Here is a 63339-nt window from a genome sequence, read left to right on the forward strand (position 1 = left end):
TCAGCCTTCATGACCATTGTACAGTTAATAGGCTCAAATGTGTGTATGGCAAGTGGCACTATGGAAAAATTGAATCTGTTAACTTAAAACACCAAGCTACGAGAATGAAGTGGAGCTCTTACAGTACAAAAAGAGATTGTAGGGAGACAACAGCTGCCTGACAGGTATAGATTAATAAGACTTTAGTATTCAAAACCATGCAACTGTCCATCTTTTGAGCTCAGGTTCTGCATGCTTCTGAAAAACAGTCAAAGAAACAAAAACCTCAGCTGCATATTTAAGCTGACCAAATGGAAAAACTGTGGCCTATAGAAAGCATAAACCTGGCTGGATTCCTCCTGCACAAGAGGAAACTGAATGTATATGAAGGGGCCAAGAGAACACCTGCTGTTTGTGTGGCCCTGCTCTCTATCTGCACAGTACAGGGTGTTTTGAAGTGCTGTAAATATAAGAAATATTGGACAAAAAAAAATCCTCTGTGTAAAATAATGCGAATCCTGGATGCTGTCTAATTCAAAAGGGATATGTAAATTCTCAGGCATTTGCCAGAGACCTATGACTGTATTTGTCTAGTGTTCTCCACTGGGAAATTCTGAGGATATTGGCAATACATTTTTAATTAAAAAGTACTTTTTTGCAAACTTTAATCTTGCACATCACACCACAGCTGACTGTGGTGTGTGCATCGTTTCATGCAAAAATAAATGTATTTCCAGAATCCAACAGATTAACATCCTGAATTCAAGTTATATCAACGGTGAGCCTTGTTCTGCTTATTTGCCCTCGGGAGACATCGAAGCTAATGAACTTAGCCTGGAGATCACAGACTCTCCTGTGTCATGCTCATAGCCGTAGTATTAACCAATTTGACTAATATCTGTGGTGTGTTCTTTCATCTGTTTTGTCTCTTCTTTCCAAAGTAAATTTTCACAATTTTCAAAGAACAAACCCCAAATTATAATCCTTTTAGTGGGTTTTATTTTAAATAACTGTTTTGTAAAATGAAAGTGCAATAACAGCAGAACAGAACAGCAGTGACCAAAGCATTGCGTCTCTTCTCTATCTTTACCCATTAAATATTTACTTCCCATTCCAGTTCGTGCATAAATCAGCAAAACTTTCTTAAGATTTTCTTCCTTTTCTATCCACAGCTGCCAGTGGAGCTGTGCTAGGCACCAGAGCGGGTGTCTGACTGTGTTCTGTCAGTCTGCCTCGGAGCACAGGCGTGACCACAGTTATTTCTAAATGTCCAGGGAGTGAAGGAGGAACAATAATTGATGCTGCTAGTAGCATCTCTCTTTTTAAACTATTCTCTTGTTTAGGATCACAAGAAAGATGTTTTTGTAACATCCTGTACAGAGAAAGTGCCTTCTGGCTACAGCTTGTCATCGCTGTCTGTTTGAAGCACTAAGTCGTTGTCCTTGTGCCATACAAGTTTTGCACATTCAGAGCTGCACAGTTTTCACTTAACCTGGCCGTGTGGCCATGAAAACTATTCACTGCCAGCACAGGCAGATTTATAGTTTAAGGACTGACTTTCTGCCTAAAAGACAAGGATTTAAAATCTTTCTGTTACCAGCTGTTTTATTAAATACCAGTGATGTGAGGGCTTTAGCGGAAGTTCTGTCTAAGTATCTGAAGGGAGTGTTTGCACCAGTGTCTGTTGCAGGTCAGGGCTAAATTCATTCATGGAATGACCGGACTGAATTCAAGTCATACTAGGAATAAACTGTCCTATTTATGCCTTTTGCTAGATGAATGAACAGATTAGAGACATGTGGATGTTAATGTACCATAAGATTGAGTGGGACTATGCCCTGCTGGATCCCCTCTGATCCCTCTAATTGTCTCTGAGCACTTCAGACTACAGCAGAGCATAGATCTGTGCGGGTGGCAGTTATCACCAGCTTGCAGCCGTATAATCTACAATTACCATCCATTTATCCTCGTTTAGCATTAGCAACAAAGATTCTGGCATCAGAACTAGTATGCATGGCTCCACACTCTGTCTAGGTCACAGCCCAGACATATCGAGTCCTCGGAGACCCAGAATGTTTCCCATATGCACGGTTTGACTGTAGCTAGCGGATCTGATGCTCATCGCTCTTTGGATTGCTGACTGGGAATCTCTGCAGTCTGATTCACTGTCTGCAGGCGATCTGTGGTTGAGTAACCGTATCTTGCTGCCACTGAAGTTGGTCTGGGAGTCCTTGCAACACAATTGCATGTCCTTTAGGGAAGATCTTCTTTAATATTAAAATAAACAGATGTCTTGGTGGTTTCTGATATCATAAGTATTCTTTCCTGTGAAGTAATATTACTATTATTAGTGGGTTCATATGCATTGAAAAAGTTCTTTTATTCCCCTCTCCTCCTTTCATCCCACATACATTCTGGTTTTACATGTGCGAAGAACATTGCTCTCCTTGTGGTTCTTGTCAATGTGTTAAGCTGCTCCTAATGGGATTTCAGTATCATCATACGAGTCTGGGATGTCTGCGTGGGGATTTGTTAGTCATACATTTGTAGTAAGAAGTCTGTTGACAGCTACATGTTGGATAGTCTGAGTGCATTTTTAGATACGAACATATGCTGTCAGTGTAAATACACACCCACACACATATATATATTTATATTTACTGTTTGACTAAGCCTGTTTCCCTAAGCCATGGGATAGCGACACAGGGGCTGGACATGTGGACAGAATCTTACCTGTTGTTCTGGGGTCCTGAATACCTTGCTATAGTACCAGGCTGTAGGTTCAGGCTATGTATGAGTGTAAACTCCTGGATTTTGGGCCTGTTCTTCCTTGCTAAATAAATCGTGGACAGCTTTCTCATCCAGATGCCAAAGGATGCAGGCTGGCTACATTCACGGAGCTGTGTTTTCTGCGCTGTTTGTGTGACTCTTAACACACAGTTATTAGTTTTCTCATTCTTGTTTTTTCTCAGTTCAAGATGCTGGAAATAGTGCAAGATCTGTATTGTAGCCCATCAAAATGGTGGTTTCATGTTATGAGTACAAAGATGCTGCATGCCTTGGGACGTACCATGAATGTGTACTGGGAATTTCTCAGGATGTAAAGTCTCCTGGACAGTGTAAGGTAAAGAAACCATGCTGGTGCACTCTTTCCTATGTTACCCATAAGCCCTGGAACTTGTTTATCCCAGAACCGGGTCTAGATGTTGCTCTGAAGACTGCTAGGGAGCATAGACCACAACTATGCATGGGAGACAGCAAAGACTGGCATGGTATTGACTGTAACCACCAGAGCTCGAACCCTTTGACTCATCCTGTTCCATTTGGTGCTATAACCACAGCCTGTGTGACTACAGAGGAATCTCCTGAGGCTGGAGTTGTACCTTTATCACAGAACTATCAGAAAATGGTTTGTGTTGGAAAGGACATTAAAGCTCATCCAGTAGCAACCCCCTGCTATGGTCAGGGACACCTCCCACTGGGTCAGGGGGCTCAAAGCCCCATCCAACCTGGCCTTGAACCCATCTAGGGATGGGGCAGCCACCACTGCTCTGGGCAACCTGGGCCAGTGTCTCCCCACCCTCACAGGAAAGCATTTCTTCCCAAGATCTAAGTTTATGAGCTAAAGACAAATGCTGGCTATCTAAACGGCACACTGCAGAGGTGTGCAAAGAGCTTAGTAAGAGGTTGCCACGCTAGTATGATTCTACTTGTGTTCCTTCACCAGGGCTGGCTGACACAGCTGTACTAAGCCAGCCAGAGAGCTTTCCTTGGGAAGGATGGATTGCACTGTGTAGGAAAACCCTGGTTACAAATGTCCTGTCTTTGTGGTCTGTCTGTTTTGGTTTAGGGATCAGCTTTAAAACACCTAGATGTTCATTTTGGAGTTTTTAAGAATGCAGAACGTTAATGAAGTATTTTTTTCCAGAGGGAAATACATGAGTGAATTAAAGCACGGGTGACATCCTAGACAAAATTTATCTGCGAGAATAGAAAAACACAGTGGGAATACTCACTGATTAAGAATGCTGCTGCTGTCATCTCGCATAATTTGTTAATGTTCGGTGTCCTCAAAAAAGCATAAAGGAATTAGGGCCCTAATTCCATGAGGATTCACTGGGTCTTGGTTACGCTACTTCCATGGCCTGTTTGGTAAACAAACCCTATTACAGTCACCTTTGCTCTTCAGCACATACGCACAGCCCCTACTTGTCACTGCTGAGGAAACATGAGCTTGTGCAGATGTGCATACTTGACTTCTGCTCTGGCGCAGTGTGAAAGCTTGTTGTGTTGCATTTAGCGTACAAATTGCATAGTAACGTGTGATCAATATGCTAACCCCACAAAATTTTAAGGTGTTTCTCACACAAGCTGAGAAGGGCTTTGCTGTGGTGCTCCTTTCGCATCATTGAACCTCACTTGCTTCCTTCCACCACCCCACACGACAGTGATGCTGCAGCAAAACCAAGCAGGCTGCCTTGGACAGATTGACCCTGGGGAACTGTTGTTGATGAAGCAGACTGTAGCCTGCTTACTGAACAGAGTAACTCAGCAATGCCACAGCTGATGCTCAGAAGACTCTGTTCTGTTCTTGAACCAAGATATCCAAAAGCCTGGGCCTGGATTTCCTCAAAGGCTGTGTTCTACTCCACTGACTAGCTCTGACTCCAGCCCTTGAGCCCCAGGAGCAAAGTGTGATGGTGTCAGGCCACCACCACTGAGACTATTCCCTGTGGAGATCAGCTAGTGTCTAATTTTGGCCCCTTTCATTTCTCAATGCAAGATCCACCCACCTGTTTGAGAAGGTCTTACCAGAACAATGTCCCTCTATAAGCACTGTACACTCCCCTCGCAAAGAAAAAGAAGAAAAACAGAGAAATAAAAAGGAAGAAATATGAGTGTGAATTGGGAGGGTGTGAGAGGCCAGAGAGCACTAATAGCCTTAATGGCCCTGACCAGCCTCACCTGAGGCCTCCACCCTGTCTGTGGGATTTAAACTCAGTCTTGAGACCTTGCTCCTAGTTCAAGCTCTGCTGTAGCATTGGTGGTTTGTAGCTCAGCCATGGATCTCTTTGATGTGGATCCTGAACCATCCACTGAGTGCCTGGGTTGGCCTCAATTCTGCATTGTCACTATGGACCCATCTGCCGTCACTGGGCTGTGTCTGACCATGTTTGCCATCAGAAAAATTAATTCTAGGTTGTACTTGCTCCTGGCTTCTCCTTAAACCTGATTCATCACTAGGAGCTTACTGGTGACTAGGACTCTTGGTTGAACCTCTCCTATCCTGCTTACCTTACTCAGTGGCTGGTGAGGCTCCTGCTCTGCTGGCCCTAGAGGCATAGAAGGTAAATTCTGAATGACCTAGAATATCCTGAAGAGGTGTCCATTGAAATGAAGGGGCTAAAACTGCTGCACTTACCACTGAGAAGTACAGTTTTAAAATTGTGTGTTTGATAAATCCTTCTTGCCAGATTATGAGGTTTTGGGGAAGAACTTTTCTGGTTTGCTTAGAAAGCTACAACTCTGGAGAGCAGACTGCCATGAGCTGTTTTTACTGTCAGCATTATTCGGGTCCCTAAGCTGATTAAATGAGACCTTGGCTAATGTGTGTCATGTCTCAACACTGTGAGGATGAAGTGTTTCATGAGTTTTGGGAGCCAGAGCAGACTTTTAGTTACATCATAAGAACTCTGGTTACACTTGAAAGGCAGCTTACCTCTGCTTCTTGCAATCTTTCTCCCAGCTGTGTCCTCTAAAGTCCTTTCTGTCAGTAGGTATCATGACCCAAATTCCAGAAGGGTTGAGAATGCAGAATTAAGTGATGTTTGTACACTGCAGGGAAAGACTTTGGTTGTCCAGAATAGAGAAGAGGGCAGGGAAGCTCTGTGGAGGAAACTATCACCTCCAATAAGTCAGGAAATGCTGGGGACAGGCTGTGTTTTATATCTCACTCTCTTCAAAACCTTGGAAAAAGGGTCTTTTCTATATGAGCTGTTGCTCTTTTTTGTCATCTTCTCTAGTAGGCAGAGCCATCAAGATCTGATTTCCTTCTCTAGTCACAGGGCAACGGGTCATCCTCACCCGCTCATTTGTGTAACTGAAGAACTGTAAATGTTGTCTGCAAGGTGGAACAGATTCAAGCAGAATCAAAGTAAAAGTTCCTTGCTCCTCTTTTGTGGAATAGCCTCCTTTTTCAGGCAGTGTCACCAGAAGTGAAAGCTCTGATGTTCAGACTGCTTAAAAATGCAATTTGGGAACAGAAGTGAGATTTAAAGTTGCAAGGTTTTCTCCTTTCAGTACAGAAGAGATGAAGTCTCCATTATTTAGTGCACAGGAAGGAATGAGACAAAGAGTAAATTAGAAACTAAAAGCCATGGTGTATTGTCTTTCCCTCCAAAAGAATAATTATTTTAGATAAGGCGCTTGGCAGAAAGACCATGCATGGTCTAATCTAGGGAGCATGTCATTGTTTAGCTTCAGTTATCTCCCAAATACTGTTTAAAACTTCTAGCTTCCGAGTAAATTAGGATTAAAGACCAGTTAGCCTAGTGATGAAGGTCACTTTGTGATACATAGTTGGCCTATGTGAGAGTCACAGGTTTTTCTGTGAAAGAAATCCACTTCTGCTAAACAGATTTTTATACAGAATGGATTGTTTTTTGCCAAACTGAACTGGTTTTCAAAATTGTAACCAAAAGAAAAAGAAAAATCCTGGAACTGTGAGCCTACACCCCTTTCTGCATGAATATTTTGCATGTCATTAATGTGGACACGTATCAACTTAGAAAACAGAATGAAACTAAGAGCTCATTTCACATGGGCCACCAAAGAATTCTTGGCTCACTTCCACGTTCGGATGTTGTTTGCCTGCAACAAATTCACTAAGAACGCACCCCATTTTGTTAACACTTCCGGTTTAATGTGTGTAAGAGCTCTGTAGTTGGACAGGAAGATTCTTATAAGGCCACATCAAGACACTCTTCCCTTTTGTGAGGATGCTGGGGTCTGATTTTTCTGCATATTACTTACTTGCAGTGAAAAGAGGCTTTCAGACTCCTCTGATCCAACAGTACATTGCATGACCTTTGAATTTGCCTTGTGACTGGAAAAGCAAATTCAAAACTCACTATTACTTTTTGAGGCCTGATTCTCTGCTTAAACTGGCTTAAGTTAGTGATTTCACTATGATTATTCCCTATTTATATTGCTATTTTTGAGGGGAGAACCAAGTGGGTTGCTGGTTAGGTAGCTGAATAGTGACACATGGAGGGAAAAGAAAGAGGCATGAATGTACATAACAGAAATGTAGAAGCCTATGCTCCGTTCTCTGCTTGTGAACAGACCACGTAGCACTTACCTCACCTGTCAGTGCATTGCGACCCTGCCATGGTTGAGAGATGGGACAACAGCCTGATACAAGCAAAAGTGTCAGATTTATTGCGTTTAAAACACATTTTTATAGTGATTACAAGAAGCGTGTTTCAAACTAATTGGTTCTTACAATACACTAAGCAATCACGGATTGGTTAATACAAATGAGCCTTTTTTAAGCATCTACTTGCTTTTAGCAACAACAGCAGTTTCTCTTATCTGCTTGCTTTCAGCAATGGCAGCAGCAGCTCCTCTCATCAAGGCCACTGCCTCGCAACCACAGACGCCCGTGCTCATCCGCACGGAGCCAGCAGTCTCCATTCCTCTCTAAACAAAAACCCTATCTCACTCCTCCCAGGGTCTCCGACTGACAAGCTCCAGCACGTCCTGTCCTACATCTCCCCCTTCCTGTTGCACAACAAGAATCTTATCCACCTATTCTTTCGAGAATCGATCACCCAGGGACATCCTTTAACTACCACCCATAAGATTAAAAGCATCCATAATGTTAACGTCCTCCTCATTCTTGTCGACTGCTTTCGTGGCTGGGGCTCAACAGTTGTCACGCAGCAATGCGGGCTTGATCTGCCTCGCAGGTGCCCAAAATGGTCCTGTATCTGTTAAAACACAAGCAGAACCTCATCCCCATGTTAGTAGCTTATACGGACCTGTCCATTGCCCATAATATCTGTTTTTCAATAGCACTTTCACATTGTCTTATACTTGCTCTAATTTTGATGACATAGTTTGTACATGCTTCAACTTCGACACAATTTGATTATCTCCTGCTAATTGCAAAAAATTCATTGCATATTGCTCCATTGCTCCTTGGTGTTTCTCCTGATTCCCCCCTTTTTCTGTTTTGCTAACAATGTTTTTATTACTTGATGGGTACGTTCAATAATGACATGACTTGGTGAATGGATATACTTTCTGGATAATCTATTAGATCTACTTGTAAATTCAAAATATTTACCATGCACCACTTAGCACATTCTTTTGTCATTGGGATATAAATGATTGTTGACCTCTTTTTCTTCTCTCGGTGATTATCATTGTAATCATTTCAAATTTAGTGAGTATGGTTTTTTGGGGGGTTAGTGTGGTAAAATATCCACTCAATAATTCGTAATGAAGCTTTTGAATTTTCCTCTATTATTGCCTCAATTATCCCTAAAGGTTGTCTGCACTAGGACCCAGCAATTGCTGATGAGTAACATTGGAATGCAGAGTGTTCTCACAACATTTTCCTAGAAAGATAACACCATTAACTCCTTTAGAATGCTGCAAAGCTGAAAGGAAGAAAAAAAAAGACTTAGAAAGGAAGGAGAAAAAAGGAGGTGGGGGGAGTGCATTCACACACATACAGTTGCATGTTTTGCTAGGTATTTTAAAACTTTTCCTTCTGGAGCCTTTCATTCCAAAGATCCCCAGGTAAATTTACCTGTTTGCCGGCTTAGTGGACATTTGAGATTGAAAGGTCCCAGAAATGTATTTTCAAGATTGATTAAAACCAATTTTTCAGTCTTACAAACGTTTGAAGTACTTCAAACACACACACACACACAACCACTCATTTCTCAGCTAGCTGAATACATTCATACAATGTTGGTTATTACTATTGGATCCAAAATTCTTCCATGTTACGGATATTTAAATTACACACAGTACCGGGAACATACAACACTTAAAATATGTACATGCATTATCTAATAAGGCTTATATCAATTGTCTAACAAATATTTCACTTATGGTAGTCTTTTGTAGTTTCTGCATTGATAGAATCACGAACTGGTCAGTTGAACCACAGCCTCTGTCTCTTCTTGGGGTACAATTGCTAAAAAACAAATCAGATGAGTGATTCTAGTGCCCTTTGATTATAAAGTCAGAAGGCATAAGCATCCAAACTATTACTTGCATCACTCTCGTAAAGTTGGCATCAGTCAATTCTGGTAAAACAAGCAATCTTTGTAACAGATGATGATGCAATTAACAGTGCAGTAAGTCCATTATCCATTTTTATTTGAGAGGGTATACCCAAAGTGGCAAAGGCACGCATCAAATGTTTACGGACGTCACGTGCTTTTTCTCCTGTGTGACAAGAAGCAAATAAGGCGCCGGAAAAGGTGTCTATAGAAGAGTGAATATATTTCAGTTTGCCAAACTCCGGAAAGTGAGTTACATCTGTTTGCCATAACTGTAAACTTTGTAGTCCTCTGGGATTAACTCCTCCTGCTATTGATGGAAAAGAATGCCTTTGGCAGTCAGGGCATACAGCAATGATATTAGATGCTTGCTGAGAGGTGAGGCCAAACTGTCGTTTGAGACCTCCAGCATTCTGGTGAAAAAAAGAATGGCTAAGTCTAGCCTGTGCTATGCGATCAGGCAATACCTGTACTGGTAATGTCAATAAATCGGCCCGTCGATTCCCTTCTGCAATAAAGCCAGGTAGAGAAGTGTGTGACCTAACATGCATAACAAAATAGGGGTGAGGGCGAGAGTCCAAAAGAAAAATAAGCTCCTGTAACAAGGCAAATAAGTTAGGATGTGAGAGGTCACGCAATAAAGATGCTTCAGCTCTCTCTACGATCCCTGCAACATAAGCAGAATCAGTGACAAGATTAAGTGGTGTGGTCCACCTCCAGAAAACTCGAACTACTGCAGTCAGTTCTACTATTTGAGGGGATCCAAGAACGGTGTCTATGTCTGAGTTCCATCGTTCATGTTGGACATCCCACCATAAAATGACTGACTTATGCGTTTTTCCAGACCCATCTGTAAACACGGTAAGGGCCTGTAATGGCTGATCACTCCTTTTTGGCTTAGGCATTAAATGAAAATCTGCATTAAGTAACTTATGTGATGGTGGATGGGATGTAAGTTGGCCTGCATAGTCAGCTAGTGCCATAACAAAGGCATCTGATTGTTGATAGAGCCACTGTAAATACATATTTGTTACAGGTAAGCAAATACAAGTAAAGTCTACTCCTGATAATACTAGCAAACGTTGTCTGGCCTTGATTATCAAACAGGCAAACATTTCGTGCTGAGTCAAAATAGTTTTTGACGATTGATTCGGCAAAAAAATCCATTCAATAATTAACAGTGGGTCTGATTTTTTAAAATCCCATTGAAATATCAGGGCATGAGGCTGTTGAGTGGGATTTAAAATGATCTGGTAAAAAGGTAACTCAGGAGCCCACCGATATGCTTGTTTAAAGCTGATTGCCGTAGCAACCTTTTGTAAGGAGTTAATGGCTTCAGGGCCAAGACTGCGGTGGGAACACAAGTCAGTATCTCCCTTGAGCAGTTTGAACAAGGGGCCTAAATCCGTGTTAGAAATTCCCAACAGTGGCTGGACCCAATTGATTGTGCCTAATAGTTTCTGTACATCATGTAAATTTTTTACGTCTGTTCGTATCTGTAAAGGTTGCGGAATTATGGATTGAGCCCTTATACGCCAGCCCAAATATTTCCATGGTGGTGTTTTTTGAATTTTTTCCGGCGCAATACAAAGACCTGCCGAATCGACGGCAGTCATGACAAGGGCTACGGCTTTCTCCATGACCTCGTGGTGTTGTGCAGCCACTAGGATATCATCCATATAATGATACAGTAAAGCATTGGGCACAGCAGCCCTGACAGGGCTAAGCACTTTAGCCACATACCACTGACAGACTGTAGGACTATTTTTCATACCTTGTGGTAGCACAACCCACTGATACCTTTGCAACGGAGCTTGCATGTTAACGCATGGAACAGAAAAAGCAAATTTAGGAGCATCACTTGGATGCAGGGAGATATTGAAAAAACAATCTTTGAGATCGATAACAGTCAAATGCCAATCCTGAGGTATCATAGTAGGGGACGGAAGGCCGGGTTGTAGGGCCCCCATGTCTTCCATAGCGTCATTAATTTTTCTAAGATCATGGAGCAAGCGCCATTTGCCAGATTGTTTTTTGATGACAAAAATAGGTGAATTCCAAGGACTGGTAGAAGGCACAATATGTCCTTTCAGCAATTGTTCAGCAACTAATTCTTGAAGGGCACGAAGCTTTTCCAGTGGAAGGGGCCATTGATCCACCCAAATGGGGGTATCAGTTTTCCAGGTTATTTTCAGGGTGTTGCGCACTTCAATGGCCCCATCTAAAAATGGGTTCGAATAGACATTCCCCACTGGGACAACACATCGTGCCCCCACAAAATCATGGGGACAGGCAATACAAAAGGCTTAATGGTGGCTATGTGTCCCTCTGGACCTTGAATTTGGATTAATTCTAGACTCTGGTGACTGCTACCAGTCCCACCGATTCCAGCTAATGTTTGGGAAACATTGGTTAAAGGCCATTGTGGTGGCCATTTGGCCTGTGATATTACAGTAACATCAGCTCCAGTGTCGATAATCCCAGTGAGCACTATTTGTTGTTTCCCATGAATGAGAGTACATTGATATAGGGGTCGTTTTTGAGAGATAGATTGCACCCACAAAATTTGTGGATCCCCTGTAGATCCGAACCCTCCCTTCCTTTGATTGGGTTGGTAAGAGTCAGGGGGATCCGTTCCCATGGGAAACAACACCAATTGTGCTATACAGCTATCTTTTGGTACTGTACAGGGAGGAAATGGGGTCCATGCCATAATTTTAATTTCATTAACGCTGTCAGAGTCAATGACCCCTGGTAATACAAAAAGTCCTGACAAAGTAGTGGATGACCTTCCTAGCAACAGTGCCTGTGTCCTGGGGGCTAAAGGTCCTGAAACATTTGTCGATAATAAGTGAACTGAGGAATCTAATAATGTTATTGTGTGTGAGGTTGCCAAGTCCAATCCGGCACTACCTGCTGTTGCTGGGTGAAGACTTGAGGTGGTGCTGTCGCCCTCCGGGGGTTTCAAAAAGTTGGCCGCGGTATTTGTGTCCGCACGCGTCGCTGCCCCACGCTTCGTGGTCGGTTTCCCTGTATCGGTCGTCCCTGAAAATCATACTTGGAGCGACATTGATTAGCATAATGACGCCCTTTCCGACATAAGGGACAAATTTCAGGTGCTTGGAATCGAGTTCCAGCATTAGTACTTAAACAATCTCTTTTCAAGTGACCAGGTTTACCACAACCATAACAATTCCCTGGTTCTGTTTGATTTTTCGGGGTACGCATGGCTGCGAAAGCTGCAGCCATAGTTTCATATTTATGATCCATAGTGCCAATTCTATTACAAGCCTCTACCATTTCAACTAATGTAGGATTCGGGTTCGGGAGAGACTTTAACAGTTTCTTACAATCCGCATTAGCATTTTCAATGGCTAATTTCAACAATAAAATTTCCCGAGCCTGTACATTATCTACTTGTCGTTCAAGAGCCTGTTTTAATCTGTCTATAAATTGCATATAAGGCTCTTGGGGTTCCTGGGTAATAGTAGTAAATGCCTTTTGCGGTTTCTGAGAATCAGGGACTTTCAAGAAAGCCTTTTTAGCCTCTTCACGGGTTGCCTGAAGGGCCTCCCGTGGGATCCGAACCTGATCCGCAGGATTAGCATGTTGGCCTGTGCCTGTGAGATGTTCTATAGTTAGCGTGGCTATATCAGCATTATCATGACCCCCATAAGTCAAAAGAAGTGCCTGTAATCCCCTCCTCCAGTGAGCTTCCCACAAAGAATACTGTGTAGGCGTTAGTAACAATTGTGCCAGAGATTTTAAATCATGTGGAGTCATTACATAGGTATCAAAACCAGAAGATAATAAACTCGCAAAATACGGAGAAGAAAGTCCATGTTCGGTTACCGTACGGCGCAACTCCTTAACAACTGAGAAAGAAAGAGCCTCCCACTGAGCCCCCCGACCTTGATAGATAACAGGGGCCACTATGGTTTTTGCGATTTCTAATTCCCCTTCTTTTAAGGCTTGGCGCTTTATGTTAGTCCACACATCATGTGGATTGGGGGGGTAGAGGTCTGGTTCCTTTTCAGGATCCTCCGGTCCTGGATCAAAGAAATCCTCGTCAGGAGGATAGCCAGCAGCGCACACCCCCAGCGGCGTAGTAGGTTTCCCATTCTCTGACAAAAGTGAAGGCTTTGCAGGAGAGTCTTCCTCTCCTTCTGCCTTATCTTGGTGACTTTTTTCTTGCACTTTCAAAGTCTCAAAAATACTTCTCCACCACGGAAGCATGCGCTGTGCTTCGGCATTCCCTGTAGTTGCTGCATCCCACAGTTTCACCCCCACTTCATCCCAGAGTTCCCGCGTAAAGATAGTGGACGCAGTTACAGTGGGTATTTTCGCCTGTACCCATTTAAGTATTACTTTGAGATCATGCCCAGAAATATTTTTCCCATGCTTTTGAAGGAGGGCTTTCATAAGTTCATATACGTCTCTTTCAGGGGAACACACCTGATTCCCCATCTTATAGTTTCCCACAGCTCACCTCTATGCTTCAGAGGGATTTTCACCGGCCGGTTTCTGTTTCCTTTCAGCAGCTCATTCAACGTTGTGTGGGACTCGCAGCCTGCCACTGAGCCTCGTGGTTCTCCAACCCTTTGGTAATCTCATCCGTATCACGTCGGGGTCACCAATTTGCCGCGATTGAGAGACGGGACAACAGCCTGATACAAGCAAAAGTGTCAGATTTATTGCGTTTAAAACACATTTTTATAGTGATTACAAGAAGCGTGTTTCAAACTAATTGGTTCTTACAATACACTAAGTAATCACGGATTGGTTAATACAAATGAGCCTTTTTTAAGCATCTACTTGCTTTTAGCAACAACAGCAGTTTCTCTTATCTGCTTGCTTTCAGCAATGGCAGCAGCAGCTCCTCTCATCAAGGCCACTGCCTCGCAACCACAGACGCCCGTGCTCATCCGCACGGAGCCAGCAGTCTCCATTCCTCTCTAAACAAAAACCCTATCTCACTCCTCCCAGGGTCTCCGACTGACAAGCTCCAGCACGTCCTGTCCTACATGACCCCTCTCAGTCAGAACGAATAACCCTCAAATGGGATTATAATACTTCCCTATTTTTGTAGTCTTTTATCCAAGAAATGCAAAACTGAAAGAATTATTTGCTGGAAGACTCATATTCCCTAGAGTGGTTTGCATTGTGTGTATTTCCCCCAAATCATTTTCATATGACTACTGGAATGCTTCTCAAAATCTCTCTATTTGCCTTTGTGGATATTCCAAAACTCTTCCAGAAAGTCTAAAGTTTCACGGATTTTCTCGGATTATTTGATTTCAACTGGAACGTGACTCGCTTTGCTCCAGGCAGAAGAGAAACAAAGTCAGCGTGCATCTTCAGAAGCTGAGCCTGTGTGTATAAACACAGCCCTTCCACTGGTGACTCTTGGTTGTAGAGGACCATAAGCCTGTGTTTGTGCTCAAGAGGCCCTTTGGACGCTCAGGGTGCAGATCATTAGTGCTGGCTACAACCCTGTGGTGTTGGCTCAGCCAGGAGAGGAAGTGCAGGGCGGGTGGCTTCACCGTACAGCCAGGGAGTGAGTCCAGGGGGAATCATCGCCCTCTCGGAAGGAGCTGGGCTGGAGCGTCCACCCGGCAGAGAGCTGCATCCTCTGTGCTCACCACACTGAGTGCAGCCACCCAGGTCCCAGGCTGCAGGGAATGCCAGAGCCTGTCCCTGAGAAGTGACAGCAGCAGACAGAGCGGCTGGGAGAGAGATGGCAACAGGATGAGGTGCTGGTGGCAGAGCAGCCTGAGGAAGGAGATAGTTTTAGAACCAGGGAATCTGAGGGACGGGCCATGGAGCCCTGCTCTGCCCTCCCCAGGACATCAAGAGGAGCAGCCCCCAACACAAAGCCAGGATGAAGAGGATCCTACACCCTCCCCCTCACTGAGGAGTGAGTGGGGGCCAGTCCACAGTCAGGGTGGCAGGGCAAGCCCCTCCTTGCCCGCCTCGCTTTCCCAGCTTCCTCTGCACAGCAGCTGGGAGGCTCTGGAGATGGAAGGTCAGGCAATAGATGTGGATGGCAGCTCATCTACCCCAGAGATGTGGCCATGGTCAGACAGACCCTACCTCCATATTATAGCCACCTCTATGGGGAAGAAAAGACAGGTTATAGTTGCAGAGGACTCCATTCCGAGCAGAACAGAGGGTCTGATATGCCAGACAGACCCTCCCCTTCGGGAAGTCTGCTGCCGCCTTGGGTCCCAGGTTAGGGGCATCCCTAGGATGTTCCTAGCCTGGTACAGCCCTGTGCTATTGCCCATTCCTGCTCGTCCATGTGGGATCTCATGGAGCTGCAACACACAGCCCAAGGGCAATCAAAAAGAGACTTCAGGGCCTTGGTATGTGTGAGAGTTTGGCTACTTGTGTTTTTACAAAATGGAAGTTTTAGCATTAAGATGGAGGGCCTTGCTGAACTGAACTTGTAATATTCCTGCAAAATATGATTGCATGAGCTGTTTTTCACCAAGAAATGGCTGAGCAAGTATTTTGGAGAAGAGAAATGTTATCTCCTGGTACCTTTCTGGCACAGTACAAGATATGCTTAGGAATTTAAGAACTTATATACAACAGATTGGGTAGAGAAATCTAATATATTAAAAGCAGCCGAGTAACTGCCTTGTAATAGCTTTGTGATAGGCTGTACATTTGGGGAGAGGGTGGTGTTGCCCTGAAAAGATACGGTCTATAAACTTCTTCAGTTTTCCATAAAGGTTGAGGACTTTCCTGCTTGCCAGAGGGAGCTGCTCCTGCAATTGCAATCACGAATAAATGAAGAAATAATGGTGCTTCATAAGATGTGTGCCTCAGTTTACCTATTTGACTCATGAGCGGTTCTGACCTAAGGGAGGTGTGGGGAAGATGAACAGATGTCATCTTCTTGGAGAGAGTTATTTCGCAATTTGCAGTAGGTGGATGGGAACTCCCTGCCGGAGCTGTGTGGGCATTAGCAGCCTTTTGGGAGGCCTGGGCTCTTGGGACGTGTTTGCGATCTCCCTCCCCTCCCCTGAGCTGACAGACACTGCTCTGGATCAGGGGGGCTGTGGGCAGGCACCACCCCTCTGCGGGGACCTGGTGGGCGCTGAGCACCCCTCCGTGTCTGGCATCACATTCCACAGCCCTGCCTCCCTCTCTGTGACCTCACGATGCCGGGTGGGTCAGGGCAGGCTAGGAGTCCCCGTTGCCAGGGGACAAGGGCAGTAGCCCACTGACAGTGGAGCTGCTTTGTGTGTCCCAAACCGTGTCCCGTGCGGAGTGGGAACATCTCAGACTGCTTCAGGAGCGCACAGTTCGCTTGTCACAGGTTGTCCAGCCTTGCTGCTTGGCTGAAGCGGGGAAATAACTCAGGGTTTTCCTTCTATGAATCTCAACTCCGCAGCTTTAATGTGGTCTGCTCATGAAACAGGGTGGGGAGGCCCCCTGTTCACATAGGAAGGATGCCAAAGCCTGGAGACACAGGGGTATCCTATCTGCCACAAATGAGATTCTAGATTTTCAAAGTCCCGTTGTTGCTTTTTCCAGGTGACTGAGTCATGGCCGCTGGCAGGAGCCACCAGCCTGTGGGGCTTCCCAAGAGGGCTGATGGATTCCAGAGCGAAGTGGCAGCATCTCGTGATGGGAAGCGGGGCAGAGGGGCAGAGAAGCCTCTGACTGTCAGTACAGACCAGGTAAGAGCTGTGTTTGGGCTGCGAAGTTCCCCTGTGTCCCTCCTCTGCCCTCTTCTCCTGTTGTCCAGCAGCACTGGGAAGCTGGACGTGGGCTCCCATATCTGTGCCACTGTGCTTGTCGGAGGTGGCTCTCGTGGTGCAGTGAGGTTTGGGTTGTAAGCTGCTTCAGGGCAAGTCCAGAGTCTTGCCTGAATGTGCCACTGGAGCCGAGTTAAATGATTTTCCTGGGTGTTCAGCTGAACCAGCTGGAGCATGAGAGTGTACTTCTTTCCATCCTCTGTGGGTGGTCAGTGATATCTGCTGCCCTGCTGGCACACTGGCCAGTGCTGCTCCAGCTGTACCAGACCTCCAGGAGCTGGGCGTGTGGTGGGCTGCTCCAACTCTGGCTGAAGACTTGGAGACATGACTGGTCCCAGATAGAAGAGGTTCCAAACTTATCTATCGGTGGCATTTGAACAAGTAAAGCCTTTCTGGACCAATTTCTGTAGCTCTTGCTGAGCTGCTGTTTTGTGTTTCAGCCCACTCCTTCTGCCGTCATGAAGGAGAAGTCTCTCACCACCAAGCAGAGGCCGGCCCGTACTCAGGAGGCGAAGCTGCCCCGGATTACCCAGCTTCGAGACATGAGTGAAGCCTCTTATCACAAGGTAGCCTTTTCCTGCCCTTCTCTTTGCTTTTTGATGTGACGTTTGCAGAAGGTGCCTGCTTGTAACAGGCTTGCCTCCAGCTCCTCCAGACCCCTTGGTGACTGGGCTCTGTGGTCCTTTCAGGCTGCGGGGGGGGCAGTGGTTTCCTTCTGCTAGGGGAAGAAGAAAGCATATTTTGCCAGTGGGACATTGCAGTCCTGATCTGCAGTAGGCTGATATAAACAACCTTTGCTGAAGGTGGTGGATCTTGCTGGAGTCAGCTTCCATCCCAGTTACCACGGGTAACCACAGTGCTGGGGGAAGACCGGGGCAGAACACAAGGGCATGAGGACCCTGCCAGCTTCCATGCTCCTGCTGAACCTGTGAAATGCCTGGAGTCAGGACTCCCTCAGGGGGAGTAGCACTGGCCTCTTGAGGGGATTGCTGCAAGGACTACTGCCTGATGAGCAAAGACCTTTATTTAGGCTTAATGGCTCCTTTACATATGTTAACTGGTGAGAACAGGCGATGTATTCTTTACAGTGATTGGGTTTTGCTACTTGTTCCCCCACCTAGGTCAGGAATATTATTGGCTAAGATTAACTGTTAATGCGCTGTGGTATTTCTTCTTGTTACTTTGCTTCTCCTTCTCTCAGCCAAAGTCTTTTCAAGGACAGCCTCCATTTCCCTGTGTCCTTCGGCCTGCAAAAACCTCCACAGCCTCTGAAGGCTGTAGGCCCTGTGATAATTGCTTAAGATTTAACAAAACCAATTGCATGAGTGTTTTGGGTTGGAACAACGTGTGGGAGCCTTAGAAGGGTGTTATGTTTGCAGCCTGCGGGATGCTGCCAGCTCTATGGGGGAATCGCCCTGGGCAGAGCGGAGTGGATGTGCTTTATCCTGATCAGTGGTTTCTCAGATATATGTTTAAATCTGCTTTTCTCACATGACTGCTCAGTGTCCAAACGTGTCGATGACTGAGGTGGGCTCTTGAGCAGAAAATTGCCGGTGAAAGACCTGTTACAATTGGTTAAGGATTGCCCTGGACTGCACAGGAGCTCGGGAACACATCAGACAAGCACACAAGTAACTAGCAACATGCTGCAGCCACTGGCTTCAGCATGACCAGGTTCTCTGTGGAGGAGCAGGGCACCCACCTGTGCCTTTAGAGTGGCGACAACGCAGCTGCAAGTGGGGAGAAAAAGCAGGGAGGAATATTCTGATGAATGCCTCTGTCAACACTTGGTGTTAGTGTATGTCTTCAGACATGCTTCTGCAGTGGCATTAAAGAAAACAGCAGTCATAGAATAAAAATAAATCATCCATTTAAAGTTTATGGAAAAGGAGATGCCAAGCCCACTCTTACTCGTAGCTTAGGTGCAAAGAGCTGAACCTTACCACCATCCAGCATTCACCTCACCTCTCTTTTCCCTGCCCTGAGTGTTACCTCCTGGGGTGCTGGTTTCTAGGCTCTGTATCAAAAGAAATACTGAGGGCCATGTGGGGCTTGGTGCCTCGGTCTCACAGTAAAGATCATCCCAAAGTTGTCTGCCGTGGAGCAACTTTGACTTGCTCCATGAGTGCTTGTGGCTGTTTCAGTAAGTGCTCTGGAGCTGTGTGACCACATCAGTAGAGGGCTCAGCTGGAGGTAGGCTCTGCTTTGCCTTTTTGAGAAGGAAGCCTCTTGGAGAAATGCCTACTAAGGAGATTCTTAGTTTGAGCCTGCTTGAAGTGGTCCAGAAATTATTGATCAGCTCAGAACATGGATGAGGAAGCTCCTGTTTCCCCAGAGTGAGCCAGGCAAATGTGCTTCCCAAGGGGCACTATACTTCTGTGGAGACCAGTCTTGGATTCTCATTCATGAATCTTCTTCCCAGCAGCTGAACCACTCACCACTGTCTGTCTTGTGTCTCCAGTTCTCAGCAGCTGACCGGCAAAAGAGCTTCTTCCAGCCTTTCCCGGCGGAGTTGGTATTTCAGAACTTCGTCGCCCCTGAGGTCTATGAAAAGGCGGTGGTTCTGAGAAACAATGACAAGGTAAGTGCTGGGACATGAAGGTTTGATCACAGAATCCCAGAATGCTTTTGCTTGGAGAAGACCTTTAAGATCATTGAGTCCAATCATCGATCTAGCCCTGCTAAGTCTGACAGTAGACCGTGTCCCCAAGTACGACATCTACTCGTGTCTCTGTTTTCCTGTGTTCCTCCTTTTTCTCTTCTTAAGCTTGCTTTTATTCCCAGTAAGGCCATGGTGTCTGTGGTCTCCTTCTCTTGCTGCTCTGCCTGCGTGGCTGTGTGGCACCGCGGCTTGACTGCCTCACTCACGCCCGGTCTGTTACAAGGGACTTTTTTCCTTCCTCCAGGATAAGAGATACTGTTTGACCTTCAGAGAACGCATTCCCCCTTTGGAGGTGTGACTGCATGGATGTGTGTAGGCAGAAGCAAGCAGGGTCTTTGGGCTGGTTGATGGTGTGACTGTAACTCCGTACTGCTGGTGTCTTCCCTGCTTGGCGCTTCCTTCCCAGAGAGGTGTTGCCCGTCTGCCTCTGGCCTAGAGCTGTTTGCCCAGGCAGAAGGGATTTGAGCCCACCCTTGTGTGGTCTGCACACTTACCTCTGGAGTGAAAGGTGCTCTGGCAGGGAGGCTGAGGAAGGATTTTGCCAGGGTGTGTCCGGGTCTCTTCTTGTGTTTCCATGAGTGGCAAAATTATAGTTTCATGTCTTTCCTTCAGGTTCCTCGGCTGGTGAAGGTCACCACGGAGATCTCACCATATTTCAAGTTGGTCAATCACGATCTTGCCTGGCACAAGGTACCACCTGGCAGGACTGCAACTTTCCACATCCTTTTCATCCCTGAGGAGAACAAGGTGAGAGTGGAGGTCCCAGGAGGGTCGTGCCTTCAGTGGAAGATGAACCTCCAGGGCTGGCTTTGGAACAGGGCATCTGGTTTTGAGGAACTGCGCTGGTTTTAGTGGGGTGGTACTGGATGTAGGACTGGGGGAACCTCTGTCCGTGTCGTGAAGAGGATGCTCTCGCAGTCTGAAGGCTCTTCAATGTTTCAGATTGCTTTTATCCTTCAGTGCTGGGCCATGTCCTTAGCTCCAACGAGGTTGCTGTGCTGCTGATGGCTTTGAGATGCCTGCCAGGAAGAGCGTGTATAGGAATAAGTAGGCAGACACATCACCCCAGAGCCTGAGGGCAGCTGTCTTGCTGTGCCTGTGTCTTCATGCACGTAATTGGGGTTGCTCTGCCTACAGGCCCCTATTCCATGCCAAATGCGCATTGCTTTTGCTCAGAGGTTTGACTGTCAGTGCTGTGAACCTTGCGTGTCTGAATCTCAGTGCTGTGACGTGAGGGGTCAATGCTGTTCTCTTGGCCAGTTACCGGAGGAGGATTTAGTACAGGGCATGGAAGGGAGGAAGCATTGCAGGGGAACAAAACCAGGCAACATCCTGCTACCTCTTAGCATGGCTCTGTTGGATAACTTTGAGCCAGCAGATGTTTCTGCACCAGGCCACAGGGGCAAGATCTCTTTGGGCATACCTGTTTTCTCATCTTTCATTTGGTGTTTAGATTTAGTTTTGCAACTTGTGCTACCCTCAAACAGCATGGATATGGAAAACTAAAGAGAAAGTACCCTGTGATCTCTAGCTCCCCATGCTTCTGGCATTATCTGTTTCTTTGGAGAGACTGAGAAATGATTGAACATCATTAATATTTAGGGTAAAAATTATGCTGGCTTAAGGGAGTTCTGCAAGCAACCAAGTGACACGAGCTTCATCTCACTGAGACAAGCTTTGCCAAATACACTGGTGCCTTTAAAATATGATTTATTAGTAACAAATAGTGTTCATTTTTGGGGTGGAAGAGAGAAATCGGTGTCCAGGAAAGGCAAAGTGCCGCTCTTCAAGTTTAGAAAGGCAGCAGAGCAACATATGAACATCGCCACAAACAGAAGCAGGGCGAGGCAACCCCAGAGAGCACTGATGTCCAATACTTTGTCCCTTATCTTACCCTTGAGCGGGTGAGTGTGTGGAGTAGGGAGCTCTGCCAGTGAGAGCTCCTCTGCACAGCTTCCGCCACACTAGGCGGTTTCTGCTGAGGAGCACGAGGGAACTGACAGTGGAATAGAAATGTTGGATAAATTGAATACAGTTTTGTCTTGTTCTTGGTGGAGTGTGAGTCACTGCAGTACCAGGGTGCTGCAGCTCGGCTGGAAGTGCATCAGCAGCGCGGTCAGGAGGGGCACAGCGCCTGCAAAGCCTCCTGTGCTGTGCATGCAGTTGCCTGTGTGCAGAATACCTGCTTTTCTTTGTGGGAGGTGTCCGAGTGCTGCCTTTGAGCTTTCTCTGCCTCTCTGCTGTTGTATCATCCCCAGGGACTGTGGATATCCCCATGAACTGGGATGAAGGTACAAACTCCTCCATCATGGCTGGAGTCCTCCTGCTGTGGGGTTGATTTACAGAATTCTCTTGCTTTGAATTTGTTCTTCCCTCGGGTAAATCTGACTTCAGCTGCCGGCTGCAAGGACTTGAGAGAAGTATTTAGGACTGGTTATGCAGCAAAATGGATGGCAGTTTGCTGGTGTACTGGGCAGCTGTAAGGGTCCCAAGCCGAAGCCCGGAGGGTTTTGTTTGGAATCCCCCAGATGATATAAAAACGAGGTCAATTGCTGTAAATCAAAAGGGTTTTCTTTATTGCAAAAAAGGCGGAAGATGAAAGGCAAGGTAACATGAGCAGTGATAGGAAAGTGAGGAACAAAGATAGAAACTCAAGCAAGAGTTCAGAATAGGATTGCAAAAATAGTTACCACCATGGGTCTTCAAGGGTCCATGTCTCAGCAGCCTGGTGAAAAGTCAGGGCTCCCGCGAAGAGTTAGTGGTAGGCAGAGGTGAGCGTGCGAGTTTTTTGGATGCTTTTATAGCTTCGTCAGTCCAAGTTGTCGTGTCTCCACAGCTTCACCCATCTGGGCCTGGGCATTGTCACGCAGTGTCTCCAGCTCAAGTCTGCGTCAGCTTAGCAACAGCAGCAATCCTTGAGGCAATGATGTTTTAATCTGGCTTTCTCACAGCAGTTAAGGTTGTTGTCGCTGTGACAATTATTATTGTTAGCCTGTGTTTGCAAAGAGCCGGAAATGACATGTTTTTTCAGTGGGTGCTCATTCAAATGTCAGTGGTGTCACTTGGAAAGCCAGAGCTCATAAGTGACTGCTTATCAGATGTGAATAAGAGAAGAGGAGCCTTGTCCCTGTAATGCTGTGGGGAATACGCGTGTGCCTGACACTCAGCTGACATTAAAACAGTTACCGTGTGCAGCTTTTTCAGTATTACCAGGGCCTGAGTGTTGATTGTGCACGTGAGAAAGTCTTTTTGAAAATGAACCTGAGCATCCCCTGCCAAGCTTCAGTGATGCTGCTGCATTTCTGGGATAGGATCCAGTGCTGTGCACAGCTAGGTTCTTAATGGTGCCTCTGATAGTCTGCAGTGGGGATCGAAGCTGGTTTTGTTACTGCTGTAATCTCCCACATGAAATGACTCTGGTTTGGTGCCTCAGAATCGAAGTATCGGTTTTGTCTGGTTCTGTCAGCTTGCTTCCAGAGCAGGTGGATGGACGGGGTTGTTTCTTCCTTGTGAGCTCACAGCCCTGTGCAAGTCCTGCTGCTGGAATGAAACGTCATTAAGGTAAAAAGTACCATTGCGCTACGCGGATGGTACCAAATGCCAAGTGCTGAGACTGTTTCTTTCCCTGCAGGATTATTTGCACGAGCTCATCTGCATCACAGAAAGGGGAGAGTTTATTGTGCCAATTCGAGCTATTGGTGCTCGAGCTGTCCTGGACTTCCCTGCCCACCTGGACTTTTCCGTCTGTCCAGTCAACTACAGCACTCGGAAGACACTGCTGATTTGCAATGTTGGTAGTCGGGAGGCCCGCTACCGCATCAGCCCTCGGAGGTAACAGAGCTTGTTTCTTCTGTGCAAACTACTGTTGTGTGATAAACAGTAAACAGAAACCAAAAGGAACCAGAGCGTGGGAGCTGCTCTGTTGCCATAGCTGGAAGTGGGCAGGATGGGGGTTCTGCAGTTCCTTACAGTGTTTGAAGCATGATGCACCTCCTGACAAAACTCTGCAAGCTGCAGTGATGTCTCCAACACAGCATGCAGCAAGACTGATTCTGTTAGATTGAAAGGGAAAACATAGGAAGGCACCTCGGCTGCCTTTGGGCTGTCTGAGATGCTGCATGGCAGCAGCAGCTCTGGGAGCTCGGCTCAGGCAGACCAAATGCCGTGTTCAGAAGCAGGTAAGCTCCGAGCTACTGAAAGAGACATTTAAGACGGTGTCATCAGCTATGTCTGTGTAAGCAAGTGCAACCAGAGATGGGCAATCAAAGTAATTGGCATTGAGGCCCTGACAATAACGCTTAGTGGTCTAGGAACTTTGTTTTGCAAACAGAATAAATAGTGCCTTTGATTTTTACCCTGGGAGTGATCTTATTAGCCTCTAGATTGCCACACAGCTAAATGAATCCACTTCCCCCACCCCAAGTCAGGCCTGGATGTGAGCGTGTGGCTCCGGGGCCCAGGGTGTGACAGTTGGTCTGGCCCCTGGGACCAAATATTCTTAAGCAGAATGAGCTCGAAAGTGGAGCTGAGCGGGCACTGGCTTCAAAACTGCACTGCAGCCTGAGAGCAGAGTGCTAACGTGGGCGCAGGCAGAATCATAGAATCATAGAATAACCAGGTTGGAAGAGACCCACCGGATCACCGAGTCCAACCATTCCTATCAAACACTAAACCATGCCCCTTAGCACCTCGTCCACCCATGCCTTAAACACCTCCAGGGAAGGTGAATCAACCACCTCCCTGGGTAGCCTGTTCCAGTGCCCAATGACCCTTTCCGTGAAAATTTTTTTCCTAATGTCCAGCCTAAATCTCCCCTGGTGGAACTTGAGGCCATTCCCTCTTGTCCTGTCCCCTGTCACTTGGGAGAAGAGGCCAGCACCCTCCTCTCTACAGAAGATGCAGCAAATGCCTGGTGCACAGGTTGATGGCCTTTTCTTCCAGAGCTTTGTCTCTCCCAGATTTCCTGGAGAGTGCTGGAATATGCTAGTAGCTGGCTTGCAACCTCCTGTCCATAAGTACCTCCAGAAATGCTTACAAACCTCTGCCAGCCAAACATGCCCATTCTCTGGGGTCACATGCACATGGTTTCCCCACGGTCCCCTCATCAAATGCCTGGCGTGGGCTGTGTTGTGGGCAGCCTGTGTTGCTCCTTTTGGTCTCAGAAGGCAGTCACCAGTTTTCCAGTTTGCTGGCCTGGAAATGGTAATGCTTTGTTGACACCACATCTGCAAGGAAACCAGTTCAGCTGGCTGGTGATGAGTGGAGAGTTGCTTAGTCCCAGAGGTCTTGGTGTCAGAGCCAAGGTCAAGACTGCAGCAAAGACCCTACGGTCTGACTGGGGCTGCCTGAGTTACCACAGTTTCTTCTCCATCAAAACAAGGCTCAGAAGAGGATTTGACTTTTCTTCTGTGAATTGTGAGGGTCCAAGAGAAGCTTCCCCCAAAGCCTGGCAAGGCAGTTGAAGCAAACTTCTAGGATGCTCTTTGAGCAGGCTGCTGCTTTTCACTGTGGGAAATACATAGGCAGGAACCTGTCAATCACTCCACAGTTTTCCTCTGGGATTTCCGGATCTCCTTGTCACCACCAAACTAAATACCCAGGACATGTTTTTAAGGTGTTTTGCTGTAGCCTCAGTACTGGTTCCCGTGGGAAGGAAAGCTGGTGGGGAAAGCTACTTTCTCAGACCTTTGTAGCCTGAGGTAAACACCACCCTGGTGAGGGGAGTTTCTACCTGTGAAACTGCATCGCTGTTCATCCATCCCTGTGCAGGGAAGGTCACCCGGGAAAAACCTTGTTCCTGCACGTGGCTGCAGGAAGGACAAGTCACGTGTGACCTCTTGGGGGGCAGAGTAGAGCCTCTAAATCCAGAAATGAGAACCAGCCTTAAGTAAAAAGCTACAAAGCTAAAGATAAATATTCATTTAGGATCATATCCTTAAAGGCAAAATTCCCAGCTGGGAATGAGGCATCCGGGTTGCTCTAACAAGCCTGCCTTGTTTGTCTCTGGGGGAAGCCTTGCAAGTGGGGACAGTGACAGCAGGTGTGGTTTGAGTGTGTCTTCCATGTGGCTTTAGAAACACCAACAGACTTACTGTGAGCACGTCTGAAGTTTAAAGCCTGGAATGTAATCGGAGTCACCTGGGGATGTTTGTAGATGTTAAGCTCCATGCTTTTTACTGATAGATGTTGGTCAAACTATAAACTCAGCTCTCCTTGGCAAAACGAGCCGCTGAGCTGCTCTCCTGAATCATTTGCCAAACTGGTGTCTTCATGGTAGTGGGAGATGGGGCAGGTTCTTCAAAGGGCATCATTGGTGAAGCTTTGCAGTTGTCATTTAGGTCAGCACAGAGAAACGCTTACAGCTGGGCGAGTGAGTTAGAAATTACACACAAAAGCTTGGGTGACTTGTGACATTCTTGTGTGACTTCTCAGCCTTGGGTGGATTTAGGTCTCTAGGAGTTAGTCTGAACCCATCATGGTTAGGAAACTGTCCTAAACTTGCGTGATATTTTTCAGGGCTTCTGAGCAAATAAGGTTCAGTGTAATTAGGTCAGAAATGCCTTGAAGGCCAAAACAAGTTTTCCACTGCTCTTTATTTTTAATTACCCAGTGCATGGCTTCCGTGGAATCTCAGTGTGTTAAAAGAAAACCTCTTGAACTTCTCTTGATACTTCCCCGGGCCATTCCTTTTCCATCTCTTCCTACCTGCCTATGTCTCAGAGTGGACCCTGAGTGATCCTCTTTCCCCTCAAGAGCAACCAGGTTTCCCCACAGTAGACATTGACCCTTGTTGTTTTTTTTCTAGTTACATTTGATCTTGCGCCAGTTTGTCCCCTCAACGCTGACCAGGAGGTTTTGTTCTTCCTTACTTGCAATCTTAGGGATGTCCATAGCTCCAGGGTGACTGTCCTGCTCTAAGAGAAACTTTTGAGGTCTTGGAGCAGGGCGGAGGCAGTGTGGGACTCTGCACTAGGATGTGACCCAAAATGACCTGGATTGTTATGAGGTCTGCCCAGGGATTTGCTCTGTCTCCCTCCTGCAGGACTTTCTGGCATGTAAAGGTGGAATTATTGTCTGTGGATGGGTTGAGTTGAGGGTTGTCCATCTCAGTGACTGGAAGCCCTCCCCATGCACAGCATCGTCTGTCAGCCCTGGAGAAACGTTTCCCATTGCACTGCCTGGGAGTGAGCCAAAGTGAGGGGTTTTGGTGTTGGTGACAGCATTTGCCCGTGGCTCTGTGTGCAGCTCCATGGCTGCGGTTCCTTTCTATCTGTGTTTGAATTCAGCTGGGTAGCGATCGCTATCCTGTTCTTACTGCTGCGCCTCCATCTGCTGCACATGCAGCCTTCCAGTTATCCCTCAGAGATGTCTCCTGCTGGTTATTCACGGCCAGGGGACGGGCGTGGGAAGGGAGGACAGCAGTATGCCAGCTGCGCTGCAGCAGTGGTCCCTTCTCTTCTCTTGGTTGTGAATGATTTCTGCTACAACTAGCAAGTGTGGGAGAGATCATCTGCATCAAAGCTCTGCGTTGAAGGCCAAAAAGGAAAAAGAAAAGGTGGTTTAAGGCTAGAATGAAGTGTCTGAATTCAGAGGTGATGCCCCTTCCTTTCTCAGGGCCTCTGTTTTCATGCATATAACCCCATTAAATTTCACCAAGTCGTTGCGATACCTGAATACATTCATTTGCTTTTTGAGTGTTCTGGGATCCTGTGCTGGAAGGCAGAACTTGTAAGTGTGGAGTAAAACTGCCTGCCGTGCCAGAGGGCAGCAAGTGGCAGTTGGATCCCTTGGGACCCCGTGGCACAGGGTCAGCCCCTTGCTGAGCTGCTGCTGTTCCTCCTCGAGTGCGTCGCTGCCCTTGTGCTTACCTGATGGTCACTGCAAAGATGTTGCTTATTAAATGATCTGCTTGGTTTGTCTCTCCCTGCAGGCTGTGCCGCGGCTTCCAGAAGCAGAGGGAGAAAGTGCAAGGAGACTCCCTGCTTTTCTCCAATGATGTTTTCACCATTGACCCAGTGGTAAGTGATAGCTGAGAAGCTCCCTTCCTTCTCCTTCTCCTCCTCCCCCTTCTCCCTGACAAGGTCGCTTGGCAGATCCCACATCAGCTGTTTGGATGTGCTGAGAAAGAAGACTCCGGGTTTCTCTCATGGGGCTGGGAGAACTTATTGCAAAAACCATTTCTGAACTGCGGGCATCTGGCAGGCGGTCAGAGCTGCCTAAAGCTGATCTCTGTTGCGAGGGCTATAAATTGAGGGCACTTAAGTGTCCTTACAGCCTTCAGAGGTATCAGGGTGCATTATGTACTTCTAGGTATCTGTGCAGGGGCAGGGTGTCAGTGCAGCACCTTTGCAACCTAGAATGGAAAAATACATTTGATTTGCTCGATCTTTTCTCATCTAAGTCAAAGCGTTTGTGTAGCCATAGTGGCACAGGGATACAGTGGAAGATTTGGAGGAGAGAGGTCCCTTAGACTGCCTGGTACTTCTGAAGAAATCCTGCCTGATTTGCTGGAGTATGAGTCAGTTTGGTTCCTTCTCTATAGCCTGAATTTAACCAAATGCTTCTCCCAGGTGCTGGTAAAGGTGGGGGACTTAGAAAGTTTATTTTGCAGCTTATTCCAAATGCTGTTATAAATTTTGGTGACAGGTGTTGTTGGCTACTTTCTCTGCACTGATGCTCTGAGTAAGTGCTCCAGGTGCGGAGCTGAAAACAAGAAATGTAATATTTGAAGATGCATGATTTGTCTTGTGTTTTAGGAGGGAGATGTCTTGCCAGATTCTTCGGTTGAAATTAACGTGATCTTTAAACCCCAAGAAGCCAGAGTCTATGAACAAACAGTCTACTGCGACATCTCAGGTATGGCTCCTTCGTCTTCTGTCAGGCACAGGGAAGGCGAGGCACAGTCTTCCAGCTCACTCTGCTCTTGTGTAATTGCTAGGAAGGGTCAGCGACCAGCAGGGTTGTGCTGGCACGTGCCCACTGTCCCTGTGGTTTCCAGGTAGCCTTCTGTCCAAGACCAGCCCTCAGGATGCCTGGCTCTAAGCTTGGATCACTGATCCCAGAACCATCAAAGCATGAATTTGCCAGGGCTTTGCCAGCATTTGCTCTCCTGTGAGGTGTCTGTGAAGGCCAAAGAACTACAGAGCAGAAGAGCTTTAATGGACAAGTACGATGCTCCTGTAGCCCATTTCCTTCCACGATGAGTCTTTATTACGCAGATGCATCATCAGACTACTGAGGTGGTAGGAGCTGAGTTACCACTGTGCTCCCAGGGCCCAGATCACCTCCCACTGCCCAGACGCTGCCAGACCTAAGGTGTCTGAGCCCTGCTGAGCACAGGGTGTCTGTGAAAGGACCTCCTCTGGCCAGCACATGCTTCTCTCCCTGTGTGGGCGTTGTCACCTTGTAGCTCTGAGTCCATGGTGCGTATGGGTAGCATTGCACAGGGCTGGCTGTGAACAGCAGGGTGAGCACCCTTCCTGGAAATCAGAGTTCAGGTAGTCTGGTAGACAAGCTTTATGTTCATCCCATCTTTCAGAAGTGCTGTCAAGTCTTTTTCTGGGAGCAGTTGTCATTGCCCTACCCAGCTTCGCCCCTCACAGCAAGCTGTGTGATTCAGGTTACTTTGTCCTTCCCCTGCATCTCTGCATGGTGCTCCTATGGGTGGTTTTCAAGAGCGGGGCATGGCTGTCTAACTTCCATCCAGGGAACGTGATGGTTTTCCCCATCTGAGAGGAAGAGGTAAGAGGCCCGTGATCCCCAGCTCCCATTCTGGAAGGTGAAGAAATTACTGACCCAGCTGCTTTGTTTCTTTCCTGACTGCTCCAAGCTGACAGATACAAATGTGATGGAGCAGCTTTAAACAGTAACTGTGCAGGGTTTACTGGGCAAAAGCTCCCTGTGGTAATTACACAGGGCTTGTGTCAACAAGAAGTCTTCCTGCCCACCAGCTGCAGGGGCTGTGGAAGGAAAGGGTTGATTTGAAAAGATGCTCCCAGGCGTTCCTCACTCAGTGCTGTGCTCCTGGCTCTGAGGTTCTTGTACTGGTGATAGCGGTGTCCCTCACATTGCTGCAGGGCTCTCTAGGGGTTGTGGCAGGAAAGCTTTTTTGTTGCAGAGAAACAGGAAAACTACTTGTGTGCAAGCTTATAACTGGTCTGGGAGTCACAAGAAATAGAGCTGGGTAACTGATGTGTGTTTAGCAAGAGGAGCCTGTTCTTGAGAAACCCTGATGGGCCCTGGGGAGAGGTGAACTCTTCCACTGGCTCCTTGGAAGAGGACCTCTAGCTGGTCATTTAAACGACGTGCCTGCCCCTATCCCTTACAAAATAGAGCTGATCCACTCGATTGTCAGGCTGGAAACTGTCCCAGAGCCGAGGTGCCTGGTACAAAGAGTTTAAAGAAGAAAATGATGATCTTTAACTAGAGGATCAATTAATTCTGCTTCTTGGCTTCTCTCACTGCCTTGTTCATGCATTTGGGTGCCAGTCACAAATCCCTTTGGAGCATGATGTGCGGGTGGCATGCATGCCTCTTGCTGGGATTATCTGGCAGCTTTGCTGCAGTTGCAGTACTGTGAATTTTGCAGCTGGATCTCCTGCCTCACTGGAAAGGGACTTTGCTGGCCTCAGCTTTTTTTGCAGGTCCTGCGCTAATGACTTAGCAGATGCTTCTGGATTGGTTCTTTACAGAACTGATCAGCACTGGTCACTTGGCAAAACTGGCAGTTAGGCAGTGGTCTGAAATTTGCTCTTGGAAAATATTTAAGCTCAAAATGAACTTTCTTAATTATTCATGCAAATAAAGCCGTGGCTCTTGGGCACTGGGAGGGAGCAGGCGATGTGGGGCTCAGCTTCTGAAAATTCATTTTTGTGTTCGTCTGTACACAGAACTGCAATTGGTTAAACTTTTAACTGATTGGTTAAAAATTAGGCAGCAGCCCAAGGGCGTACCTCCTGCGGGTCCTGTATCTTCTCCTGGAGCATCTAGAGCTGGTCCCTTCCAGCCTGGAGTCAGGGACTAGCGTGGAGGCAGCGTGGAAAATCCAGGATGACAGAGGGAAATATTGTACTGAAACAGAAATCTCTCCCCAGGCCGTGAAGCCAGGCTGCCTCTCCACATCAAAGCTGAGGGCATTGGGCCCCAGCTCTGGTTCAGCTACAAGCAACTGGACATTGGGGACGTTTCTGTTGGATCGGCCCGCAGTTGTGAGGTGAGCAGTAGGGGTACACAGGAATTGGGGTGGATCCTGATGGCTTTCTGGGCAACTGTGAGCCTTGTGGACCCACGGGATTTCTGGCAACACAGGCAGTTGTGGTCAGGGAATATTGACATAACAGTCAAATGGTGGTGGTGGGGGGGGTGGTGTCAGAGAATGTGGATGCTTTTTGATGGAGACCAAAATGTGCATGTGTTGTTCATGAAGCCCTAATCCCTGCCTTTGGGCAACCTCCCTTTGAAGTCAGCTGGGAGGCTTCATGCAAAAAAAACCCAGCACCTTGACACAAAAGCAACAGTGGACCAAAAAGCCACTTGAGTCTTGGGACATCTCTGGCTCTAAAGAGAGCAAAACATTTCTGGAAAGAAGCAGAGAACTGTCTACATATTTGCAAATTTGCCCCTCCTCCCCCCACTGTCAAGACTTTTGCAAAAAAACCAAGATAGAGCAAAGAAAAGAGGTAGAAAATGAGGTGATACACCATGCCAGATGCTTTCAAAAGATGGACTCTGGCTGGCGAGGACACATTAAGGTGTTTTCTTACCAAAACATTGTGCTCTCTGCATTTTTAATGCTGGTACTTTATTGACTCTCTCTGTATCAATTTATCAGTATCATTAACTGAGAAAATATGAATAAGTAGGTGATGTTGTTAGTGCCACACTGAGCAGCAAGTGGCAGGGCTTGCCCCTGAAGCAATTAGGAACATTCCAGCTCGGTTCTGTGTGGGCTTCTTGGTGACAGCATGCAGGCAGATGTGGACACTCCTTCCCTGACATGGAAAGAAGTTCATCTTAGCAAATGCTGTGGGATTGTGTCAGTTGTTCAAGGCAGCTGATCTACTGAGTGTTCAAGAAAATAGGCGTGGTTCTGAATTTGCAGTTATTCTCGCAATGGTAAATTCATTTGTGGTGGCTGTATTTAGGGAGGAGAAATTCTTTGGAGTAGATGGAGCAGCTCTGCGCCTCCCGCTCCTCCTTTCCTGATGTATCAGTCTAAACAAGGATGGAGAAACTGTCACATTGAAGTTAAAATTAAAAAAAAACCCCTGACTGATGTCCTGTAGCAGAGCTGGAGAGCTTTCCTGAGGTTGGTTTTAGTGCAGCCCCAAGGTATCTGCTGCAGGCAGTGACCTTGTCGGCTGCAGTGGAAGCTGAACGTATTCTGCCTTTGGCAGGACCAGACTCACCTGGGGCAGAAGCTGTTGTGGGTGAGTCACACACGAGGCTGCAGTTGGCCTTCAGGGTTCTTAGGGACAGGGCTGCATTGACGGGGTGATACTGTGCAGCTCCTCTGCACTGCAAGTCGAAGCAGACTGCTCTGTGTCAGTGGGCTAAACCCAGAGTGATTCTGTTCATGTGAAGTTATCACTGCTTTGCTTGAGAAAAAACAAAGGCAGAACTTGTCTTGTTTGTATTTTCTTTGGCTTCAGCGAAGCACAGCCCATCAGCCTTCTGAGAAATGGAAGATTTCTTAATGTATTTCTGTTTTGCATTCTTACTGCTGCAGGTGTTCCTGTTTAACGAAGGAGACATCGATGGTGCCTTCAGCCTGATACCTCCAAGTACAGCTCTGGGCTCCTGCTTCACCTTTCGTCCCCAGAAGGGCATTGTTTCACCGCATGGGTTCCAAGTCATCAAGATCTCCTTCAGTTCCACCACCCTGGGGAAGTTCACGGAAGAGTTCAGGTTCCGGGTGAATGGATCTGCTGAGCCTCTGAATTTGACTATTGGGTAAGGAGGGGTGTAGGAGCTCTTTGGGCACATCTGTAGCCACCTCTGGATAATCATCTCCCACCAACCTCATTTTGTGATGAAGCAGAGGTGTTGTCTAAGGTCTTAGTGTGGGGCGTCTAGGATCAAGACGAAGACGAAGAGCCAAGGCTTTTTAACCTTCACTCCAGTTTGAATCCTGCAATTCCAGCAGCAAATGAAGTGCGGTTCTTTATAAGGGGAAGTGACTGTGCCTCTGATGCTCTCAATACCCAGTGTAGCTCTGAAAGCCGTGAGTCCCTGTGGGAAGCAACTTTGCCTTCCTGGTGGGTTGCTCTGCAATTTTCCGAGATGCTGTGTGCATGGAATTTGGCAGCAGCGGGTTCTTTCTGTGACCCTTTGCTACCCCTGTGTGAGACCCCCAGGGCTTGAAGTGATTTCCGTGATGGGAAAGAGTTTGCCTGAAGGGGAAAGGTGTGGAGTTGCCTGCTGCCCAGCCCGGGCTCCAAGGACCTGGAGTGATTCCTTCCTACAGGGAGCTCATTCCCCCGGGGGCCCTGGCAGACAGTGGGATGGTATCAGCTCTGGGCAGCGATGGTCAGAGACGTCCCACCTGAACACACAGCAAGGCCAGCAGGGCCTGGGAGGTGGCTGAAGGCTGGGCCAGCCTGGGGCGATTCTGCAGCCAGAAGCAGTGGTTTTAAAATCCTCTGTTAAAAATCCATACAAAATGGGAAGCAGCAGCCTCGGCTTCATCTCTCATGCTATAAGCTGTCTTCCCAGCGCTTGTGCAGCGAGAGCTCCGGAGCCTCCTTTCTGCAGACAGAAAAGTGCTGATGTGGGAGTTGGGAAGCCCAGCAGCAAATGCTGTCCCAAGGACTTGGGTATCATCCCATGGGCTGGTGCCATTGCAAAAGAAAACCCTCGCCAAACAAGGGGGAGAAGGGGAAAAGAACAACTGATGATAGGAGTGGCAAAGCTCCTTTCTCGGGATCCAGGCAGCCTGCGAGCTTGTCACAGTCAGTCTTAAGCATGGGCTGGGGGACAAAGTGGTGTTGGCAGGAAAGCTGGTGCTGGATGCTCTGGAGCTCTGGGGCTGCCTGCGCCTCCTCAGCATCCAGGCTGCCGGGCTGCTGCTGTTGGGAGGCACTAGATCAAAACAGTAAAGAAATTAAGGGACTCCATGGTTGATATGCAGTGCTATAGACCTATGCAGTGCTACAGGCTAGAAGTCTGGCTTGAGAGCTGCCTGGAGGAGAAAGACCGGGGGGTGTTGCTTGACAGCCGACTGAACATGAGCCAGCAGTGGCCCAGGTGGCCAAGAAGGCCAATGGCATCCTGGCTTGTATCAGAAACCGCGTGACCAGCAGGTCCAGGGAGGTTATTCTCCCTCTGGACTCAGCACTGGTGAGACCGCTCCTCGAATCCTGTGTTCAATTCTGGGCCCCTCACCACAAGAAGGATGTTGAGGCTCTGGAGCGAGTCCAGAGAAGAGCAACAAAGCTGGTGAGGGGGCTGGAGAACAGGTCAGCACCCTCCTCTCCACAACTTCCTTTTAGGTAGTTGTAGAGAGCAATGAGGTCTCCCATCAGCCTCCTCTTCTCCAGGCTAAACACCCCCAGCTCACTCAGCCGTTCCTCATAAGGCACAGAGCCATCATTTGTTCAGGGTCCTTCATGGGGCCAGCAGCGACCTGAGGGCCAACCCTGCCTAGCACAGAGCTCTGAGTCGCATCGGTGGCTCTCAGATGCTTTGCCTGGGCTGCCTCCTGTCCACGTGGATGTCATGCTGAGCATGACGGTGACTGGTTGATTTGAAACTCACCGTGGTCCTGAGACCACCAGATTTTGCTGATCTGAGTGGTAATGCAAGCTGAAAGCTTAGCACGTCCCTAACCAAGCTAACACTTGTCTTTCTCCTCACAGGGGCTGTGTCTTTGCACCAGCTGTTCATTTTGCTGTACCTTCCCTCGATTTTGGTGATGTCCCCTTTGGTGAGTGCACCCCGGGCTGGGACCTTGAGTTGAGAGGTCTGTGTGTGGCCAACATGGAGCACTGCAGCATGAGAACATCCATCACTTGTGTTCCTCCTCAGCGGCCTTTGGGGTGTTAAACCAGGGCTGCTGGTTGCTTAGGCAGTATTCAGCCGCCATGAGATCAAAGGGGACCAAAGGAGTAGAAAGTCAGTGTGTCCTGATATCCCTCGTATCTGTCCAGCCCCAACCTCGTGATCCTTGGTGGGAGAATGACTGTGCAAGCCCATGTCCCAGAAGGGCCCAGGGCGTGGGACTGCAGGAGAAAGGAATTTACGCCACATACGAGCCTGTAGCTGCTCTGGGTGAATGTTCCTGATGCAAAGCAAGGCCACAATTTCCCACCTGACCTTCAGCGTGAGATGTTATGCAGCACTGCAAGGGCACCTTGATATCACCAGCCATCAAATATGCCCAAACGATGGCTCTTCATCAGGCACTGATGTCCTTGGAGATGTGGGCTCCTTCCCTGCTGACAGAGCCGATGGCTGAGCAACCAGAGCATCTCCACTGAAATGCAGATTCTGGTTTTGCATCTCAGTCTCAGAAAAGGCTTTTTACTGAGATGATCTCCAGTTTAGGTGCAAAATCACTTGTGGATTGATTGAAGGGCCGTTATCATTCTGTGCCCAGGGTGCTTCTGTTCATGGACCATTTAACAAATCGAAGGTCAAGTGGCTTCTTGTGGAGTGGCCTGCAAGTTGTCCCGTGCTCGGTCTGGTTGACAAAAACATGAGATGCCTTAAGGATCCTGCCTAAGGAAACCGCATTGGAATGCTTTTCATCATGCTGTAGTTCCCAAGCTCCTCCATCCTTTGTCTTCCTGTAGCTTCTCCTCAATGCCAATACGCTACTTGTTCACAGAGTTAAGAGGGGATTTTATGGATTCAATGTTCAGAATAAGTGGTCTGTCTGGGTGCGCACTCATAAGTGAAATATAATTCCTGCTGTTTTGGGTGGGGGTGTGAGAGAGCTCCTCAGTTAAAGAGAAAGAAACTTCTTGTGTTCAGCATTGCTAAGAGCAGGCATTACCAAGGAAGCAAGCTCTGTGATCAGTATCAAAGGGAACTTCAGGGACAATTAATTACTTGCGTAGTTTCTCAAACTGACTGTAATTCAGATAGAAAAGAGCTGAACTCCAAGCACAGTTTTATCATAACAGGGTATTCACACTAGGATTCCTTGGATAGTTGGGTACATAAATTCATACTTGGGTTGTTTTCCTAGGCTTCCCTTGCACATTGTCCTGTCGCCTCATTAACACCACCTTGAGGCCCATGACCTTCAACCTTCGCATTCCTGGGGACGGCTATGGAGCGCCCAGTGTCACCAGTTATGCTCTGATGTCGGACGACACTTGCCTGTCCTGGAGAAGTGGAGCTCAAGTGAATATGAGGCCAACTGAATTTACCATAACTCCCTGCAGAGGGACCATCCATCCCCAGGAATTCTTGGATATCCAGGTATGGGAACAGTCTAGCCGTACGTGCTGGAGCAGGTGGAGCTGAAGCTTTGCTGTTGTATGAGAGGGTTTTGGTGCTGCTAGCATACACAAGTCAGATACGTGCACTAGTGTTAGGCTTTTCTTGGCTGGGTTACTCTGGGGCATTTCTGCAGGAGCACCATTTTCTCTCCAAAATCATAAGCTGAAGGTCTTGTACTGTATTGTCAAGGAGAGAAGCCATTCGTGTTTTGAGAACTGCTTAGAGCAGTTTCTTTGATTTACTGTGGGCAGAGGAAAGATGAGGACAGAAGGTGGCTGTTATAAAAAGAGAGATGTCATTGCATGAAACAGTTTGTTTTTCTGCTTGGTCTGATTTTGCATCTCCTGTTGAGCAGAAGGAGCTGTATTCACTGCAGAGATCTCCAGAGCAGGCGGAAAAAGCTCTGGGACCTGTGAACTGCACAGTGGGCCACGTTTTGCCCTCAGCTTCCCACTGTAAAACTGAGCTCATTTTGGTGATGTCAACAGTTTTCCTCTGGTTTTACGTTATTGTAGTTGAGATTAAAAATTGGTCCCTTAATTTTAATGCAGTATTGAGTAGAGCAGTAGCCCAACTGTGTTTTGATTTAGCTCATATGTGCTCTGATAACTGCACGGTATATTTAATGAAGTAGCTATTGTCAGAAGACTGTTATCACTCCTTTAGACTGTGCTCTACACGTGGACCAGTAGAAGAATTAGGGCAAAATCCTCCCTTTCCTTACCATGGAAGGAGAACTGGAGGACACCATGCATAGCCAATGGCTTTTGGGAGTGATGAAGCATTTGCTGCTCTTCTCTTCTACCAGGTCACTCTGTGTTCCAACACTGTGAAGAGTTACAAACTGGCACTGATGGTGGACGTGGAGGGCTTTGGCAGGAAGGTGTCATCATTGCTCATCACTGCCAGGTATCTTTACTTTCTTTGCAGCTCATTGTCTCTCTTTGTGTGTTCACCACCAGCACGCTGCCTTGCACAAGCTTTGCTGACTGCAGCTTCCAAGAAGCAGCACTGCCTAGCTAGCCAGCTCTGCTCAGCCAGATGTGAGAGCATCAGTGCTTTGAAAGCAGCCCATGTTGTGAAGCACCTGGGCTCCAGTGGGCAGGCGCGGCCCTGAGCCTTCTCCTAAATGGAACAGTAATTATAGTCATTATTGGCCTGGATTTTGGTGCTTGAGGTGTAACAAATTTCCAAAGGGCCACCTCTCCTCCTTTGTGCAAGTGCTAGAGTTGTGCTGGGTTGCAATCAAAATGCAAGTATTGTTTGGGATGCAGTGAGCCTGCTGAAAGCTGCTGTCTGGTTCAGTTAATGAAGGTGCATGCAGGTGGGGAAGGGGCTTGTGGCAGGGCTGGTGAGGGAAAAATCGAGGTAAGATCTCATGAAGGGGGAAGTAGTCCTTGTTGTGGAAAGTGAGCTCAGGTTTTTCTGCTTCCCTCTGGTTCTTTTGAGCATTACCATACTCGGACTTAAGCTGAACCTGCAGCCAGGTTCAGTCCTGTTGTGCTGCAGTGATTATCTTTTTGATTACAAGAGGGATTAGTTTTCCTCTCCCAGACATAGCCATTCAGTCAGTATCTGGGCTGCAATTTTGTAAAAGTAGTGCGGATGGGAAGAGACGGTGTATGGACCCATGGGGGTGGAATTAGGAGACGGCGATCACCCACTGCATAAGGGCAGGTGGTGGCAGGTGCCCTGGAACCCTTCAAGGTGCTAAGCCCATGCTGGTTTTGTATTTGCTTTTGTGCCTTTCTGCTTTGTCCTAGAGGTTTTTTAATATGTGTTAATTGCTGCTGTGGTAGTTGTCAAGAAGTTTAGTTTCCTCTGAAGCTGAGTTTGATTCTGTCCCTTACAGGAATACAAGGATGCTGCTGCTGTACAGTACTCCAGCCTCGTGCCATGTGGGATTATCCAGCCACACAGCTGGGTGCAAATCCCATTTACACTGCAAACACGGGTGATGGGAGAGCAGGACACTGTTGCTCGTGTCATGACGATTGGGAGGGAAGGATCTCCACTGGTGAGTGCTAGGGGAGATGCATGGGCACTTGTGCTGGGGGGGCCTAAAGGGTACAGAGATTCTTCCTGAGGAAACAAGGACTTGTAACACATGGCTGGGGTGGACAGGGACCAAGAGGATTCACAGCATGAGCAACAGCCAGTACCTCGAGAAGAGGAAAGATGGCATCCTTTTAGATGATGAACTGAGTGTCTGACACAGCATTTAATGATGGATCTATGAGAAGGGATAGCAAGCCCAGTCTGAAAATCAGCAGAGTCCCTGGGTCTCACACTCTGCTGCATTATTCGATAGAGCAACTGCTGCTTCCTTGGGACTTTGGTTGAGGAGCACACAGGGAAATCCCTGAAGCCTGCTAAAGCAAGCATTGTGTAAGAAACTGTGCTGATAGTCACATCTGAGAAATATCCATCACATCTCTCTGTCAATGCCCCAGCCAAGGCCACGGGCCCGGAGCGGTGGAAAAGCAAGCGTGAGAAACCGGGCTTGTTCATCTGCTGCTGATGGGAGCCTGTGGCTTTCAGACGGATTCACTCTAGGTCCCACACTTGCTCCAGGCTTTCTTTTTCGGTCTGTCAACACTGCAAGCTTCAAAGAGCTGTAATTATCCCTCAGGCTTGGAGCACTCAGAGCTGTCTGACCTTTTTAAACTTTCCCTGGTTTTTTTTTTGATCTTTCCTACCTGCTTCCTGGAGCAGGAAATCCATCTGGTGAACTTTGGAGAAGGACCAGTTGTCTGCGTGCATCCAAGCAAGATAGATTTCGGCAGTATCCAGGTCCTACAAGATGTTTCCCAAACTCTCCACCTGTCCAACCAGTCTCGCACCCCTGCATCCTTCTGGGCAGAGATGGTAGGTATCTGTGGGGCTAATTTCCAACAAAAGTGACTGGTCCATAGCAGCCTGTGAATTAATTTTTATATACAACATTTTCTGTCAGAGAGAAAGCAAGCTGTTCCACCACAGTGCAGCAAGAGGAGCCTGGCTCTGGGGGCAATTTTACCTGGAGCAGTCCTCAATAAAATAGGGAGTTTGCATGGCTGTTTGAGCAGAAATGAGCCTGGATCATTTTGACAAGTTCTTCCTTTATTTTGTGGAAAGGGCTTAGCTCTGACAATCATGCTTTTGGAGCTCCAGGAGCTCAAGAGAACCCTGTAGCCCATTGCTGCTGAGAGGGCATGGGTTCCCCTCTGGTTTCCCTGTTCTGTCTGCTTTTGCTTTGTGTCACATTCCTGTTAATGACAGAGACCAGGGTGTGGATGCTCTCTGAGGAGAGGTATGGCTTGGCAAAGTACAGCTGCACTTTTAATGCTGAGTTCTGCCTCCTCTTTCACTTGTGCAAGGCCAGAATGACCCAATCATTTTAATTAACCAACCCTAAGTAATTTCAAGAAAATGGAATGTGGTGGCTTGTCAGCCGTCCCTTAGGTCAGCATCCGTCCATCTCTCAGATGCTGCTGGTGTCTATTGTAAGCAAACTGTGGTAGCTCTTATTCCCAATGCTAATCTGTCCTGGTTTCCCTCCTCAGCTAGTGTCTGGCTTGTCTTACAGGCTGGCAAATGCTCATGCTGGAGGATTGAACCCAGTAAAGGAGTGATCCCCCCCAACGCCGAGCTGTCTGTGGCTGTCACAGCAAACTTGGATGACACTGAAATATTTAATGATGAAGTGAAGGTGTTCATTGAGAACAGCTGTAGCTACGTCATCCCCGTCCAGGCTGTTGGCACCGGCATCACAATTGGCACCGACAAACCCATTGTTCCGGAGCTCGACTTGGGGCCCCACTTCAGGTAGAGTATGTCTCAGCTCCTGCTCCTCCCGTGGGCTCAGCAAGGAGGCGTTTTGCCATAGTCCTTCAGCTCGTTCTCCTTCTGCACTCAGGGTCCCAGCGCCATTTCACTGACACTACAGGAATTCTTTTAGAAACATTTTATGGCCACGTGAATGTGGGTTGAGATCCTCAAAAGGCACCAAAATGGAAACCAGTTGCTAAATCATCTCTCAGTTACCCTTAATTTTAATGCTCTGTCCACTGTGACTGAGATGATGTTCTTCAAAAAGCTTTCCCTTGCTGTCCACACACAGACCAGCTGCTGGACGGGGATAAGCTTAGGGGCAGCCAAGGTCTGGCTCTTGCTGCAGGTTGGTGCTAGGTTGCTAGGTCAGCCTTTTGGGAGGTGGCTTTCTTGCCAAATGCACAGTCAGATAATGGCTTTGGGGCATTGAAGCTGGGTGACTGCTGTGAAATAGCAGGTCCCATGACATTTTCGATCTGTGCTTCTCTTCTAGCAAAATTCCATTCTGTTACCGCTTCAAGGTAACGAACAAAGGAAGAAAGACCCATTTGCTCTATTGGACAACCGAAGGGTTTTCCACATTTCAGCAGCATCATTGTCTCGATGCCCTCAGTACCACCGAGGGCGAGGATTCCTCCCAGAACCCCAAATCTGCCTGCCCCATGTTAAAGCTTCGACCGCTGAGCATGGAGCTGATGCCGGGCAAGAGTATGGAGATGGTGGTGGAAGGCTTCTCCAGCACTCCACAGGTGAGGTCCCCCATGAGGGCTGAGTCCTTCCCATTGGATCACCTCCGCTGGGACTTTTTCAGCGGCCCCTTGATATTTGCCTGAGAAGAGAGGCAAGTGCTTTCAACAAACTGTATAAGTGCCAGAAGTTACCACGGCAGCACCAGTTGCTTTCCTTGCTGGCCACCATCAATTGCTAAGGCTTTTCCATGTTTCTGTAGCTACCGTAAACCCAACTTGTTGATACCCAAATTTGATCTGAAGGAAGCATCAGTGCTTCAGGGGCAGACAACGGGTTACGAGGTGTCCTGTGCTGAGGCAGAAATGAAGGGCAGAGAGTTACGCTTAGACTAGGAGTGCAGGCAGAAAGTGAATTAACAAAAGCAAGGTAATTATCTGGGGGAAGCAGTGAGTGGACCAAAATCCCTTGGGAAGGAAGGGGAGTGTACGGGAGCAGCATTGATTTTCCTCTGTAGACAAAGACAAGCAGCGGGCTTGTCTAGCACTGAGTCCTGGAGGAGAAAATCCAGCACAGTGTGTCAGCTTTAATGATCAATGTGATGTTCTCCCTGTGGGAAACTGTTGCCAAGGATCATTATAATTGACAGCTTGATAGCTCAGCCCAGCCTCTCAACCAGCCCTGCTGTCCTAAGGGCAGCCAGGTCTCGCAGCGCCCCTGGGTGGCAGCTCAGAGGAGGAGAGTTCAGCACGGTCACTGGGTGTCCTCCTCCCTGAACCCTTCTTCCCAGGGGAAACGCAATGCTGTGGAGAAGCTGCCAGCTAAGCCTGGTGTGCATTCCCTGTCTCTGGAATCACTGGGCACAGATGTTTAAGCGAATGTAAGATAGGTATGCATTAAGCTCCTGCTGATAGGAGTGTTTTGGAAGGTGTTTTAAAGGGTTGCCTCAGTGGTAGTTTGAGGAAGACTTGACTGTGATGGGACTGTCCCTGTGCATTTCTGAGCTCCAAGGGTTTGCTGAAGAGGAGAACAAGATTCCAGAAAGGAAATAAAATGGTCTGGGCTCTGGTGAGGGTGTCTTGCCTGGAAAGCCAAAAGGGTGTCTGTGAGTACAGCTGGCTCCCGCAGTGAAAATCTGGAGGACTTCATGCTCTTCAGGCTGGTCAGAAGCCCAGCTCCCTGCACTGCACGTGCAACACAGATGACTTTGAAGACTGTAGGCTCTGATGAGGAGCTGGGTTGTGGCACTGTACCAGAAGGAAGAATGAGAAATGAAGGGAGGAATTTGGGGAAGTAAAACCATGAGAAATTGGGAAAAGGTGTTGAATAGAAGAGCCTCCAGCTTAAGCAGAGAGTTTCCCTCTGAAGTGCAAGACAACCTTTTCCTAGGGAGATTTTTCTTAAAACCATCTCCAGGAGGGCACAATTCACCCTTGGAATGAGTGCTGCCACTTTACTGGAAGGCAGGCTGGCTGTTTGGAGTTTTCCCATGTACCTTTTCCACTAAGCTTCCAAGAGAGGGTTTGCTGGCATTGGTCCTTCTGCCACCTATGTCCTTTAATATGGTTACATATTTTTAAATTGGTTCCTGCAGCTTTCTGTAAGCATTATGTTAGCAGCGGGGTACATCAAAGCATTAGTCATTTGGGGCAGTAGTTATTAGAGCTGTAGACAGCACCTGGCTCACAAGTGAATTTGTGGCTGTTAGGGTGTAGCGGTGTGGGCATTTGAGTGCAAAATAAATAGGATGCGGTATAAAAGGAAGCAGGGCTGCTGAGGAAAGCAATGGCCGTAACTTTAGGGCAGTACTACCTGCTGGTGGTTGATGGCCAAGTTCCCATGACACAATTTCATGCAGGCTATCAGAATCCGTTATGCCTCCAGTCAGGTGGTGAGCACATGCCGTGTGTTTTCTGGGTGCCCTGGTCACACCTGCTGGGTAACATGCAGCTCTCGCACACGGGTGGTGAAGGAGCGGCTGCTGTGGCACGCCGTCGTGGGGAGCAAGGAAGAAAAGGTGCAGGTGATGCAGGTGGATGTCACGTGTGAGTTCATTGCTCCTGTTCTGCAACTGTCCTCCACGGAACTCATTTTCCGGGTCGAGAAGGTAAGGCTCTGGATTGCATGCTGGCAGTTAATTGTGTGGCTGATGACTGAAAGCCTGTGCGGGGTGTGTGAGACTGTGTTCAAAGGAGGAAGCTAAACAGCTTCTGCCAGTCTCTGGGGCTTTGCTGATTGATTTGAGTGGGACCAAGCTTTTGCCATTAGCACAGAGATGGGGCTGGGGACAGTCTTGCCAGGTCAGTTCTACTTTTCTTGATGCGGAGACAGAATTGAGCTGCTGAGCCAAGGGCATGAGGTGAGATGTGTGGGACCCACAAGAACATTGTGGGCTTTGCACAGGCAGTGACTGTGGGCAGGAGAGCAGATCGCTGCAGCTCAGCGACACTAAACCCATCCTGAGGTGCTTTGTAAACTCATTGAGCTTGTTTTTGGAGATGCGACTGCTTTTTAACTTCATCTTGGTTTTATTTCAGTGACAGCTGATCTGTCAAAGGGGATCATGGCCACCTCTAGAGAGATACACTCATAGAGGGACATTTGCAAGGATGCTTCAAGGCCCAGTGAAGTCTGAACACCAATCACGCAGGGCAGCTGAGAAAAACCAGTCAGCTCTGGATTCCTGTCAGCTCCCCAGGCTGATGAGGAAAACCTGCCATCTCTTGTCTCTCTTTGCCTTCTCTGCATTAATGTGGATGCAAGCTTTTTGCATTTCCCTCAGCCTTGCTTTCTTCAAAGGACCTGCAGGAGTCCTTCTGCAGCAGTGGGAACACCAACGCAGAAGCCCTTCAGTCTGTGGATCCTGACTCCTGCATTATCACCCTCTTCCTCGAGGTGTCTAAAAGAAGAGAGGCTACTTCATTGTTTAGTTTCTGTGTTTTCAGGTCTCTCCTTTAGTTCTTAGGCGTCCAGAGAAGCACAAAATGCCATGAGCAGGCAGTTCAGGTTTAATTAGAAGGTTTTCAGCTATCCCTGATGTCTGCCTGTGGTCTCTTTGGTGTCGTGCACTCTGATTTATTGAGTGCTATAACACTGCAGCTGTTTGATACCAATACATGCAGAACTAGTTTTGCAAGCACTCTCTAATTTATAGAAACCATGCAGGAAGCCCAGAGCAGCGCATAACCAAGAAGAAACAGCTTATGCTTTGCTTAGCTTTGAAGCCACAGACGCGCTGTCATTGCAGCAGGGGCATCAGGAGTCATGTTGCAGCTGGACTGCCGAGGTTTCTAGCTGGCTGTACATGCATGTAGAAGTTCAAAACTAACCTTCAGCTACTACAGGCTCTCCTGTCTCCTCTGACCAGCTTCACTGCTTTTGATGAGGCTACGAAAGATAATGAGGTTGCAAGAAATTGTTGTATGGGAGTGAAAAACATCTTGTGCCATTCTACCCAAGAGAAGATAAAAACTGCAGACAGATGATCTGGGTTCACTTTCTGGGTTTGATATTGTTCAAGCAGCTGCCTCTGCTCAGGGTCCCTTTCTCTGATCTGTGCATGAAACTGTTGTCCTGTTCCCCCAAGGGATACTGTAGTTTCTAATCATGAAAAGCATCTGATATATTTAGACTTTTAGAAGCGTACAAACTAATAGAAATAGTAAATAGAGATGAAAATTCAAAATACATCAGAAAGGGAACGAGGTCCATGGCCGGTTCAGGCTGTTTTCTCTCATTTTCTGTTTCTGTAGCAACCGAGTGACGTCTTGACTCTTCAGTATAAGCCCTTTTCTTTAAAAAAACACCTGCCTCCTGCCACTCAGCGTGTTCTTGGCCTTAGAGGAACCCTTCTCAATCTTCCATGCGGACCGGCAGCCCTTCCCTGCAGATACTGAGGTGAGCAGCTCTGGAGCTTCCTGCTGGTGGGGACTGAAGAGGAGACGCGTGGTGGTGTGTTTCTGTTGGGAGGCCCTCCAGGAGAGAATTTTTCTCTTTGGAGTCAGCAGGAGACTGGCCTGGACTAAATGACTGAATCATAGAATAGTTTGGGTCAGAAGGGGCCTTAAATCCCATCCAGTTCCACCCCTCTGCCATGGCAGGGCCACCTTCCTGTGGATCAGGTTGTGTAGAGCCTCATACAACCTGGTCTTGGACAGTAGATTTGAAGCTGCTGAAGGTCCTCTGAACTGGGGAAACGCATCTTGGCTCTAAGACATGAAGAGAAAGGAGCAGGCTGCTGGGTCTGGGCAAGCCATGTGGTAAAGGTGTCTCTTGGAAGCAGTCCTAGTGCTCCAGCAGCCATCGTCAGATAACCGCAAGAGCTGCTTGGTCTCTTTGAGGGCAGGCCTTCCTTCAAGAAGGCTGAGGAGCCTGGCACCTGCTCTATTGCTAGTGGAAGGCGTTGGACACCGTCTCTGCTAAACGTGTTGTTGTCGGCACAGCCACTGCTTCTGTGCTGTGCCTGTAATTAGCCCCAGCAAGAGTGGGGATGCAATGCCACGGGGCTTGTGTTGAGCATGAGGGTAAAGGAGTTCCTCTGGGGTCAGGGCAAAAGGCCCTGGCTTGCCAGGGTGCCAATTTGGTTCTGTATCTAGCACACAGCTTTTGTAGGTCCAGAACTCAGTAGAACAAGATTTATTTCCCTCTTGTACTGATGAAGAGCACAGAGGTATTAGCCTAAGATGGTGTCAGACGCTAGTCTCGTGGTGCTTGCGGGCAGGCACACACTGTAAAGGATGTGAAGGATGAACTGAGAAGCCCACATGGAGGGCCAGCTTTGAGCATTAAGATATTTTGTGCCATCAGACCTTGGGGCTTCATCACACAGTGGTTAATACCCTTCCATCTCCTTGCAGCCTGTGAAGCTGGAGGCAGGGGAGGAACGTCATCTCTCCATCAGATTTAATCCTGCTTATGAAGAGGGTTTGACTAGCAGGGAGGTGGAGAAGGTTCTGAAGATACATGTTCTTGAGCACCCTCATAAGGAACAGGTCACTGTTCGGGGAGAAGTCTACTTTCCGAACCTCCATATCCAGACCACGGCCCTGGACTTTGGCTGCCTCTTGAATGACACTGAAGCTGTGCGTTCCATTGAGATAACCAACTGCAGCCCAATTCCTGTGCAGCACCGCTGGTTCCTGACAGAGAGCCCGGCAAGCCAGATGAGGTATGTGCACCTTTGCCCTTTCCTTGAAGCTCCTCTTCCTGATGTGGTTTTTTCTTTGGAAAGGCTTAGTCTCTTTTCCTGGGATCTGACAAACTGCTTTCAACTTTTGCTTGTGGAAAGATTGCCTCCCATCTATGGTCAGTGTAGATGCTTAGGGAGCAGGTGATCTCCACCAGTTTGATGCTAGGAAGGAGGAGCTCTGGAGCTTTAAAGCCCCTTTTAGGCACCTGGAAGGCAGATCTATAGTGACTTCTTCTCCTTCCCTGCCAACCCAGTTTGTTGTCATCTCATCCTAAGAGCCTACTCAGGCACTGCCACCGGAATGATTTGCTGCTGTCTCGGCTTCTTGCTGCCGTTTTGCTGTAGCCTCAGTACTGGTTCCCGTGGGAAGGAAAGCTGGTGGGGAAAGCTACTTTCTCAGACCTTTGTAGCCTGAGGTAAACACCACCCTGGTGAGGGGAGTTTCTACCTGTGAAACTGCATCGCTGTTCATCCATCCCTGTGCAGGGAAGGTCACCCGGGAAAAACCTTGTTCCTGCACGTGGCTGCAGGAAGGACAAGTCACGTGTGACCTCTTGGGGGGCAGAGTAGAGCCTCTAAATCCAGAAATGAGAACCAGCCTTAAGTAAAAAGCTACAAAGCTAAAGATAAATATTCATTTAGGATCATATCCTTAAAGGCAAAATTCCCAGCTGGGAATGAGGCATCCGGGTTGCTCTAACAAGCCTGCCTTGTTTGTCTCTGGGGGAAGCCTTGCAAGTGGGGACAGTGACAGCAGGTGTGGTTTGAGTGTGTCTTCCATGTGGCTTTAGAAACACCAACAGACTTACTGTGAGCACGTCTGAAGTTTAAAGCCTGGAATGTAATCGGAGTCACCTGGGGATGTTTGTAGATGTTAAGCTCCATGCTTTTTACTGATAGATGTTGGTCAAACTATAAACTCAGCTCTCCTTGGCAAAACGAGCCGCTGAGCTGCTCTCCTGAATCATTTGCCAAACTGGTCTTCAGACAGTTTGGATTTGGAGACATCTGGGGAGGTGATCATGCCATCAGCAAGTGCCACATCAGTTATAACCTTGCTCCAGCAGAGCTGCTGCCCTTTTAGCATGAAGTGCTGTTGGAGCTGTTGTTTTGCAGCCAGGGAATATCTGTAGCACAGCAGGGAGCTGGATCTTATCGTGATCTGCAGTGTATTGGTTAAAAGCGGCCAAAGCTTCCTTCCCCAGAGTATGCGTCACCGCTGCTTTGGTGCCTACCAGGGCTTGATGGGCTGCTTAATTGTGAGTCTCTGCCTGGAGCTGCTTGACATGTCTTTCTGTGTTGCTGGTGGCCTTGCATGTGTGAGGGTGTCCCATGTTGGGCTCTGCGGGTGCCCTTGAGTGGTGCTGGGCTCTCTCTGGCCAGGGCACAGCCGTCTGGGACTCCATTGTGGCTCCTGCCTGATCACCCTTGGAGAAAGCCACCATCACTGCCACTTGCTTGTGCTGACCTGCAGGTGCAGGGAACTGTCAAGGGAAACATTCGGGATAAATATCCAGCACAGCTTCAGAATTACTTACTTTGGCCCTCTGGGTGAGGGAAGGGAAGTTCCACGGATGTGGGTGTTTTCAGGAGGATACTTACAGGTGGGTCTGTACTAGCTCATCTGTCTGGATCTGCCCTGGATGTCTCAGTCTCACTATCTTGCACAAGCTGTGTCTCTTTTCCTTTCCTGCTGCACTTTTGACCTCCCCACATGGTGTTCACCTCTGTCCTCTTCTATTTCTGGTTGCAATCAGTTGCCAGATTCCTGCACCACCACTATAGCAGCATTGTCCTTGGGCAGGAGCCCCAGGCGCTGACCTGCTCCATCCTGGTTTTGGAGCTGCTGGCTCAGACCCACTGCTGAGCTCCAGTGCCCACCCAGGAGCCACGTCCTGCTGAGGAGCAGCTCGTGCAAGCTTCTCTCCTTCCCACTGCAGGTCTGTGATCAAAGTCAAAGTTAAGCTATTTTCCAGGTTCAGCCCTCCTGGAAGTCAGCGTTTCATCACACCCCAAGCACCACAGGAGATCACAGCCCAGTCACAACACTCAGCATCTGCAGAGAGCAGCCCCAGGGAGGAGGCTGTGGAGGAGCCAGCCAAAGGCCTTGGAGCAGCAGGAGATCGTCTCCAAAAGCCAGCAGATGCAGATGATTCTCTGGAAGCAAAGGTAGATTTTCTTCTATAGCCACAAGCGTGCTAGGCAGCAGGGCCAGCGACTGGACATGGGGCTTCTGCAGGGGCGGAACACGAAGCTTAGGGACAAGCTTCCTTTTGAAAGGTGGCACCTCTGAGGTTAAACATGTGTACTCAGCTGCTGCAAGACAGAAAAAAATATCTCAGCTGCCTTCATCAGGAATGTGCCTTTTGAGAGGAATGCCCAAGCAGAGACCCTCAGCTGTCCTGCACAGCTGGGTGCGTGAGATGAAACCTCACCACCATCTGAAATGGAAGGGTCATCTCAAGCGCCTTCAAAGACCTTACTTGCCTGGTTTTAATACATTTCCCTTGCAGCTACGTTTCTCTTTTTGTCACGGAGAACCGAACCTCTCCTGGCATCAGGTTCCTAGCATGTTCCTTGGGCAGGGGTGTGTGAAGCCAGGCTGGTATGAGGGTGCAAAATGTCCTTGAGATCTCTGCCGGGACTGAGTGCTGGGTGCATCCAAGTTGCCTGGGAAGCTTGAGAATAGGAAGTGCAGACGGCCCCTGCGGCTCATCTGTGGGTGGGCTTGGACCCACACTCAGCTGAAGGTGCAGACAGACCCCTGCTTGAATTGCACCCAGGTCCCATCTTATCTCTTCCTGGCTTGATAGGTGATGGCACCTGCAGCAGAGCAGTGTTGCCCAGACCAGCCAGCTGCTTGCTGCAGCCCACGATCCTTGTTTTCCAGCCACCCTGTGGCTCCAAGGGCTTTCACCTCCAGGTCTCGTGTTTCTCTAGAGGAAGCAAAGGGTGTCTTTAAAGGCAAGTTTTGCAGCAGAGAGAATCCTCTGCTGTCCAAATTGGGCAGTGCCAGGAAGAAACTGTCCAGTTGCACAGTCAGCTGCAGGTTCCCATCAGTGAGCCTGTGGAGAAGGTAAAGCACAGACAACGTGTAACATGTAACTTCTTGGTTGCATTTTCTGTGGCTCTTTTGCCTTTTGTGCCCTTGTGATTGCTTGAGCACTTGGCCTATAGCTTGTTCAAGGATGCTTTTGAGGGTCCAGAGCAAGGCTGGTTCACCTGGACCTGTTCATGAGGTGATCCTTTGCTTCTCTGCCACCTTCCCCTGTTGCTCGTCTTCTAAGAGCAGTGCCTTCCCAGCTGCTCGCCCTGCATACGTGTTTGCTGTCCGGTTCCAGGCCAGTGGTGTCCATGGCTGCTTTGAATATGGATGCTCTTGGCACCGTGACAGCATTTCAGAGTGACGCAGGAATGAGGGTCTGTCCTCCCAGACCAAGGAGACCTGACACCGTTGGTTTTTCTGCTCAGGTGGACAAACGTGTGACAAGGAACGTGGAAGAGAAGCTGCTCCAGGACTTGACTAGCAAGCTCCATGTTTTCACTGCACTGCCCTTGGCTGGAGCCCTCTCGCCAGGACAGCGATGCAACGTGCAAGTCGGGTTTTCACCCACAGAAGAGGTGAGATTGGCGATTGTCATTTTGGGAGGTCTGGCAGGGCAGGGTGGTAGTGAGAGCCCAGTCTGGGGAGCAGGAGAAGAGGTCTGCTGCCCCGTGGAGCTTTCTGCAAGCCCCATACCCACGGTGCCTCAGTTTCCCCTGCAGCACCCTCTTCTGAGAGGCGTTTTGAAATCCCCTTGGGGAGCTTGCACAGAGAGCATCAGGGCACTGCAGTGTGGCTCCCTCTCTGCACGCGGGGGGAAGTCAGGCTGTTTTCTCTCCTCTTCCTCCTTGTGTGGGTGCATTTGCAGGCTGTAAGCCCCTCGTGCAGAGCAGCTGGTATGCTCCCAGGGGATGGTAACCTCGGGAGGGCTGTGCTCGGCTAATCCTGCTGCTGGTACCCACAGACACAACGGCCACCAGACACTGTTCTGGGCATGGCAGAAGAGTCACCCGCAGTGGTGCGCTGCCAGCAGCCCCTGTGGCGATGGCCCAGCCCACCTGCACACTCCCAGGCAGTTCAGGAGTCAGCAGAAATGATAGAGCAAGTGTTCCCAAAGGCACTTTGCATGTGGCCACAATGACTTGGAAAGTGGCAGCATGTAACAGTGTGGACACAAGTGTTTCCATGCCTTGGAGCAGTCCCAGGGATGTTTTAACTGCTGGCAGAGATGTAAACATCTTGTCTCTGGCTTTGACCAGGGATGGGGCATCTACCTCATCCCCGGGCAACCTGTTCCAGTCTTTCACCACCCTCAGCGTGCAAAACACACAAAACCCCGTGCTCCAGCAGAGCTCTCCTGGGCCTTACAGGTTGTTGACACAGTGCAGTCCTGGCTAGCATGGCTGCAGGATGCTGCACCGGGGGCTTACAAGCTTGTGTCCGTGATGGCCAAGGGATGTGACCCCCAGAGCTGTCCCCTGGCGCTGCTGGCCTGCAGGTCTGGTCTGGTCTGGTCTCCCACTAGTGAGATACCGCCAGGCCTTAGGTACTCATTGGCAACCAGACTTCCCAAAGAACCAGCCCCCCACAGGAATGCTCCGCACACCGGAAAGCTGTGAGCCTTCATGAGAGGCCTTTCTACCTGCATTGCCATGCCCAGGCCCTTAGCAACAAGGGACTCTCACTGCAGGATAACAGCAACCCATGAGATAAACAGGGTAGGAAAGCTTGGGAATCCACAAACGCTTGCCAAGCAGGGGAGGCCATGGTGCAAACAGCTGGCAGAGACAAGGACTCATGTGTTGTCTGCCAAAAGGGTTTAGGAGAATGGTCTAAGTAGTGTTTGTTTCTCCCTGCCCCAGGTTTCAGATGCAGAAAAACTCCTGGGCACTGCTTCCAAAGTAGAGCTGGAAACTGGCTCTGGAGGAGGCTGATGGGGACCTGGGATGGGGGCAGGGGACAGAGACAGAGGTTGGCCTCTTTGCAGTATTTAACAACCCTTCCCCCGGCTACAGGTGATTGATCACAGCATCTCTGAAGGAGACAAGATCACCTCTGTCATCCCGATCCAAGAGTCAGCAAAACCTGCATTCAGCGAGTACAGAATTTCCCCCGCCTCCTTCATCAACTTTGGTTCCATGCTGAGGGGCACCAAGAAAACCTGCACCTTCACCCTGGAGAACAAAGGCGTCCAGGCCTTTAAATTCCAGATCTGCCGAGTGCCGCCAAAGCCGAGGTGAGAGAATACCTGCGCCCCCCTTCCTGCTGAGGAGGCCCTGTAGCATGGCTGCGTGGGAGAGGCAGCCAGGAGACCTAGGTTATTGTCCGCTCGTGTCACTGGCTTGTGAGCAGAACACCTCACATGTGAAGGACAGAGCTGGCGATACTGCTGACCTCTCCGTAAGCTACAGCAATGGGTGCTGCAGGCAGTCTGGGAGCCGTCAGGAGCAGGAAGGCTTTCCTCTGTGGGGAGGAAGGCCAGCTTTGTCCTTAGAGAAAGGCAGGGCGAACTCAGCATGATGGATGTTTCCTGCTTTCTCCTCTCAGTGCACATCAGTTGAAACCTGCCCACCCCTGCAAGAGTAAAGACACAAGGACTGTCTTTGGCAAGAGAAGCAAGCCCTTGCTGAAACAGGATGCAGGCCCTGTCATGGAGGTAGGTGGCTCCTGCTCCCCAGCGTGTGCTGCTGCAGGTGGCGTGAGAGGACGCTGCTGTGCCCAGGCTGGGGGCTCATGACCATGGGGTGGGACGACGTCTGCATGACGGACGTGCTCTGGCTCGGACCTGGAGTTGTGGGGTCAAGGGAAGGGAGCAGGTCCTGTGTTTGGTAGCTGCTAGCCAAAATAGGTCTGTGAATGCCACAGATGAGAATGTCCCTGTTTGAACTCCCAGTCCATAGGTATCAGGAGACTTGGCTTTTTCTTATTTCCAATCCCCTCTCTCCTCTCCCATCGTTTCTGACAGCTCTTTCTGCTCTCCTGTATTACCCATAGAGTCTGAAGGATCCTAGCTACCGCCTTCACCCTTTACACCCAAAGTCTTTCCTCTATGCCACTCAGAACAGGCCTGGAGCTCCTCCTGGCTTGTTCTTCCTGTTCTGAGGCTGCCACTGGGCTATGGAGTCATCTGTCCCTGCCCTGGAACTGGGCTTGGGCCCAGCCGGAGGGCCAGGAGCGGCATGCTCCTTGCTGAGGATGCTCAAGGTAAGGCTGTTGGACATCAGTCTCTCCTGGGACTCTTTCTGCAGACTCGCGTCACTGTCGGCATGTTCACCGTGTACCCTGGCTTTGGATCCATCCCTCCTGGGGGCCAGAAGACAATCACGGTCGAGTGCTATGCAGGGATGCTGGGGAAATGCAAGGGGCAGCTCTCCATCGATATCCAAGGCAGAGCCCCCACGGACAATCCCCATGGCATTCCCTATACCCTGTTTGCTGAGTCCTGCCTCCCAGGTAAGCCTCATCCACAGGTTCCGGTAGCCAGACCTTCTGCTGATCAGACCTGAACTTTGATAGAGAGGTGCCCTGACCCTAAATTCCTCTCTTGAAATGCTCAGAGGTTCCAGTTACTTCCAAGTCCGCCAGTGGGGGGAGGCTCGGGGAGGATGCTTGGAAGGACAAAAGGAAAATCATGCCCTTTAAGGCTGAGGGTGACTGAGCCTCCATCCTCACAGCCAATTCCCTTACCCAACGCTGGGCTTTGCAGTGACTTGGGCAGAAAGGGCTTACTGAGCCTTCTGAGAGGCCAGCGGGGCTCCCTCTGACTTTCTGGAAGAGGCTTTTGTGGGAATGTCTGCTGGTCTAACGATGTGGCCTTATCAGGTTTCTAGGGATAAGTATGGAATACATCAAGGTCAAGAAGCAGCTGCAGCGTGACCACAAGAAGGCCGTCTACATGCAAGATTATTTCTACAAAATCTACTAGGGGAAACTTTGGGCTTTAGACAAGATGTCAGAAAAGTACAAAAGGCTTGCTCGCTTGCTAATAAAGGACTTGATTTCCAGTCATATTGATTGTCTGTGATCTTGTCCGGGTTACGTGCACGGGTTCAGTCTCCCACAAATGGTGACCAGCGACGTGATAGGAGCGCCGTGGTAGGTCGGCAGTGTGGAGCTACACTGTCCAAATTGGAGATCAACAAGGCAGGTGGAAGGGCTGCTGTAGTATTTAGTAGGAAGAGGAAGAGGAAGAGGAAGAGGAAGAGGAGGGCCAGCGAGATCGAAGGGCCGGTGGTGAGCAGCCATGGGAATCGCAGTATCCACGGAAGAAAAGTCGGTCCAAGACATCTTGATGAAGCTTGCGACTCAACAGGGCGTGAAATTGAGCCCAGTAGCACTGTCCTGACTTTTAATACGGTGCAGGGACTTTTTTGTGTGTCCTAATAACATTTTCAATTTCATAGAATCATAGAATAACCAGGTTGGAAGAGACCCACCGGATCATCGAGTCCAACCATTCCAATCAAGCACTGAACCATGCCCCTCAGCACCTCGTCCACCCGTCCCTTAAACCCCTCCAGGGAAGGTGACTCAACCACCTCCCTGGGCAGCCTCTGCCAGTGCCCAATGACCCTTTCTGTGAAAAATTTTTTCCTAATGTCCAGCCTAAACCTCCCCTGGGGGAGCTTGAGGCCATTCCCTCTCGTCCTGTCCACCCAGGAGAGTGTGCGCCTCTCCAGGCCAGAGGTGACAGTTTCTCAAGCAGAATGCTGTGAGAAACTGTGTCAAAGGCTTTACTCAAGTCCAGGAAGATCACATCCACAGCCTTTCCCTCATCCAGCAGCCGAGTCACTTTGTCATAGAAGGCGATCAGGTTAGTTTGGCAAGACCTGCCTTTTGTGAACCCGTGTTGACTGGGCCCGATCACCCGGTTCTCTTGCATGTGCTTCATGATAGCATTCAAGATCACCTGCTCCATGACTTTCCCTGGCACTGAGGTCAGACTGACAGGCCTGGAGTTTCCTGGGTCCTCCCTGCGACCCTTCTTGTAGATGGGCACAACATCAGCCTCCAGTCCAGTGGAACTTCCCCAGTCAGCCAGGACAGTTGGAAGATGATGGAAAGGGGTTTGGCCAGCACATCCGCCAGCTCCTTCAATACCCTTGGGTGAATCCCATCCGGCCCCATAGACTTGTGGGTGTCTAGTCGGGCTAGCAAGGCTCTGACCACCTTCTCTTGGATCATGGGAGCCTCATTTGGCTCCTCTAGCTCCTGGGTTTGTATACAGACGGAACGACTTTCTTTACAATTAAAGACTGAGGCAAAGAAGGCATTAAGTACCTTGACGGAGACCAGCTCACAGGGACGTCTTAGAGAGACAGACGGACTACTGCTCTGGTGGCAAGTAGCAATTCTTTATTTCTCAACCAGAGTTTTTATACTCTCCTGTGAGAACTTGTCAGTTCCTACCAAGCTTGAGTGCACTGTTTACATTACTGCTATTCTTACCGTGAGAATACAAGTTCTGCAAGTTCTACAAGTGAGGGACTACGTGTCTGTCCAAGGATTCACACATTATTCTGTTTGTGCTGGTCTTATCTTAGACCTGCAGGTGTTCTTGAAATATATTTATTAACTTGGGCCCTGGAATGATGAGAAACTAAGCGTGTTGCCAAGAGCCCTGATAGTCCACATCCTCCCTTTCAGGAGGAGCAGCTTTTGTTGTTGGCATGATATTCTGTTCCTGACCCTTTCAGGCCAGACAGAATATTGCTCTCCAGGCTTTTGGCTTTCATTATTCTGTTTTTGACCCTTCCAGGCCCTCAGAATGTTTAATAGTTCTCCTCAGTACCTCAGCCTTTTCCTTATCCCCTGTCACTGTTGTTCCTTCTGCGTCCAATAGGGACTGTATGGTCTCCCTAGTCCTCCTTTTATTATTTATATATTAATAGAAGGATTTTTTGTTATCTTTCACAGACTTTGCCAATCTGATTTCTAGCTGAGCCTTAGCCCTTCTGATTTTTTCTCTACACAATCTCACTTCCCTCCTGTAGTCTACCCAAGAGGCCTGTCCCCTCTTCCAGACCCCATAAACATTTCTCTTCTTCTTGATATCACTCAAGATCTCTCTGTTCAACCAAGCTGGTTTTCTCCCCTGCCGGCTTTTTTTCCGGACCACGGGGATGGCTTTCTCCTGAGCTGCTAGGATTTCCTTTTTGAAGAGCTCCCAGCCCTCATGGGCTCCCATGCCCTTAAGGACTGTCTCCCATGAGACTTTGTGCCAACCAGCCTTCTGAGGAGTTCAGAGTCTGCCCTCTGGAAATTTAGTGCTACTGTCCTACTAACCACCCTCTTCACTTCACCTAGAACAGAAAACCCTATCATCTCATGATCACTTTGTCCTAGACATGTCACACACCATGTCTATGTTACGTAAATGCCACGTACACACCATGCATACACCATGCACAAGCCTTGCACACAGAAGCAACGTGCCACACTCGTGCCTTGGACACAGAAGCAACATGCCACACCGTGTTCATGTTATGTACATGCTGTGTACACACCATCCACATGCCTTGCACACGCTAGCACACGCCAATAAGATGACGCACCAGCCATGCACACACCATGCACATGCCATGCATACACCACTGTGCCCATGCACACGCTGTGCACATGCCAGGCTTGTGCCACAACCACGCCATCCACATGACACGCACACGCCTTGCACACACAAGCAACGTCACACATGCCATGTGCTTGTTATGTTTCTGCCTCGTACATGCTTACACACACCACAGACACGGCAGCACGCTGCCCTCCCGCCGGCTGCAGCCAATGGGATGCAGGCTGGGACTGGGAGAGGGACAGTGCCCCGTGTCCCTCCCGTCCCCCCGAAACCCTCCTGTCCCTGCCCGGGGTGCTGCGCGAGGCCGGGGGGAGGGCCTTTCCTCTTATGGCTGCTCACTTTTTTAGTTTCTCTATGACAGCTTTATTGGACTTGACTTTTAGCCTCATGACTGTGCATAAGACGTGGCTGAATGTGACGGGAAGACTGCTGGGGAAATGGCAGAAGAGGATCGACAAGAAACAGTGGAACATGCCCTTTAGAGTTTGCTGCTTGTCCCGCTGCTGAGAAATGAGAGTGTCTCTGAATTTGCTACTGCGTGAGACATATTAAAGACGTTTAATAAAAGTTCAGTTCTATCTAAATGGTAGATGGGACTATGCTTATGTAAAGCATATTGTATGTAACTGTAACCCATACGCTTCAAAGCACTGTATCTCAGCAGCTAGAACATGGAAGGAATCTTCTAATCTCTACAGGTTTTTAACAGTGATAATTGACATTTAGGGTCTTAATAACATCTATAATTTTATATCATTTCAATCAAGCCTGGCTGTCATACATTGAAATTTCAGTAAAGCCCCAACATTTTATACTTAGGAGTAATAACAGAATAACAGAATAACCAGGTTGGAAGAGACCCACCGGATCGAGTCCAACCGTTCCCATCAAACACTAAACCATATCTCTCAGCACCTCATCCACCCGTGCCTTAAACACCTCCAGGGAAGGTGACTCAACCACCTCCCTGGGCAGCCTGTTCCAGTGCCCAATGACCCTTTCTGTAAAGAATTTTTTCCTAACGTCTAGCCTAAACCTCCCCTGGCGGAGCTTGAGGCCATTCCCTCTTGTCCTGTCCCCTGTCACTTGGGAGAAGAGGCCAGCACCCTCCTCTCTACAACGTCCTTTCAGGTAGTTGTAGAAAGCAATGAGGTCACCCCTCAGCCTCCTCTTCTCCAGGCTAAACAACCACAACTCTCTCAGCCGCTCCTCATAAGGCCTGTTCTCCAGCCCTTCCACCAGCTTTGTTGCTCTTCTCTGGACTCTCTCCAGAGCCTCAACATCCTTCTTATGGTGAGGGGCCCAGAACTGAACACAGTATTCGAGGAGCGGTCTCACCAGTGCCGAGTACAGAGGGAGGACAACCTCCCTGGACCTGCTGGTCACGCCGTTTCTGATACAAGCCAAGATGCCATTGGCCTTCTTGGCCACCTGGGCACACTGCAAATTTCTTATTACTCATCCTAAGTGGGATGCTATAGTTTTGCTGTTAAAAGGGTGGGTCTTGTTCAGAAACCTCTGCAGGTCATAGTTGGGTTGGTTAAGTCTGTGCCACACCTGTGGTCAGCAACTAGGTACAGGTGAAGAGTTTGCCCCTTAAAAGGCCTCTTGATTTAGAGCTTCCTCTCACCTGCAGCTCGAGCATTCAGTGAAGGAAGGGGCTACAGAAGCCTGCCTTTCTTCCTTTCTTTGCTGGGTTTTGAGCAGTCGTGTGGTTTTCTTTGTGGGGTATTTGAGCCTACTGTCATCGTTTCTTCTGTGAGTTTCAGGTAATGATTTTGCTTGTGGGTTTGCTTTTTAGTCTTAGAGTAAAATTGGTTTGCAATGTGTCAGCTTCAGAAAAATGTTACCACAAACCTTTGCACTCAATGTCATCTTTCTTTGTTCTTGTTTTATTAGTAGAAGTAGGGATTTTTTTTTTAATCTGTTGGGGCTCTAAGGAGTTAGGCTCAGCCTAAATAAGGTTTCCAGTGTAGTTTTAGCGATAGCTGCTACTGTTTTTCCCAGAGGTGGTTTGTTTAATTTGGGGTTTGTGTCGTAAGCAGTGGAAAATTATATTTGCCCAGAGCTTTTTGACGAAATGCCCAAGAAAACTGTTAGCTTGCCTGTATTGCCAGGATTTTTTTTTTTCTTAATCTGCATCAGTACCAGAGGACTCATAGGAGGTAAATACGAGAGCAGAATTAAGAACACTTTCTAGGGGAGAGTTAGTAAACTATTCACCAGTAAGGCTGTGACAACTGTGCTAGCAAGTTATTGGAAATTGTAACTAAGAATGGAATTAGAGGGTTATGGCTAAGTGTGGGGTTTGGGGTTATCCTACCGCATGCACCTGTCAGAGTTTTTTGAGGAAAACTGCAATCATGTTAATTAGGATGATTTGGTTGACGCTGCTTTATCTACTGTTTAGATGATGTTTTCTCAAGAGGAGGAAGAAAAAGCTATTCCTGTCCACTAGCTAAAGCTACGTATGGATTTTTTTTGCCGGCAGATATAACTGCTGAGTTCTGTTGACTTACTGAATGAGAGTATTGGGTGTGTGGGTGTGTGTGTTGAATTTCTGCCCTCTTTTGTGCTTTTCTGTTGTTGCTTAACTCCTGCTCAGAACTGAAAATGTTTTGAGTAGAGAGAAGTAAGAGGTTTTAGATGTAGTGCCTACTTACACAAGAATTGTACTGTTATCATGTTTTTAGAAAATGTTTTCATCTATGCGATGACTGTTCCAAGTAGTTTTATGTAGAAAGCCTTGTTTAAAAAGCAATGAATAGTGAGCTCTTGCAGGGGAGTTAAGGCTGTTCAGACAGGGTAGATGAATGTGGTCCAGAAACACTGCTTTTTGGTCAAGTGAGTAAAATAGAAACTGAACGATGCTCTTCCTTGCCAAGCTGTGTGCGGCTGTGCCATCATGGAATTTCCTGTTGTGTGTTTTCACTTTAGGAAAACAGATAATTTGGTTTACGCTTTGATAAAATACTTTGCTGCGCTGCTTTTCTGATAGTACTCTCGGGATAACAATTGCGAGGTTTTATTTTTCATATTTTATGTGTTTTATTACATGACATTTCAGACTGCAGTGCCAAACAAAACTGCTGCGATTTTACTGTTAATATAGCTCAGCCCTAACTCGGTCTCTGCCATTTCTAGAAGTTGTTCCAAAACCATCACGTGGCTTGGCACGGTTAAATACAATTGGCAGTCTCTGTTCCGTAAAGGTACTTAATGGAGCCATTGTGCAGGGTGAACTGGTTTTCACAGTGGGATGCAGTGAGGTTTATGCAAGTTAGCGCAGAGGGCACTGCCAGCCCTGTCCACGTTGGGTCTCTCTCAGCTGGAGTTGCTGTGTGTTGCCTGGAAAACGCCCTCGGTTTGGTTCTGGCTTCTGCAGTACATCCTCACGTAAAATTTCACACAGGGAGTAACCGAAACAATTGTATAACTGGAGGGAAGGGATAATGCAAGCGCCTTCCCATGGAGCTAGGGAACTCCCTCTGTTAACCAGGCTCTGTTTTCCTCCCCTGCATAGTGGGGAGGCCTTGCTTCTGTGCCTGACTCCTTTATTGATGTGAGGCCGGAGATTATCATAAGATCAGAAAGTGGCTGTCTGCAGAAGCAAGAATGATAATTAAGGCCAGATATTGATCATCTGCCCATGTCTTGTGTCTTTAGTCACTGAGGAAATGCCAATCTAAAAATTCCTACTTGCCAGTCCATAGGAGGAATGTTTTCTCCGCAGTGGCTGTATTAATATCAAGTGCATCTTTTTTTTCTTCTTTGATTTTTAAGGCAAAGCTTCTGGAATCCATACAAACAGGTGGGAGGGGAAGGAGCCCTCTGTCTGACCAGATATATGCATCTGCATGACCTAGGCATGTTTCAAACTCCTTTTCCCCTCGAAGTGCATAAAGGCTCTGTGCGTTTCATGTCATTTCTCAGTATCCCTTTTATCAGTGCAGCTTTTTACTGTTTGAGCATTTGTCAGTTTGGCTTAAATTGCAGGCATTGAAGGGCTTAGGCTGGAAGTTCTCTTTTGGAAGCTTAGTGTAGGGCATCCCATAGTCCTGTAAGTGCAGTACAGCTCAAAGGAATGATTATCTGAGTGATGAATGCTGTACAAGGCAGTTATTCTGACAGTGCTTCCCTGTCCCTGGAATGCCACCCGCCTCTGGCTTAGGTAAGTAAAGCCCCAACCGTGACTTGCTTTTGTCTTTCTCACTAAGTGCCGTCTTGAAGATGATTCAAAAAATTAATCTTGAGGGGAAAAACCATCTACTGCTATTGATGTTGTTTATGAAATGTTTATGATGCTGAAAAGGCAGCACACGTGAGCGTTAGGCATACCTGAATACTCTAAGCAGTCACTACGGAAGCTTAAAATATTTGAATGCATAAAAGTAGTAGGAGCCACTGGGAAAGGTCTATTTTTTTTGTTGTGTATTTAGATTTGTAAAACTTGTTTTATGGATTTAATGGTTCTGTACAGTTCAATAGATCTTTGTCTTATAATGACTTTTGAATGGTGCAAGGTATAGCCCATGTGATTTAAAGAAAGAAGAGGGGAGGGAGAATACATCCACAAAAACCCTAGCACTGAAACATGAACCCATTAAAACTGTTTTTGTGAATTAGTCCTTTCTGCTGTGCTTTCTTCGACGGTACTTCTCTAAGGAATGTAATTCATATTATTCCACAGAGAATTAAAGGTCCATCTGATTATTTCTGACCTGATGAACTGTTTTCTGAAGCAACGCTCGCTCGGGGGTCGAGGTTCACAACTTGAAATATGTTAGTAACTCCAATGGAAAGACAGACTTTATGGTTGTGCACTTCTAGCTGTATAGCATGTTTTATAAACAAAATACTCGCAAATACTGTGGCCTTAACTCTAGTGTGACTAAATGCAGGGAGGAATATGACCTTGCAATTTCAGTCGTGGTATTGCTTGTTTAAACAAACCAATTATGTCACATCAAATAATTATTTTGTCTGTACTTTCCATGTCTTTATTTTTACTTTATAAAGTAATCTTTATACTCTAACTTACTTCAACATACACAGGAAAAAAAACACTTAAGCACTTATGAAAAGCAAATAAAAAGCTTCTTTCAAAAGCTTTTCAAAGGGAAGTCTTAACTGACTTAGAAGGTTCAAAATTCATTACTGTGTTTTTTCTCATTGTTACTGACATAATGAAAATAAAATAATTGAATTTATATCATAGAATCATTTGGTTGGAAAAACCTTTGAGATCAGAGTCCAACTGTATCTGTCCACCACCGTATCCCTCAGCACCTCATTTTCCCTGAGTGGCTTCTTCTGGTGCCTGATACCCCTTTCCGTGAAAGGGGTTTTCCCAATATCTAATCTGAAACTCCCCTGGTGCAACTCAAGGCCATTTCCTCCTGTCCTATTGCTAGGTACATCTGCCTTGCTCCAACCTCCTTTCAGGGATCTGCCGAGCACAATGAGGTCTCCCCTCAGCCTTCTTTTCTCTAGGCTAAAGAAGTTCCCTTGGCTGCCTCTCATAAGGCTGATTCTCCAGCCCCTTCACCAGCCTCAGTGCCCTGTTCTTGATACACTCCAGCTTCTCAAAGCCTGTCTTGTAGCCAGAGGCCCAAAACTGACTCTAAGCCCAAGCATGCCCAATAAGGCCAATGGCTTCCTGACCTCTATCAGAAACTGCTTGGCCAGCAGGACCAGGGAAGTGATTATGCCCCTCTACTCAGCACTGGTGAGGCTGCACCTCAAACACTTTGTTCAGTTTTGAGACCCAGGAGGGTTGAAGAACCTTAAACAGGAACCATGTGCTACAAAAACTTAGTTTATATCTTTTATTTTTCTTTAGACAATTCTGCAGGTTCTATAAATTACAGAGCACCTCACTACTACTTAGCAATTCAGAGGTGTGGGCGTAGTAAGATGGATGAGGTAGGAGCTCATCAGTGACATTGAGATCGGGGGCAGCCTGGACTGTGGTGGTCGCTCACTGGTGCAGTTCAAAGTGCTGAGGGTTATGTTTTAGGTTCATGAAACAATTACTATACCTTGAGATAAATGAGCTCAAATGCCGAAGGTCAAGGAGTCGATTATCCCTGGATAAAGGTATTACCATATTTAAGAGAACACTGGTAGGGTTTTTTTCCAAAAGATTACACTTGCACTCGCCATCTTCCCCTGTTAGCTACTAAAACTTTTCTGCTCTGTGGGTGGACAGGTTTTCAAAAACTGCTCATCCATATTTCTTCAAATACAGCTTTAGCAAATTTTACCTTGTTTTTCTGCATTGTCAGTTCAGCTAATAGATACACTTATTTTGTTACCTTTAAATCCTTTTTTTTCACAGAGTAAAATAAATTGCTGTTTCTTCACTTTGAGAACTTAAAGTCAATGAAGATTTCAATGGCTTTTGTATCTCAAGAAAGGTAATTTCCATATGCTCTCAATATGGCTAGGATGACACCTTGACTGCTTGTATGAAGCTTTAGTGCAACTGTTTGGACTTAGACTAACTTCTCTATGCTTTTCAGGTAATGTGATTTTTGTCCCTTGGGAATATAGCAGAGTTGACTGAAAGAAGCCACTCGATAGCTTAGCGGAAGAGAAAATAGAAAGCCTTGTCTTGCTGTAAGCAAAGCATCCTCTGACAGCAGAGGAAGAATTCTTCTGCAATAGCTAAGTAACTAATGGGGCAATAACATAGTCTCTCAAATACATGCAGAGAAATGTTTTCTTCAGTCAATTTGTGCCACAAGATTTTTCTTTCATAGCTTATGATTTGGATCTAAACAAAAAGATTAACAAAACCCCCTCCAGCTGCTCTGAATTCTCTTGTGATGGTAGATCTCCTGCCTAGAAATCCACTCTCAAGCCTTGCAGTGTATGACACTTGGTTTCCCATCAGTCTCAAAGCTTTCTGAAATCTCTAGAACATTTTGGGCAGGAGCTGTAGGCCTGGAGCAGTGAAGGCAATCATACCAAGTCACAGCTTGCAGTTTTCAATTCCTTGTCAGTCTGTTTTCCCAGCAGGAAAGATCTCATTGGCTGCTCTTTTTCTTCTCTCTTTTCCCCCCTTCAGCTGTTAACTGATGCACTACTTGAACAATCTTTCGCTGCTCGTAGCCCTGAAATGTGCGTGTATTATTGACTTATTTGTATGTGGCATCAAGATTCAGTCTGCACTCTGAAATAAATAAATCTATTGTGTTAGTAGGGTATTAAGTCCACGTACTGAGGGATCCGTACTTTTCCACTTGGCAAATTGCAAATAGCTGTAGCGTTAGACAGGTCCTCGGTACTGGTACTTTGGTTCTTGGCCCAAAGATGTATCGGTTGCAATTCTGGAGCTCAGTTGGTTCTGGAACAAGTCCTAGTGACTTGGATGCAAGGACCCACTCTGTGAAGCCACGTGGATTCAGCAGCGGTATGTGTGACTGTACCAGTCGACTACTGGAGCCCTTTTGTTTACTACTACAGATGTCAACTAGTGAAGGTTTACTCCAAGTTTGGGCTAAAGCCCATTTCTTTCTCTCTCTTTGCAGAGACAGCTTCAGCTCTGTCTCTGTTGCTAGGCTTAAGAAATCTAATCATTAGATTCACAGCCAAGCAGTTGCATGAAGGGGGAAGTTCAGGCAACATATTAGTAATATTGGGGTAAGAATTCCTCCAGATTGCTGGCAGATGATGCAAAGAGGTTTGGCAAGCCCCTCCACCAGCTCTCAATACCCTTGGGCGAATCCCTTCTGGCCCCACAGACTTATGAATATTGAATTTGCCTAGCAGGTCTCTAGCCCTTTCCTCTTGGAACCTTGTTCTGTTCTTCCTCCCTACCTGCAGCCTCATCAGGTGGAGTATCCAGGGTACATCTTGCCTTACTACTAAAGGCTGA

General features: G+C 47.8%; 1 protein-coding gene across 1 annotated transcript; it reads left to right on the top strand.

Moving 5' to 3' along the window:
• The first annotated feature begins 16834 nt into the window (after window positions 1-16834).
• Window positions 16835-52204, top strand: LOC138732452 (hydrocephalus-inducing protein homolog). Its single transcript, XM_069879065.1, has 21 exons — window positions 16835-16969; window positions 17488-17613; window positions 19509-19628; window positions 20322-20456; window positions 23341-23540; window positions 27640-27727; window positions 28466-28565; window positions 30803-30921; window positions 32437-32660; window positions 32916-32931; window positions 38008-38172; window positions 38871-39023; window positions 39724-39962; window positions 40462-40489; window positions 40556-40717; window positions 42514-42762; window positions 45512-45822; window positions 49185-49464; window positions 50902-51122; window positions 51434-51542; window positions 51881-52204. The coding sequence occupies exons 1-21, from the start codon at window positions 16835-16837 to the stop codon at window positions 51986-51988; spliced, it is 3288 nt and encodes a 1095-aa protein (XP_069735166.1). The 3' UTR covers window positions 51989-52204.
• The last annotated feature ends 11135 nt before the right edge of the window (window positions 52205-63339 follow it).

Source organism: Phaenicophaeus curvirostris, chromosome 32 (genome assembly GCF_032191515.1).
Source record: "Phaenicophaeus curvirostris isolate KB17595 chromosome 32, BPBGC_Pcur_1.0, whole genome shotgun sequence".
In the NCBI taxonomy this organism is placed as follows: domain Eukaryota; kingdom Metazoa; phylum Chordata; class Aves; order Cuculiformes; family Cuculidae; genus Phaenicophaeus; species Phaenicophaeus curvirostris.

Excerpts from the sequence above, each read along its gene's own strand:
- LOC138732452 (XM_069879065.1), top strand. The coding sequence starts at position 16,835 with ATGGCCGCTGGCAGGAGCCACCAGCCTGTGGGGCTTCCCAAGAGGGCT. Across the intron at positions 19,629-20,321 it reads TTCTGAGAAACAATGACAAG|GTTCCTCGGCTGGTGAAGGT; the intron begins GTAAGTGCTGGG and ends TCTTTCCTTCAG. Across the intron at positions 30,922-32,436 it reads GATCGGCCCGCAGTTGTGAG|GTGTTCCTGTTTAACGAAGG; the intron begins GTGAGCAGTAGG and ends TTACTGCTGCAG.